The sequence below is a fragment of the Triticum dicoccoides genome, chromosome 1A (assembly GCF_002162155.2).
Source record: "Triticum dicoccoides isolate Atlit2015 ecotype Zavitan chromosome 1A, WEW_v2.0, whole genome shotgun sequence".
NCBI classification, from domain to species: Eukaryota; Viridiplantae; Streptophyta; class Magnoliopsida; order Poales; family Poaceae; genus Triticum; species Triticum dicoccoides.
This window is the reverse complement of record NC_041380.1, coordinates 480746912-480819000: the sequence shown is the minus strand read 5'-3', so window position 1 is coordinate 480819000 and position 72089 is coordinate 480746912. Positions and strand designations below refer to the sequence as shown.

General features: G+C 46.8%; 3 protein-coding genes and 1 long non-coding RNA gene across 5 annotated transcripts; 2 read left to right on the top strand and 2 right to left on the bottom strand.

The window, feature by feature from the left end:
- Positions 1–25348: 25348 nt before the first annotated feature.
- LOC119280991 (cysteine-rich receptor-like protein kinase 10) lies at positions 25349–28558 on the top strand. Its single transcript, XM_037561656.1, has 7 exons — positions 25349–26337; positions 26557–26700; positions 26796–26926; positions 27023–27233; positions 27326–27563; positions 27639–27792; positions 27862–28558. The coding sequence occupies exons 1-7, from the start codon at positions 25515–25517 to the stop codon at positions 28192–28194; spliced, it is 2034 nt and encodes a 677-aa protein (XP_037417553.1). The 5' UTR covers positions 25349–25514; the 3' UTR covers positions 28195–28558.
- A 4918-nt stretch (positions 28559–33476) lies between these two features.
- On the bottom strand, positions 33477–35174 carry LOC119280958 (soluble inorganic pyrophosphatase-like). The gene is made up of 7 exons (XM_037561631.1): positions 34958–35174; positions 34760–34854; positions 34528–34635; positions 34310–34375; positions 34071–34191; positions 33887–33968; positions 33477–33781 (listed from the first exon to the last, which is right to left on the bottom strand). Exons 1-7 carry the CDS (start codon positions 35091–35093, stop codon positions 33739–33741), a joined length of 651 nt encoding a protein of 216 aa, XP_037417528.1. The 5' UTR covers positions 35094–35174; the 3' UTR covers positions 33477–33738.
- A 529-nt stretch (positions 35175–35703) lies between these two features.
- LOC119280969 (sm-like protein LSM3A) lies at positions 35704–38187 on the bottom strand. Its single transcript, XM_037561639.1, has 3 exons — positions 37976–38187; positions 36849–36944; positions 35704–36126 (listed from the first exon to the last, which is right to left on the bottom strand). Exons 1-3 carry the CDS (start codon positions 38090–38092, stop codon positions 36046–36048), a joined length of 294 nt encoding a protein of 97 aa, XP_037417536.1. The 5' UTR covers positions 38093–38187; the 3' UTR covers positions 35704–36045.
- A 1202-nt stretch (positions 38188–39389) lies between these two features.
- On the top strand, positions 39390–40775 carry LOC119280980. 2 transcript variants are annotated; one of them, XR_005138238.1, is made up of 5 exons: positions 39390–39473; positions 39768–39949; positions 40083–40380; positions 40460–40504; positions 40583–40775. It is a non-coding gene; the product is annotated as an uncharacterized LOC119280980 (long non-coding RNA). The 2 variants fall into 2 exon arrangements; XR_005138237.1 differs by having other exon boundaries at positions 40575–40775.
- Positions 40776–72089: the final 31314 nt, after the last annotated feature.

The following is a 72089-nucleotide window of genomic DNA, read 5'->3' as shown; positions in this document are numbered from 1 at the left end:
TTCACCCCGGTCCATGCCGCCCACCTCGAAGGTGGCATCCTTAACCCCTAAAAGGATGCCACCGGAGTGGCTCGTGGTCCCACTAGAAGGGAGCCAATGCCAGGCGAAGAGGTGAGAGCTGAGGCAGTCAAGCTCATGAAGGGAGAACTCAGTACGCAAGGTTTCCTGGATCGCAATGATGTCAATGTGTTCGTCACGCACGTATTCGACTAGTTGGCGGCGTCGGCCATCATGAACGAAGCCGCGGATGTTCCAAAAAAGGGCTCGCATCTAAGCCCCCATCGGGGGGCTACTTGACCCCAGAACACGAGATGCGCTTTGGGCGCGGAGAGCAGCAGTGCGGGACCAAGTGCGCCCACGAATAGCCCCGTTGACCACCGAAGGGGCCTGAACAGCGGTACGGGCAGTCTGGTCCTCGGGGGTCCTACGCAGGCGAGCCCGAGTCTCAGCCAGCTTACCATCCAGGATCTCGCGAGCCCTAATGGCCGCGATCTGCTCTAAGGGGGGACCCACTTCCCCCTGAAAATGATGGCCGAGTCAGTGGCCACCTTGGCAAGGTGTCCAAGAGGAACGGCCTCAAGCGCGGAAAAGGAACAACAGGAAGAACTGGGGAAGGCAGAATCCACACCTGACTCGAGGTTCCGGGCAGCCGCCCGGATCTCAGCACGCTCGGCGATGGACGGAGCCGAGGCATCAGCCGGGCGGGCCGCATCGAGGCGGGCGCTGCGGCGAGACGCCGTCACCGGCATCGAGGAGGAGCGGGGTCGCCTGGTGTACGCCACCGTCTGGGGAGGGATCGCGGAGACCGGAGTGGTGATGACCACGGCCACCACCGAAGCCGGGGAGGCAGGGGAAGTGGGGTGGGCGTCGGGGGTCACCAGTGGGGGAAGCGGGGCGACGAGCACCAGGGTGTCACCAGACTCATCCCCCACAGGCGGGAGCACCAGAGAGAGCTCTCCAAGGGGAGGGGTCCCAACGTCACCACCCGTGAGGACCGGAGGGGTTGGGGCCAGGGGGAACGGTGGTTCCGGATCCGATGGAGAGGAGCGGCGAGCGGAATCGGCGGACGGAGAACGGGGCGACGAGGGGGGCACGACGAGCATACCAACACTCGAGATGTCACTGGCTGACTCCGAGGCAGGGGGAGAGGGCGCCACTGGGGGTGCGGCCAGCTGAAGAGCCACCGCGAGGTCAGTGGCAGACACTCGGGTGCGGCCCTGCCCGGAGCCGCCGCGACCCGAGGGGGGGTTGGCGGGCTCACGAGACGGGGAGAGGGAGCGCTCAGAGATGTTGTTGTCCTCCTCGTGGTCGTCGAAGCGGGAGTGGCGGGGGCGCCGGTGGTGGGAGCCATCGGCATCCGTGGGCCTGCCCCGTGGAGGCTGTTAGCGAAGAGGCGGGGCGGCCGATGTGGTTCGGCGGCTCGGGGCAGATGGTGAGGTCGTATCCGTCGTCGTTGAAGAAGACCCGAAGCATGGTGTGGAGCTTGGAGGCGTCCAGGCATTTCACCTTGACCCGGACCTCCTCCTCCTTGCGCAGAGAGAGCTCGTCGACCACCACCACCTTGCCCAGGATCTTGGACATACTGCGAATGACCCGCTCAGACCGGGCCACGTCTGGGAGGCCAGTGATGAGGAGCCAAGCAGTGTCGAGGACCGCCACGGCCTTGGGATCCCACCTCAGCTTGAAGATATTCACCACAATCCCGTTGAGGGCCAAGGTGATGTTGTCGCTACGGGTGCAGAGGCCCATGCTCAGGGCATCGGGGAAGATCACCGAGAAGGAGTTGGGCGCGGTGGAGGTCACCTGCCAATCCCACTTGCATCGGCAGAGGTGGTTGAGCTCGGCCTCGATCAGCTCCGAAGTGGCGACGCCCTCCCCCACGACCGTCACAAGGGCCAGGAGCGAGGGGGAGGGAGGCGGGAGCTCCGGCACCTCAATGTGGAAGAAGCCCATGTCCTCGATGTCGTGGCCGTACATCATGATCTCCTCTGTGACCGGGCGCTCCAAACAGAGAACCGCAGGGTGTCCGGCTTCCTTGCAGAGGTAGCAGGTCGGTGGGTTGGGGCAAGCCACCTGGAAGTGGCCGGACAGGCCGCAGTTGAAGCACGGCGGACCCTCGGGGGCGGCGACGGCACCCGAGACCGGGGTCACCATGGCGGCGGAGGAGGCGGCAGGTGGAGGGCGAGGCGGCCCCTTCTTATTCTTCTTCTTAGCGCCCGGGCGCCCATGGTTCCCGTTGCCACCGTTAGATGGTGGAAAAGCGGCTTGGGCGCGCGGGGGCTGGTAATGCCGGTTCTCAGGGGCGATGGACCCGGAGGCGGGAGGAGCCTGACGCGAAGGGGAAGGCCGGCGGGAGCCACGGCCGACACGGGCCGGCGAGCGCCGGGTCGGTGACCGGCCTCGGGCAGGGGAGCGCTGGGCAGGCGAGTTGGCCCGGTCCCGAGAGTCCTCCCGAGGCGGATCCCGGCGGGCTGGCGAGTGTGAACGGTAGTCATCCCGCGCCGGGGAGTGGCGTGATTGGCGGGGAGGGGAGCGGCGGGGGTCGCGGGAGTCACGAGCAGGGGAACGGCGAGCCGGGCGGGAGGTGAGCTGGCTCCGGAGGTCAGCCTCCTGTCGGAGGCCGTCGGGGGAGGAGCGCGGAGGATCCCGGCGGTCATCCACACGCCGCTTCGGGCGGGGCTCGGCATCGCCCCAGTCCCAGGGCATGGCCGGCGGGGGAGGGGGGCGAGGGGCGCGGCGGCCGGAGGGGACAAGGGAGGCGGCCTGTGTGGCGGCGGGATGGGGAGCGAGGGGCGAGGCGCGGGGGGCACGGGAAAACCCTACAGGGGGGCAAATCGAGCGCTGGGACGGGCCAGACCGCGCCGGGGGGCGCTGCTGGGCCACACCACGCGCGGCCGGGCTGGACGGCCGGCCCACGAAGCGGTCGGCGGCCCGCATCCCACATGGGGGTCCAGCAGCCGACAGCCCGGGGGAAGGCCCGACTGGTTGGGCCCCAGGGAGGCCCAGCAGCAGCGCAGCCCGAAACGACCGGTCCGGGGCAACCAACCGGGGCACGAGGGTTTCCCCAGGCGCCGCTGCAGAGGTCGCCACCGGCGCAGGACGGGGGCGGCGCGGCCAGGGCACGGCACGCCGGCCGGCAGGAGACAGGGAAGGAGCAGCCCCGAAGGAGGAAATGAACGGGCGAAATGTTGGGGAACATAGTAATTAAAATTTTCCTATGCACACGCAAGATCATGGTGATGCATAGCTACGAGAGGGGAGAGTGTTGTCTACGTACCCTCGTAGACCGGAAGCGGAATGACAACGCGGTTGATGTAGTCGTATGTCTTCATGGCCCGACCGATCAAGCACCGAAACTACGGCACCTCCGAGTTCTAGCACACGTTCAGCTCGATGACGATCCCCGGACTCAGATCCAGCAAAGTGTCGGCGAAGAGTTCCGTCAGCACGACGGCGTGGTGACGATCTTGATGTTCTACCATCGCAGGGCTTCCCCTAAGCACTGCTACAATATTATCGAGGAGTATGGTGGAGGGGGGCACCGCACACGGCTAAGAAAACGATCACGAGGATCAACTTGTGTGTCTATGGGGTGCCCCCTGCCCCCGTATATAAAGGAGTGGAGGAGGGGAGGGTCGGCCTTCTCTATGGCGCGCACTAGGGGAGTCCTACTCGCACCGGGAGTAGGATTCCCCCTTTCCTAGTCCAACTAGGAGTCCTTCCATGTAGTAGGAGTAGGAGACAAGGAAGGGGAAGAGGGAAGAGAAGGAAGGAGGGGGCGCAGCCCCTCCCCCTAGTCCAATTCGGACTAGGCCTTGGGGGGGCGCGGCCTGCCTCTCCCTCTCCCCTAAAGCCCAATAAGGCCCATATACTTCTTCTCCCGTATTCCCGTAACTCCCGGGTACTCCGAAAAATACCCGAACCACTCGGAACCTTTCCGATGTCCGAGTATAGTCGTCCAATATATCGATCTTTATGTCTCGACCATTTCGAGACTCCTCGTCATGTCCCCGATCTCATCCGGGACTCCAAACTCCTTCGGTACATCAAAACTCATAAACTCATAATATAACTGTCATCGAAACCTTAAGCGTGCGGACCCTACGGGTTCGAGAACAATGTAGACATGACCGAGACACGTCTCCGGTCAATAACCAATAGCGGAACCTGGATGCTCATATTGGCTCCTACATATTCTACGAAGATCTTTATCGGTCAGACCGCATAACAACATACGTTGTTCCCTTTGTCATTGGTATGTTACTTGCCCGAGATTCGATCGTCGGTATCTCAATACCTAGTTCAATCTCGTTACTGGCAAGTCTCTTTACTCGTTCCGTAATACATCATCTCACAACTAACTCATTAGTTGCAATGCTTGCAAGGCTTATGTGATGTGCATTACCGAGAGGGCCCAGAGATACCTCTCCGACAATCGGAGTGACAAATCCTAATCTCGAAATACGCCAACCCAACATGTACCTTTGGAGACACCTGTAGAGCTCCTTTATAATCACCCAGTTACGTTGTGACGTTTGGTAGCACACAAAGTGTTCCTCCGATAAACGGGAGTTGCATAATCTCATAGTCATAGGAACATGTATAAGTCATGAAGAAAGCAATAGCAATATACTAAACGATCGAGTGCTAAGCTAACGGAATGGGTCAAGTCAATCACATTATTCTCCTAATGATGTGATCATGTTAATCAAATAACAACTCTTTGTCTATGGTTAGGAAACATAACCATCTTTGATTAACGAGCTAGTCAAGTAGAGGCATACTAGTGACACTCTGTTTGTCTATGTATTCACACATGTATTATGTTTCCGGTTAATACAATTCTAGCATGAATAATAAACATTTATCATGAAATAAGGAAATAAATAATAACTTTATTATTGCCTCTAGGGCATATTTCCTTCAGTCTCCCACTTGCACTAGAGTCAATAATCTAGTTCACATCGCCATGTGATCTAACATCAATAGTTCACATCTTTATGTGGTTAACACCCATAGTTCACATCGATATGTGACCAACACCCAAAGGGTTTACTAGAGTCAGTAATCTAGTTCACATTGCTATGTGATTAACACCCAACGAGTACTAAGGTGTGATCATGTTTTGCCTGTGAGAGAAGTTTAGTCAACGGGTCTGCCATATTCAGATCCGCAAGTATTTTGCAATTTTCTATGTCTACAATGCTCTGCACGGAGCTATTTTAGCTAATTGCTCCCACTTTCAATATGTATCCAGATGAAGACTAAGAGTCATCCGGATCAGTGCCAAAACTTGTATCGACGTAACCCTTTTATGACGAACCTTTTGTCACCTCCATAATCGAGAAACATATCCTTATTCCACTAAGGATAATTTTGACCGCTGTCCAATGATCTACTCCTAGATCACTATTGTGTTCCCTCGCTTAACACAGTGTATGGTATACAACAGATCTGGTACACAGCATGGCATACTTTATAGAATCTATGGCTGAGGCATAGGGAATGACTTTCATTCTCTTTCTATCTTCTGCCGTGGTCGAGCTTTGAGTCTTACTCAATTTCACACTTTGCAACACAGGCAAGAACTCTTTCTTTGACTGTTCCATTTTGAACTACTTCAAAATCTTGTCAAGGTATGTACTCATTAAAAAGACTTATCAAGCGTCTTGATCTATCTCTATAGATCTTGATGCTCAATATGTAAGCAGCTTCACCGAGGTCTTTCTTTGAAAAACTCCTTTCAAATATTCCTTTATGCTTTCCAGAAAATTATACATTATTTTCGATCAACAATATGGCGTTCACATATACTTATCAGAAATGCTATAGTGCTCCCACTCACTTTCTTGTAAATACAGGCTTCACCGCAAGTCTGTATAAAACTATATGCTTTGATCAACTTATCAAAGCGTATATTTCAACTCCGAGATGCTTGCACCAGTCCATAGATGGATCGCTGGAGCTTGCATATTTAGTTAACACCTTTAGGACCGACAAAACCTTCTAGTTGCATCGTATACAACTCTTCTTTAATAAATCCATTTAAGGAATGCAGTTTTGTTTATCCATTTGCCAGATTTCATAAAATGCGGCAATTGCTAACATGATTCAGACAGACTTAAGCATAGATACGAGTGAGAAACTCTCATCGTAGTCAACACCTTGAACTTGTCGAAAAAACCTTTTTTTGCGACAATTCTAGCTTTGTAGATAGTAACACTACTATCAGCGTCCGTCTTCCTCTTGAAGATCCATTTAATCTCAATGTCTCGCCGATCATTGGGCAAGTCAATCAAAGTCCATACTTTATTCTCATACATGGATTTCATCTCAGATTTCATGGCCTCAAGCCATTTCGTGGAATCTGGGTTCACCATCGCTTCTTCATAGTTCGTAGGCTCGTCATGGTCAAGTAACATGACCTCCAGAACAGGATTACCGTACCACTCTGGTGCGGATCTCACTCTGGTTTACCTACGAGGTTCGGTAGTAACTTGATCTGAAGTTACATGATCATCATCATTAGCTTCCTCACTAATGTTGGGGAACATAGCAAAAATTCAAAATTTTCCTACGCGTCACCAAGATCTATCTATGGAGAAACCAGCTACGAGTAGAAGGAGAGTGCATCTACATACCCTTGTAGATCGCTAAGCGGAAGCGTTCAAGTGAACGGGGTTGATGGAGTCGTACTCGTCGTGATTCAAATCACCGATGATCAAGTGCCGAACGGACGGCACCTCCGCGTTCAACACACGTACAGCCCGGTGACGTCTCCCACGCCTTGATCCAGCAAGGAGAGAGGGAGAGGTTGAGGAAGACCCCATCCAACAGCAGCACAACGGCGTGGTGGTGATGGAGGAGCGTGGCAATCCAGCAGGGCTTCGCCAAGCACCATGGGAGAGGAGGAGGAGGGAGAGAGGCAGGGCTGCACCAACGAGAGATCAAATCGCGTGTTATGGGCAGCCCTATGCCTCACTATTTATAGGGGGAGAGGGGGCTGCGCCCCCTTCTAGGGTTTCCCACCCCCAAGGGGTGCGGCCAGCCCTAGATGGCAAAGGGGGCGGCGGCCAGGAGGGGGAGAGAGGGGAGGCGCCCACTAGGTGGGCCTTAAGGCCCATCTGGACTAGGGTTTGCCCCCTCCCACTCTCCCTTGCGCCTTGGCCCCTTGTGGGGGGCACACCAGCCCACCTAGGGGCTGGTCCCCTCCCACACATGGCCCACGCAGCCTTCTGGGGCAGGTGGCCCCACTTGGTAGACCCCCGGGACCCTCCCGGTGGTCCCGGTACATTCCCGATATCGCCCGAAACCTTTCCGGTGACCAAAACAGGACTTCCCATATATAAATCATTACCTCCGGACCATTCTGGAACTCCTCGTGACGTCCGGGGTCTCATCCGGGACTCCGAACAACATTCGGTAACCACATACAAGCTTCCTTTATAACCCTAGCGTCATCGAACCTTAAGTGTGTAGACCCTACGGGTTCGGGAGACATGTAGACATGACCGAGACGTTCTCCGGTCAATAACCAACAGCGGGATCTGGATACCCATGATGGCTCCCACATGTTCCACGATGATCTCATCGGATGAACCACGATGTCAAGGACTTAATCAATCCCGTATTCAATTCCCTTTGTCTAGCGGTATTTTACTTGCCCGAGATTCGATCGTCGGTATACCGATACCTTGTTCAATCTCGTTACCGGCAAGTCACTTTACTCGTTCCGTAACACATCATCCCGTGATCAACTCCTTGGTCACATTGCGCATATGATGATGTCCTACCGAGTGGGCCCAGAGATACCTCTCCGTTTACACGGAGTGACAAATCCCAGTCCCGATCCGCATAAAACAATAGATACTTTCGGAGATACCTGTAGTGCACCTTTATAGTCACCCAGTTACGTTGTGACGTTTGATACACCCAAAGCACTCCTACGGTATCCAGGAGTTACACGCTCTCATGGTCAAAGGAAGAGATACTTGACATTGCCAAAGCTCTAGCAAACGAACTACACGATCTTTGTGCTATGCTTAGGATTGGGTCTTGTCCATCACATCATTCTCCTAATGATGTGATCCCGTTATCAACGACATCCAATGTCCATAGCCAGGAAACCATGACTATCTGTTGATCACAACGAGCTAGTCAACTAGAGGCTCACTAGGGACATACTGTGGTCTATGTATTCACACGTGTATTACGATTTCCGGATAATACAGTTATAGCATGAATAAAAGACAATTATCATGAACAAGGAAATATAATAATAATACTTTTATTATTGCCTCTAGGGCATATTTCCAACAGTCTCCCACTTGCACTAGAGTCAATAATCTAGTTCACATCGCCATGTGATTAACACTCACAGGTCACATCGCCATGTGACTAATACCCAAGAGTTTACTAGAGTCAGTAGTCTAGTTCACATCACTATGTGATTAACACTCAATGAGTTTTATGTTTGATCATGTTGCTTGTGAGAGAGGTTTTAGTCAACAGGTCTGAACCTTTCAGATCTGTGTGTGCTTTACAAATCTCTATGTCATCTCCTAGATGCAGCTACCACGCTCTATTTGGAGCTATTCCAAACAACTGTTCTACTTGGAGCTATTCTAAATTATTGCTCCATTATATGTATCCGGTCTCTCTACTCAGAGCTATCCGGATAGGTGTCAAGCTTGCATCGTCGTAACCTTTACGACGAACTCTTTTACCACCTCCATAATCGAGAAAATTCCTTAGTCCACTAGTTACTAAGGATAACTTTGACCGTTGTCCTGTGAGCCATTCTTGGATCACTCTTGTACCCCTTGACTGACTCATGGCAAGGCACACTTCAGGTGCGGTACACAGCATAGCATACTGAAGAGCCTACGTATTAAGCATAGGGGACGACCTTCGTCCTTTCTCTCTATTCTGCCGTGGTCGAGCTTTAAGTCTTAACTTCGTACCTTACAACTCAGGCAAGAACTCCTTCTTTGACTGGTCCATCTTGAACACCTTCAAGATCATGTCAAGGTATGTGCTCATTTGAAAGTATTATTAAGCATTTTGATCTATCCTTATAGATCTTGATGCTCAATGTTCAAGTAGCTTAATCCAGGCTTTCCATTGAAAAACACCTTTCAAATAACCCTATATGCTTTCTTGAAATTCTACATCATCTCTGATCATCAATATGTCAACAACATATACTCATCAGAAATTCTATAGTGCTCCCACTCACTTCTTTGGAAATACAAGTTTCTTGTAAACTTTGTACAAACCCAAAATCTTTGATCATCATCAAAGCATACATTCCAACTCCGAGATGCTCACTCCAGTCCTTAGAAGGATCGCTGGAGCTAGCATACCTTTTAGCATCCTTAGGATCGACAAAAACTTTCTGATTGTATTACCTACAATCTTTCCTCACGAAAACTGGTAAGGAAACTCGTTTTGATATCCATCTGCCAGATTTCATAAATACAGCTAATGCTTACATGAATCCGACGGACTTTAAGCATCGCTACGGATGAGAAAATCTCATCGTAGTCAACTCCTTGAACTTGTGAAAAACTTTTCGCCACAAGTCGAGCTTCATGGACGGTGACATTACCATCCACGTCCGTCTTCTTCTTAAAGATCCATTTATCTTAATGGCTTGCCGATCATCGGGCAAGTCCACCAAAGTCCATGGATCCGTTCTCGGATTTTATGGCCTCGAGCCATTTATCGGAATCCGGGCCCACCATCGCTTCTCCATAGCTCGTAGGTTCATTGTTGTCCAGCAACATGACTTCCAAGACAGGATTACGTACCACTCTGAAGTAGTACGCATCCTTGTCATCCCACGAGGTTTGGTAGTGACTTGATCCGAAGTTTCATGATCAATATCATAAGCTTCCACTTCAATTGGTGTAGGTGCCACAGGAACAACTTCCTGTGCCCTTCCACACACTAGTTGAAGAGACGGTTCAATAACCTCATCAAGTCTCCACCATCCTCCCACTCAACTCTTTCGAGAGAAACCTTTCCTCGAGAAAGGACCCGATTCTAGAAACAATTCATATTGCTTTCGGATCTGAATTAGGAGGTATACCCAACTGTTTTGGGTGTCCTATGAAGATGTATTTTATCCGCTTTGGGTTCGAGCTTAATCCTGAAACTTTTTCACATAAGCGTCGCAGCCCCAAACCTTTAAGAAATGACAACTTAGGTTTCTCTAAACCATAATTCATACGGTGTCATCTCAACGGAATTACGTGGTGCCCTATTTAAAGTGAATGTGGTTGTCTCTAATGCCTAACCCATGAACAATAGTGGTAATTCGATAAGAGACATCATGGTACGCACCATATCCAATAGGGTGCAACTATGATGTTCGGACACACCATCACACTATGGTGTTCCAGGCGGTATTAATTGCGAAACAATTTCCACAATGTCTTGATTGTGTGCCAAAACTCGTAACTCAGATATTCATCTCTATGATCATATCATAGACATTTTATCCTCTTGTCACAATGATCTTCTACTTCACTCTGAAATTACTTGAACCATTCAATAATTCAGACTTGTGTTTCATCAAGTAAATATTCTCAACATCTACTCGAATCATCTGTGAAGTAAGATCATAACGATATTCACTGCATGCCTCAGCACTCATTGGATTGGACACATCAAAATGTGTTACTTCCAACAAGTTGCTATCTTGTTCCATCTTACTGAAAACGAGGCTTTTCAGTCATTTTGCCCATGTGGTATGATTTGCATATCTCAAGTGATTCAAAATCAAGTGAGTTCAAACGGTCCATTTGCATGGAGTTTCTTCATGCATATATACCAATAGACATGGTTCGCATGTCTCAAACTTTTCAAAAATGAGTGAGTCCAAAGATCCATCAACATGGAGCTTCTTCATGCGTTTTGTACCATTATGACTTACATGGCAGTGCCACAAGTAAGTGGTACTATCATTACTATCTTATATCTTTTGGCATGAAAATGTGTATCACTACGATCGAGATTCAATAAACCATTCAGGTTTAATACTAATCTTGATGGTAGAGGGAGCGTGTGATGTTTGACCACATCAAACTTGGAAACACTTCCAACACATATCGTCAGCTCACCTTTAGCTAGTCTTCGTTTATTCCGTAGCTTTTATTTCGAGTTACTAACACTTAGCAACCGAACCGGTATCTAATACCCTGGTGCTACTAGGAGTACTAGTAAAGTACACATTAACACAATGTATATCCAATATACTTCTATCGACCTTGCCAGCCTTCTCATCTACCAAGTATCTAGGGTAATTCTGCTCCAGTGGCTGTTCCCCTTATTACAGAAGCACTCAGTCTCGGGTTTGGGTTCAACCTTGGGTTTCTTCACTAGAGCAGCAGCTGAATTGCCGTTTCATGAAGTATCCCTTCTTGCCCTTGCCCTTCTTGAAACTAGTGGTCTCACTGACCATCAACGATTGATGCTCCTTCTTGATTTCTACTTTCGCGGTGTCAAACATCGCGAATATCTCAAGGATCATCATATATGTCCCTGATATATTATAGTTCATCACGAAGCTCTAGCAGCTTGGTGGAATGACTTTGGAGAAACTATCACTATTTCATCTGGAAGATCAACTCCCACTTGATTCAAGTGATTGTTGTACTCAGACAATCTGAGCACAAGCTCAACGATTGAGCTTTTCTCCCTTAGTTTGCAGGCTAAGAAAATCGTCGGAGGTCTTATACCTCTTGACATGGGCACGAGCCTGAAATCATAATTTCAGCCCTTGAAACATCTCATATGTTCCGCGATGTTTCGAAAACGTCTTTTGGTGCCTCTACTTAAACCATTTAACTGAACTATCACGTAGTTATCAAAACGTGTATGTTCGATGTTCGAAACATCCACAAACGACGTTTGGGGTTCAGCACACTGAGCAGTGCATTAAGGACATAAGCTTTCTACTGTTCGCATAATTGCTACTGTCAAATTTCAACTATATTTTCTCTAGGAACATATCTAGACAGTAGAACTATAGCGTGAGCTACGACATAATTTGCAAAAGGTCTTTTGACTATGTTCAGGATAATTAAGTTCATCTTATGAACTCCCACTTAGATAGACATCCCTCTGGTCATCTAAGTGATCACATGATCCGAGTCAACTAGGCCGTGTCCGATCATCACGTGAGACGGACTAGTCATCATCGGTGAACATCTTCATGTTGATCGTATATTCTATACGACTCATGCTCGACCTTTCGGTCTCCGTGTTCCGAGGCCATGTCTGCACATGCTAGGCTCGTCAAGTTAACCCTAAGTGTTTTCGCTGTGTAAAACTGTCTTACACCCATTGTATGTGAACGTAAGAATCCATCACACCCGATCATCACGTGGTGCTTAGAAGCGACGAACTGTAGCAACGGTGCACAGTTAGGGGAGAACACTTCTTGAAATTTTGTAAGGGATCATCTTATTTACTACCGTCGTCCTAAGTAAACAAGATGCATAAACATGATAAACATCACATGCAATCAAATAGTGACATTATATGGCCAATATCATTTTGCTCCTTTTGATCTTCATCTTCGGGGCTCCATGATCATCATCGTCACCGGCATGACACCATGATCTCCATCATCATGATCTCCATCATCGTGTCTTCATGAAGTTGTCACGCCAACGACTACTTCTACTTCTATGGCTAACGCGTTTAGTAATAAAGTAAAGTAAGTTACACGGCGTTCTTCAATGACACGCAGGTCATACAAAAAATAAAGACAACTCCTATGGCTCCTGCCGGTTGTCATACTCATCGACATGCAAGTCGTGAATCCTATTACAAGAACATGATCAATCTCATACATCACATATCATTCATCACATTCTTCTTGGCCATATCACATCACATAGCATACCCTGCAAAAACAAGTTAGACGTCCTCTAATTGTTGTTGCATGTTTTACGTGGCTGCTATGGGTTTCTAGCAAGAACGTTTCTTACCTACGCAAGACCACAACGTGATATGCCAATTGCTATTTACCCTTCATAAGGACCCTTTTCATCGAATCCGTTCCGACTAAAGTGGGAGAGACTGGCACCCGCTAGCCACCTTATGCACCAAGTGCATGTCAATCGGTGGAACCTGTCTCACGTAAGAGTACGTGTAAGGTCGGTCCGGGCCGCTTCATCCCACAATACCGTCGAAACAAGATTGGACTAGTAACGGTAAGCATATTGAACAACATCAACGCCCACAACTACTTTGTGTTCTACTCGTGCAAAGAATCTACGCAATAGACCAAGCTCATGATGCCACTGTTGGGGAACGTAGCAGAAATTCAAAATTTTCCTACGTGTCACCAAGATCTATCTATGGAGAGACCAGCAACGAGTAGAAAGAGAGTGCATCTACATACCCTTGTAGATCGCTAAGCGGAAGCGTTCAAGTGAACGGGGTTGAAGGAGTCGTTCTCGTCGTGATTCAAATCACCGATGATCAAGTGCCGAACGCACGGCACCTCCGCGTTCAACACACATACAGCCTGGTGACGTCTCCCACGCCTTGATCCAGCAAGGAGAGAGGGAGAAGTTGAGGAAGACTCCATCCAGCAGCAGCACAACGGCGTGGTGGTGGTGGAGGAGCGTGGCAATCCTGCAGGGCTTCGCCAAGCACCACGGGAGAGGAGGACGACTTGGGAGAGGGGGAGGGCTGCGCCAGAACTTCGTCTATAGCTCCCATGCGCCTCCCCACTATATATAGGGGTGGAGGGGCTGGTTTCTTGCCCTCCAAGTCCATTGGGGCGTTGGCCAAGGTGGGAGGAAAGAAATCTCATTATTTCCTTCCCCACCGATTGTTATCCCCCCTTTTTAGGGATCTTGATCTTATCCCTTCGGGATATGATCTTATTCCTTCTAAGGGGGGATCTTGGTGCGCCTTGACCAGGGGTGTGGGGCCTTGCCCCCACTACCCACGTCCATGTGGGCCCCCCCATGCAGGTGGGCCCCACTCCGGAACCTTCTAGAACCTTCCCGGTACAATACCGAAAAATCCCGAACATTTTCCGGTGGCCAAAATAGGACTTCCCATATATAAATCTTTACCTCCGGACCATTCCGGAACTCCTCGTGACGTCCGGGATCTCATCCAGGACTCCGAACAACATTCGGTAACCACATACAAACTTCCTTTATAACCCTAGCGTCATCGAACCTTAAGTGTGTAGACCCTACGGGTTCGGGAGACATGTAGACATGACCGAGACGTTCTCCGGTCAATAACCAACAGCGGGATCTGGATACCCATGATGGCTCCCACATGTTCCACGATGATCTCATCGGATGAACCACGATGTCAAGGACTTAATCAATCCCGTATTCAATTCCCTTTGTCTATCGGTATGTTACTTGCCCGAGATTCGATCATCGGTATCCAATACCTTGTTCAATCTCGTTACCGGCAAGTCACTTTACTCGTTCCATAACACATCATCCCGTGATCAACTCCTTGGTCACATTGCGCATATGATGATGTCCTACCGAGTGGGCCCAGAGATAACTCTCCGTTTACACGGAGTGACAAATCCCAGTCTCGATCCGCATAAAACAATAGATACTTTCGGAGATACCTGTAGTGCACCTTTATAGTCACCCAGTTACGTTGTGACGTTTGATACACCCAAAGCACTCCTACGGTATCCAGGAGTTACACGCTCTCATGGTCGAAGGAAGAGATACTTGACATTGGCAAAGCTCTAGCAAATGAACTACACGATCTTTTGTGCTAGTCTTAGGATTGGGTCTTGTCCATCACATCATTCTCCTAATGATGTGATCCCGTTATCAACGACATCCAATGCCCATAGCCAGGAAACCATGACTATCTGTTGATCACAACGAGCTAGTCAACTAGAGGCTCACTAGGGACATATTGTGGTCTATGTATTCACACGTGTATTACGATTTCCGGATAATACAGTTATAGCATGAATAAAAGACAATTATCATTAACAAGGAAATATAATAATAATACTTTTATTATTGCCTCTAGGGCATATTCACACGTGTATTTCGAGTTAGCTTTTATTTCCGGATAATACAGTTATATAATAATAATACGTTAGCTAGTCTCCGTTTATTCCGTAGCTTTTATTTCGAGTTACTAACACTTAGCAACCGAACCGGTATCCAATATCCTGGTGCTACTAGGAGTACTAGTAAAGTACACATTAACATAATGTATATCCAATATACTTCTATCGACCTTGCCAGCCTTCTCATCTACCAAGTATCTAGGGTAATGCTGCTCCAGTGGTTGTTCCCCTTATTACAGAAGCACTTAGTCTCGGGTTTGGGTTCAACCTTGGGTTTCTTCACTAGAGCAGCAGCTGAATTGCCGTTTCATGAAGTATCCCTTTGTTCCCTTGCCCTTCTTGAAACTAGTGGTTTCACCAACCATCAACAATTGATGCTCCTTCTTGATTTCTACTTTCGCGGTGTCAAACATCATGAATATTTCAAGGATCATCATATCTATCCTTGATATGTTATAGTTAATCACGAAGCTCTAGCAGCTTGGTGGCAATGACTTTGGGGAAACATCACTATCTCATCTGGAGGATCAACTCCCACTCGATTCAAGTGATTGTTGTGCTCAGACAATCTGAGCACAAGCTCAATGATTGAGCTTTTCTCCCTTAGTTTGCAGGCTAAGAAAATCGTCGGAGGTGTTATACCTCTTGACGTGGGCACGAGCCTGAAATCCCAATTTCAGCCCTCGAAACATCTCATATGTTCCGCGACGTTTCGAAAACGTCTTTGGTGCCTCTACTCAAACCATTTAATTGAACTATCACGTAGTTATCAAAACGTGTATGTCCGATGTTCGCAACATCGACAAACGACGTTGGGGTTCAGCACACTGAGCGGTGCATTAAGGACATAAGCTTTCTACTGATCGCATAATCGCTACTATCAACTTTCAACTATATTTTCTCTAGGAACATATCTAAACAGTGGAACTAAAGCGCGAGCTTACGACATAATTTGCAAAAGGTCTTTTGACTATGTTCAGGATAATTAAGTTCATCTTATGAACTCCCACTCAGATAGACATCCCTCTGGTCATCTAAGTGATTACATGATCCGAGTCAACTAGGCCGTGTCCGATCATCACGTGAGACGGACTAGTCATCATCGGTGAACATCTTCATGTTGATCGTATCTGCTATACGACTCATGCTCGACCTTTCGGTCTCCGTGTTCCGAGGCCATGTCTGCACATGCTAGGCTCGTCAAGTTAACCCTAAGTGTTTTCGCTGTGTAAAACTGTCTTACACCCGTTGTATGTGAACGTAAGAATCCATCACACCCGATCATCACGTGGTGCTTAGAAGCGACAAACTGTAGCAACGGTGCACAGTTAGGGGAGAACACTTCTTGAAATTTTGTAAGGGATCATCTTATTTACTACCGTCATCCTAAGTAAACAAGATGCATAAACATGATAAACATCACATGCAATCAAATAGTGACATGATATGGCCAATATCATTTTGCTCCTTTTGATCTTCATCTTCGGGGCTCCATGATCATCATCGTCACCGGCACGACACCATGATCTCCATCATCATGATCTCCATCATCGTGTCTTCATGAAGTTGTCACGCCAACGACTACTTCTACTTCTATGACTAACGCGTTTAGCAATAAAGTAAAGTAGTTACATGGCGTTCTTCAATGACACGCAGGTCATACAAAAAATAAAGACAACTCCTATGGCTCCTGCCGGTTGTCATACTCATCGACATGCAAGTCGTGAATCCTATTACAAGAACATGATCAATCTCATACATCACATATATCATTCATCACATCCTTTTGGCCATATCACATCACATAGCATACCCTGCAAAAACAAGTTAGACGTCCTCTAATTGTTGTTGCATGTTTTACGTGGCTGCTATGGGTTTCTAGCAAGAACGTTTCTTACCTACGCAAGACCACAACGTGATATGCCAATTGATATTTACCCTTCATAAGGACCCTTTTCATCGAATCCGTTCCGACTAAAGTGGGAGAGACTGGCACCCGCTAGCCACCTTATGCACCAAGTGCATGTCAATCGGTGGAACCTGTCTCACGTAAGAGTACGTGTAAGGTCGGTCCGGGCCGCTTCATCCCACAATACCGTCGAAACAAGATTGGACTAGTAACGGTAAGCATATTGAACAACATCAACGCCCACAACTACTTTGTGTTCTACTCGTGCAAAGAATCTACGCAATAGACCTAGCTCATGATGCCACTGTTGGGGAACGTAGCAGAAATTCAAAATTTTCCTACGCGTCACCAAGATCTATCTATGGAGAAACCAGCTACGAGTAGAAGGAGAGTGCATCTACATACCCTTGTAGATCTCTAAGCGGAAGCGTTCAAGTGAACGGGGTTGATGGAGTCGTACTCGTCGTGATTCAAATCACCGATGATCAAGTGCCGAACGGACGGCACCTCCGCATTCAACACACGTACAGCCCGGTGACGTCTCCCACGCCTTGATCCAGCAAGGAGAGAGGGAGAGGTTGAGGAAGACCCCATCCAACAGCAGCACAACGGCGTGGTGGTGATGGAGGAGCGTGGCAATCCAGCAGGGCTTCGCCAAGCACCATGGGAGAGGAGGAGGAGGGAGAGAGGCAGGGCTGCACCAACGAGAGATCAAATCGCGTGTTATGGGCAGCCCTATGCCTCACTATTTATAGGGGGAGAGGGGGTTGCGCCCCCTTCTAGGGTTTCCCACCCCCAAGGGGTGCGGCCATCCCTAGATGGCAAAGGGGGCGGCGGCCAGGAGGGGGAGAGAGGGGAGGCGCCCACTAGGTGGGCCTTAAGGCCCATCTGGACTAGGGTTTGCCCCCTCCCACTCTCCCTTGCGCCTTGGCCCCTTGTGGGGGGCGCACCAGCCCACCTAGGGGCTGGTCCCCTCCCACACATGGCCCACGCAGCCTTCTGGGGCAGGTGGCCCCACTTGGTGGACCCCCGGGACCCTCCCGGTGGTCCCGGTACATTACCGATATCGCCCGAAACCTTTCCGGTGAGCAAAACAGGACTTCCCATATATAAATCTTTACCTCCGGACCATTCCGGAACTCCTCGTGACGTCCGGGATCTCATCCGAGACTCCGAACAACATTCGGTAACCACATACAAGCTTCCTTTATAACCCTAGCGTCATCGAACCTTAAGTGTGTAGACCCTACGGGTTCGGGAGACATGTAGACATGACCGAGACGTTCTCCGGTCAATAACCAACAGCGGGATCTGGATACCCATGATGGCTCCCACATGTTCCACGATGATCTCATCGGATGAACCACGATGTCAAGGACTTAATCAATCCCGTATTCAATTCCCTTTGTCTAGCGGTATTTTACTTGCCCGAGATTCGATCGTCGGTATACCGATACCTTGTTCAATCTCGTTACCGGCAAGTCACTTTACTCGTTCCGTAACACATCATCCCGTGATCAACTCCTTGGTCACATTGCGCATATGATGATGTCCTACCGAGTGGGCCCAGAGATACCTCTCCGTTTACACGGAGTGACAAATCCCAGTCTCGATCCGCATAAAACAATAGATACTTTCGGAGATACCTGTAGTGCACCTTTATAGTCACCCAGTTACGTTGTGACGTTTGATACACCCAAAGCACTCCTACGGTATCCAGGAGTTACACGCTCTCATGGTCAAAGGAAGAGATACTTGACATTGGCAAAGCTCTAGCAAACGAACTACACGATCTTTGTGCTATGCTTAGGATTGGGTCTTGTCCATCACATCATTCTCGTAATGATGTGATCCCGTTATCAACGACATCCAATGTCCATAGCCAGGAAACCATGACTATTTGTTGATCACAACGAGCTAGTCAACTAGAGGCTCACTAGGGACATATTGTGGTCTATGTATTCACACGTGTATTACGATTTCCGGATAATACAGTTATAGCATGAATAAAAGACAATTATCATGAACAAGGAAATATAATAATAATACTTTTATTATTGCCTCTAGGGCATATTTCCAACAACTAATTGGTGTAGTAGTCACAAGAACAGATTTCTGTGATGAACTACTTTCCAATAAGGGAGAAGGTACAATTACCTTATCAAGTTTTCTACTTTCCTCCCACTCACTTCTTTCGAGAGATACTCCTTCTCTAGAAAGGATCCATTCTTAGCAATGAATGTCTTGCCTTCGGATCTGTGATAGAAGGTGTACCCAACAGTCTCCTTTGGGTATCCTATGAAGACATATTTCTCCGATTTGGGTTTGAGCTTATCAGGATGAAACTTTTTCACATAAGCATCACAACCCAAAACTTTAAGAAACGACAACTTTGGTTTCTTGCCAAACCATAATTCAGATTGTGTCGTCTCAACGAATTTAGATGGTGCCCTTTTTAACGTGAATGCAGCTGTCTCTAATGCATAACCCCAAAATGATAGTGGTAGATCGGTAAGAGACATCATAGATTGCACTATATCCAATAAAGTACGGTTATGACGATCGGACACACCATTATGTTGTGGTGTTCCAGGTGGCATGAGTTTGTGAAACTATTCCACAATGTTTTAATTGAAGACCAAACTCGTAACTCAAATATTTGTCTCTGCGATCAGATCGTAGAAACCTTATTTTCTTGTCATGATGATTTTCCACTTCACCCTGAAATTATTTGAACTTTTCAAATGTTTCAGACTTATGTTTCATCAAGCAGATATACCCATATCTGCTCAAATCATATGTGAAGGTCAGAAAATAACGATACCCGCCGCGAGCTTCAACACTCATCGGATCGCATACATCAGTATGTATTGTTTCCAATAAGTCAGTTGCTCGCTTCATTGTTCCGGAGAACGGAGTCTTTAGTCATCTTGCCCATAAGGCATGGTTCGCAAGCACCAAGTGATTCATAATCAAGTGATTCATAATCAAGTGATTCCAAAATCCCATCAGCATGGAGTTTCTTCATGCGCTTTACACCAATATGACCTAAACAGCAGTGCCACAAATAAGTTGCACTATCATTATTAACTTCGCATCTTTTGGTTTCAATATTATGAATATGTGTATCACTACAATCGAGATCCAATGAACTATTTTCATTGGGTGTGTAACCATATAAGGTTTTATTCATGTAAACAGAACAACAATTTATTCTTTTACTTAAATGAATAACCGTATTACAATAAACATGATCAAATCATATTCATGCTCAACGCAAACACCAAATAACACTTATTTAGGTTCAACACTAATCCCGAAAGTATAGGGAGTGTGCGATGATGATCATATCAATCTTGGAACCACTTCCAACACACATCATCACTTCACCCTTAACTAGTCTCTGTTCATTCTGCAACTCCCATTTCGAGTTACTACTCTTAGCAACTGAACTAGTATCAAATACTGAGGGGTTGCTATAAACACTAGTAAAGTACACATCAATAACATGTATATCAAATATACTTATGTTCACTTTGCCATCCTTCTTATCCGCCAATCACTTGGGGTAGTTCCGCTTCCAGTGACCAGTCCCTTTGCAGTAGAAGCACTTAGTCTCAGGCTTAGGACCAGACTTGGGCTTCTTCACTTGAGCATCAACTTGCTTGCTGTTTTTCTTGAAGTTCCTCTTTTTCCCTTTGCCCTTTTCTTGAAACTAGTGATCTTGTCAACCATCAACACTTGATGCTCTTTCTTGATTTCTACCTTCATCGATTTCATCATCATGAAAAGCTCGGGATTTGTTTTCTTCATCCCTTGCATACTATAGTTCATCATGAAGTTCTACTAACTTGGTGATGGTGACTAGAGAATTCTGTCAATCACTATCTTATCTGGAAGATTAACTCCCACTTGATTCAAACGATTATAGTACCCAGACAATCTGAGCACATGCTCACTAGTTGAGTGATTCTCCTCCAACTTTTAGCTATAGAACTTGTTGGAGACTTCATATCTCTCAACTCGGGTATTTGCTTGAAATATTAACTTCAACTCCTGGAACATCTCACATGGTCCATGACGTTCAAAACGTCTTTGAAGTCCCGATTCTAAGCCGTTAAGCATGGTGCACTAAACTATCAAGTAGTCATCATATTTAGCTAGCCAAACGTTCATAACGTCTGCATCTGTTCCTGCAATAGGTCTGTCACCTAGCGGTGCATCAAGGACATAATTCCTGTGTGCAGCAATGAGGATAAACCTCAGATCACGGATCCAATCCGCATCATTGCTACTAACATCTTTCAACACAATTTTCTCTAGGAACATATCAAAATAAACACAGCGAAGCAACAACGCGAGCTATTGATCTACAACATGATTTGCAAAATACTACCAGGACTAAGTTCATGATAAATTTAAGTTCAATTAATCATATTACTTAAGAACTCCCACTTAGACAGACATCTCTCTAGTCATCTAAGTGATCACGTGATCCAAATCAACTAAACCATGTCCGATCATCACGTGAGATGGAGCAGTTTCATTGGTGAACATCACTATGTTGATCATATCTACTATATGATTCACGCTCGACCTTTCGGTCTCCGTGTTCCGAGGCCATATCTGTATATGCTTGGCTCGTCAAGTATAACCTGAGTATTCCGCGTGTGTAACTGTTTTGCACCCGTTGTATTTGAACGTAGATCCTATCACACCCGATCATCACGTGGTGTCTCAGCACGAAGAACTTTCGCAACGATGCATACTCAGGGAGAACACTTCTTGATAATTAGTGAGAGATCATCTTAAAATGCTACCGTCAAACTAAGCAAAATAAGATGTATAAAAGATAAACATCATATGCAATCAAAATATGTGACATGATATGGCCATCATCATCTTGCGCCTTTGATTTCCATCTCCAAAGTACTGTCATGATCTCTATCGTCACCGGCATTACACCATGATCTCCATCATCTTGATCTATATCAATGTGTCGTCATGTGGTCGTCTCGCCAACAATTTCTCTTGCAACTATTGCTATCGCATAGCGATAAAGTAAAGCAATTATTGGGCGCTTGCATCTTATGCAATAGAGAGACAACCATAAGGATTTTGCCAGTTGCCGATAACTTCAACAAAACATGATCATCTCATACAACAACTTATATTTCATCACGTCTTGACCATATCACATCACAACATGCCCTGCAAAAACAAGTTAGACGTCCTCTACTTTGTTGTTGCAAGTTTTACGTGGCTGCTACGGGCTTAGCAAGAACCGTTCTTACCTACGCATCAAAAAACCACAACGATAGTTTGTCAAGTTGGTGCTGTTTTAACCTTCGCAAGGACCGGGCGTAGCCACACTCGGTTCAACTAAAGTTGGAGAAACTGACACCCGCCAGCCACCTGTGTGCAAAGCACGTCGGTAGAACCAGTCTCGCGTAAGCGTACGCGTAATGTCGGTTCGGCCGCTTCATCCAACAATACCGCCGAACCAAAGTATGACATGCTGGTAAGCAGTATGACTTATATCGCCCACAACTCACTTGTGTTCTACTCGTGCATATGACATCTACACATAAAACCTAGGCTCGGATGCCACTGTTGGGGAACATAGTAATTTAAAATTTTCCTATGCACACGCAAGATCATGGTGATGCATAGCTACGAGAGGGAAGAGTGTTGTCTACGTACCCTTGTAGACCGGAAGCGGAATGACAACGCGGTTGATGTAGTCGTACGTCTTCACGGCCCGACCGATCAAGCACCGAAACTACGGCACCTCCGAGTTCTAGCACACGTTCAGCTCGATGACGATCCCCGGACTCCGATCCAGCAAAGTGTCGGGGAAGAGTTCCGTCAGCACGACGGCGTGGTGACGATCTTGATGTTCTACCGTCGCAGGGCTTCGCCTAAGCACCGCTACAATATTATCGAGGAGTATGGTGGAGGGGGGCACCGCACACGGTTAAGAAAACGATCACGAGGATCAACTTGTGTGTCTATAGGGTGCCCCCTGCCCCCGTATATAAAGGAGTGGAGGAGGGGAGGGTCGGCCTTCTCTATGGCGCGCCCTAGGGGAGTCCTACTCGCACCGGGAGTAGGATTCCCCCTTTCCTAGTCCAACTAGGAGTCCTTCCATGTAGTAGGAGTAGGAGACAAGGAAGGGGAAGAGGGAAGAGAAGGAAGGAGGGGGCGCAGCCCCTCCCCCTAGTCCAATTCGGACTAGGCCTTGGGGGGCGCGCGGCCTGCCTCTCCCTCTCCCCTAAAGCCCAATAAGGCCCATATACTTCTTCTCCCGTATTCCTGTAACTCCCGGGTACTCCGAAAAATACCCGAACCACTCGGAACCTTTCCGATGTACGAATATAGTCGTCCAATATATCGATCTTTACGTCTCGACCATTTCGAGACTCCTCGTCATGTCCCCGATCTCATCCGGGACTCCGAACTCCTTCGGTACATCAAAACTCATAAACTCATAATATAACTGTCATCGAAACCTTAAGCGTGCGGACCCTACGGGTTCGAGAACAATGTAGACATGACCGAGACACGTCTCCGGTCAATAACCAATAGCGGAACCTGGATGCTCATATTGGCTCCTACATATTCTACGAAGATCTTTATCGGTCAGACCGCATAACAACATACGTTGTTCCCTTTGTCATCGGTATGTTACTTGCCCGAGATTCGATCGTCGGTATCTCAATACCTAGTTCAATCTCGTTAGCGGCAAGTCTCTTTACTCGTTCCGTAATACATCATCTCGCAACTAACTCATTAGTTGCAATGCTTGCAAGGCTTATGTGATGTGCATTACCGAGAGGGCCCAGAGATACCTCTCCGACAATCGGAGTGACAAATCCTAATCTCGAAATACGCCAACCCAACATGTACCTTTGGAGACACCTGTAGAGCTCCTTTATAATCACACAGTTACGTTGTGACGTTTGGTAGCACACAAAGTGTTCCTCCGATAAATGGGAGTTGCATAATCTCATAGTCATAGGAACATGTATAAGTCATGAAGAAAGCAATAGCAACATACTAAACGATCGAGTGTTAAGCTAACGGAATGGGTCAAGTCAATCAAATTATTCTCCTAATGATGTGATCACGTTAATCAAATAACAACTCTTTGTCTATGGTTATGAAACATAACCATCTTTGATTAACGAGCTAGTCAAGTAGAGGCATACTAGTGACACTCTGTTTGTCTATATATTCACACATGTATTATGTTCCCGATTAATACAATTCTAGCATGAATAATAAACATTTATCATGAAATAAGAAAATAAATAATAACTTTATTATTGCCTCTAGGACATATTTCCTTCACGAAAGGGGGCTCTCCGGACAAGGATGCCCGAGAGCGCGAGCGTCGCCGCCGGCGACTGGCCGGCCGGAGCAGAGGCGGATGCCGCCAACGCGGGGGACCGTCAGGAGTCGAGCGCAGCACCGCGGTCGGTGCGGCCGGCAACGCCCCAGCCGCCAGCACGGCGCCGCCGGGGAGGGGCCCGAGACCCCAAGGCGTCCCCTTTCGATCCAGGAGACGGCAGCGCGCCCAACGGCCGCCGGTGGCGCCGATCGGTCCCGCGGGAGGCCGAACTCCCACCCCTGGGAGTCGGGCCGCCGGCAGGGACGGATGGAGGCGGCCGGAGGAGCGCGGGGCGGGATGCGGTCGCGGCAGGCGATGGGGCGGCCCACAGCCACATCGGCAGCTTCGGCGAGGTCCGCCCAGGACTCGCGCGGAGGAACAGCCGGAGGAGACGGCGGGGAATCGGGCGAGGGGGGCGCCGGCGGGCCGACCGCGGGCGAGGCCAGGAGTCGAGCGCAGCACCGCGGTCGGTGTGGCCGGCGACGCCCCAGCCGCCAGAACGGCGCCACCGGGGAGGGGCCCGAGACCCCAAGGCGTCCCCTTTCGATCCAGGAGACGGCAGCGCGCCCAACGGCCGCCGGTGGCGCCGATCGGTCCCGCGGGAGGCCAAACTCCCACCCCTGGGAGTCGGGCCGCCGGCAGGGACGGATGAAGGCGGCCGGACCGGAGCGCGGGGCGGGATGCGGTCGCGGCAGGCGATGGGGCGGCCCACAGCCACATCGGCAGCTTCGGCGAGGTCCGCCCAGGACTCGCGCGGAGGAACAGCCGTAGGAGACGGCGGGGAATCGGACGAGGGGGGCGCCGGCGGGCTGACCGCGGGCGAGGCCAGGGGCGAGGGCGGCGGCGGCGGCATCGCCGAGCCGACCAGGGCATCGCCAGAGCCAGCGCACGCCAGAGCCATCACCTCAGCTCCTCGTGCTGAATTTATCATGTCTTCCTCGGTGAGATGGTTCAGCCCGCTAACGCCTAGCGCGTGAGGAATAGTCTCAGTGTCCCGTGCGAGGACTAGTCATGGTCCACAACCCAATCCAGCGTCCTTTTGTGCATCTCCTCTTCCAGTCCATGCGCCCAATCGCGAATTGCTTTCTTCGCTTCGCTTGCTGCGACGTACGAACCCAACAATGGCGACCTCCCCACGAGCCATGCGTAGCCTGAGCCCCCTGTACTCTCTCCTCCTCCTTATCGGCGCAGCCAACGCCGCCGCGGACACTTTGGTGCACACCGAGTGCCCGAGCGACACAAACTACACCCGCGGCGGCGTCTTCCAGGCCAACCTCGACGCCCTCCTCTCCTTCCTCCCCGCCGCCGCGTCGGCCGCGTCCGGGTTCGCCGAGAACGCCACCGGCGCAGCGCCTGACGAGGCGTACGGGCTCGCGCAGTGCCGCGCCGACGTGAGCGCATCCGACTGTCGCACGTGCCTTGACGCCTCCGCGCAGGACGCGGCCAGCAAGTGCCCCGGCCAGAAAACGTCCATGCTCATCTACGACAACTGCCTCCTGCGCTACTCGAACGCAAGCTTCTTCGGCGCCGCCGACACGTCGCCGGTGGCCCGCCTCTGCAACACGGGGAACGTGACGCAGCCCGAGCTGTTCAGGACGCAGCTGGGCGCGCTGATGAGCAACCTCACCCGCAGGGCGGCGTACTCGTCCCCGCGGATGTTCGCGGCCGGCGCGGCCGACTTTACGTCCTTCACGAAGGTCTACGGCATGGCCCAGTGCACGCGCGACCTTGCCGGCGACGACTGCTACCAATGCCTCACCGGAGCCGTCTCGTCCATCCCGACCACCTGCGACGGGAAGCAGGGAGGGCAGATCATCTCCCGGAGCTGCTCTATCCGGTACGAGGTGAACCTTTTCTACAACGCCCAGGCCGCCGAGGCGGCGATGTCTCCGCCACCGCCAGCAGTAAACGGCAGCGACCAGTCCGGCCCTGCAGGACGCGCCGGTGAGTCAATGTCCCCGTCAACTTCGTGTCCGTACGCTCACGCGTTTCTAGCTGGCTGGCACTTGAGGCCATGCAGTTTTCTTGTTTTGAAATTGTCGTGTCAATCTTGCGTCTTTGATTAGACATTTCTTTCGGGTTGAAAGTTCGACAGCGACTGAACTAGAAGATAGGGTAAACTATTCTGAATTTCCTTTTGACGAATCTTCGTTGTGTGAGCAGGAAACGACGACGCCACGGCCAAGATAGCTCTGTTCGTCTCCATTCCTGTTGCTGTGGTGCTGTTGGTGATGTTGACGGTTGCTTTGTATCTCTGCAAGAGGAAGAACAAGAAACCACACGAACATGTGCGGATATCCAGCTCCGGTGAGTGCGTCTCGGTCGATTATATAGCAAAAACAATCTCCAAAAAAAAAAGAACAGCCAGGCTTAATTATTATACCGTTTGTCTTTGTGAGCAGAGGGTGGGGATGGAACAGACATGGGAAGCTCAGAGTCTCTGCTGTACGATCTGGGCACTCTAAGAGCTGCCACTGACAACTTCTCTGAAGAAAATAAGCTCGGGGAAGGCGGGTTCGGGCCGGTCTACAAAGTAAAGTACACTCAACTTGGAACACGAGCATCCACTCTCCGATTGATTTTCCATGTCTGAACTGAACAATCGACTTGCTGTGGTTTGGTCGGTCAGGGCATTCTGCGGGACGGGCAGGAGATCGCGGTGAAGAGGCTGTCCAAGACCTCCCAGCAAGGGCTCGTGGAGATGAGGAACGAGGTCGTGCTGGTGGCCAAGCTCCAGCACAAGAATCTGGTGCGTTTGCTCGGCTGCTGCATCCAGGAGGAGGAGATGCTCCTCGTCTACGAGTTCCTTCCCAACAGAAGCCTCGACAAGATTCTATTCGGTTCGCACTTGCACCTGGTTTCAGTTTCAGATCCCCGACTGTTATATCCAACTGACATACAATGGGATTGCACATGTGACATGTGCATGCAGATCCTGCGAGGCGCCAAGAGCTTACCTGGGGGCACAGGTTCAGGATCATCCAGGGGATCGGGCGAGGCCTTCTTTACCTCCACGAAGATTCGAGGCTGACCATCATCCACCGCGACCTCAAGGCGAGCAACATCCTGCTAGACCCCGACATGAACCCCAAGATCTCCGACTTCGGCCTCGCCAAGCTATTCAGCGTGGATGCCAGCGTCGGGAACACCAGCCACATCGCCGGAACCTAGTGAGTTTGTTATAACCGGTGGTGCACGTGAACCGAGCTAGTAGCTAACAATGCGGTGTCCACCTTGAAATGCAGCGGCTACATGGCGCCGGAGTACGCTCTGCACGGCATCTTCTCGGCCAAATCGGACGTGTACAGCTACGGCGTCCTTGTACTGGAGATCATCGCGGGTCGCCGCAACAATTTCGCCCAATATCCGGGCACTAACGGCGAAGATCTTCTGACCACGGTACGGGTGTGACCTTGCTCATGACGGATCAGTCAATGTAACTGGCTAATTACGCCCCTGCGTGTACAGGTCTGGAAGCACTGGAGCCGTGGGAGCGTGTCGGGGTTGCTCGACGGCTGCTCGGCCGACGGGCTCCAGCCGACGGAGATGCTGCGGTGCGTCCACGTGGGGCTGCTCTGCGTCCAGGAGGACGCGCACCTCCGGCCAGGCATGGCGGCGGTCGTCGTCATGCTCAACAGCCGCTCGATTACGCTCCCTGTGCCGACGACGCCGGCCTATGTCGTTTCCGGCCGCGCGGGTGCGTTGGGGAGGAGCACGACGCGCGAGGCACAGGCTCCGACGGGAGCTGTTCGTGGGCCTTATGTCAACGACGCCTCCGTTTCTGGCCTGGAGGCCCGGTGAACGGGCGGCCTGGAAAATAGTGTGTTCTGGGCTTCTGGTGACATCGCCGTCCAAACTTTCAGCAGTGTGTGTGGGCCGTATGTAGGCGATTGTGTTAAGTCGTTTAATTTTTTTCATTAAAAAAGTCGTTTAATTTTTCAACAGAAATGCTACTCCCTCCGTCCCAAAATATAAGAACGTTTTTGACACTAGTGTAGTGTTAAAAAATATTCTTATATTATGGGACGGAGGGAGTATTTTTTAGTCTACCGAAAACAACTCGTCTTGAGTTGGTGTAATCATTGATATGGTCACTCATTCTTTTTCCTTGTCTTTCTCCAAGTTATAGTCTCTGTATGATGGGACCCATAAAAAATAGTCTGTATGTTGGTACCCGTAAAAAGCAGTATGTATGCTAGGGAATGGGGAATATCGGCGTTGTTTGGATTTGGCCTGTCCTGGCACTGCCAATATTGCCATGCCAACTTATTAACGGTCAATTTCGCCGCCGACGGTTGACCAAAAAGTTGGCGTCAAGTAGAACTAGAAGAGCGGAAGGGGGCAGGGTGCACCAATTCTTTGGCGTCCATCCAAACGCGTAGGGAAGGCTCAATCAACGCCAAAAAGTTGGCAGGGCGCCCATCCCATGGCTTCGATCCAAACAACCTCATCATGTCCTCCCTGCCATACAACATGATTTTTTGGGTATATATTTCAATATATTTTTCTCTTCATGTTAGTCTCAACAACCAACAATCATTTATGTTTTCTAGCCTTTTCTGTGAACATGAATTCATGTGTCTAGTTCTATGTATTTATGGTTGATTCTGGACTATAAGCATTGTGGCGATTGATAGGTAGCAATGACTTTATTATGCGTTGTTATCTTAGAAGGGCATAGTGTTTGATAGCGTTTTTTTATAAATGATTATATGGTCAATAGATTTTCTATCATTTCTCTTGTTTTTTCTCCCTAAATTTTAGTTGTGGTTTCTTTTGTTACAGTTGTAACACAAGTGTTGTTCTAACCAATACTTATCTTTGCGTTACTATTTTAGGTACTAACTTTTACAGTTGTTTTGTTTATGAGCTTCAGTGTCAAGCCTTTTGGAATTATAGCTGGGTCCCTACCGGTGTGCTAGTTTTCTCAATTTTGATTCTTAATCCTTTGGTTGTATTCTCATTGGGAAACACAAGTTACATTGTATTGTAGATTGTAAGTATGAACCAAAATGTGTAAAAGCGTGTTTTTTTACAGTTTGGTTGCACATAATTTCCAGTATCTATTACTATGTAATTATGGTTGGTACAGTAGTGTAAGTATTTTGTTGTATTACTATACTTACAACTGTCACAATGTTATTGGCCGGAAAGGTTTGAATGAATGTGATTTGTTTTCAGCCGATGTTCACTGTATAATCTTCAAGCGGTAAGTGTTGGTCTAGTGATGTCAGATAGGTTGGGTGAGGGCCTCATAGGCCTCCCTGGTCCTCTGACCACACTCAAACTCTGATTTTGGTGCGTTCAATCATTGGAGAAGGTGCAAAAACATGCGGTTGCATGTTGGTTATTGCTACTACAAGCGGTGTATGCGCAAGGAACTATCGCACATGGTCACATGGTTGTAGGAGATACCAGTAGAGAGCATGATCAGTCACGCATAAGCACATAAGTGATAGACAGGATGACATCTCAGTCCTAGCGGATCACCATGCATTGGATTGGCGGGTCATAGGGAATAGTTTTGTCTTCCTTGCCCTCTCTTACTATTGCGGCTTCCCTATGGTTGAATGCAACTTTAGAATAACACAAGATTCATAGAGAAATGAAAGTAAATGAAAATAACATATTTACATACTTAGTAGACACATTTGTCACTTAAATGTTTTCCATCAATTACCGAAATGAGCATATCAACAAGCACATGCGGTGTGTGGACAGTGCGAAGAACAATTTGTAGAGGCAGGAAAGTGAGAGTGAAATGCTTCCTCCGCAGAATATTCTACAAGTAGATATTTTTTTAGCACAAGAGAGGCCATCCACTTCATTTTCATATAAAGAACTCACATAGTCTTGTTTATACATACTACAAACTACAACTATCAAGGACTCCAAACAAACTTCAGCAAGTCAAATCTTACAACGCTTGGATACAAGGAATCGCGCAAAAGAGAACCATGCAAGATCCAATGGGAGGCCCAACTAATGGTTAAGAAACCCTCCAGACTCTGATTACAACTAAAATATGACAGTTTTATATCATAAGCTAGTAACCAGTGCATAAGAGAAAAATAGGAAGAAAAGAGGCTTCAGCCGTGAGGAGCAACATTGCGAATGCCAGCAAAGTAGGAGATCATCAACACCATTTTCTATAAGTCATTAACAATTCGAAGCACTCCCGGTCTTATGCCCTGTGATGCCAAGTAAACCTCACTTGCCACCCACTCCACCCTTTGGCGTGCCTCCTTTATCTAAAAATGGATCAATCTAAAATCCAAGAACACATCAGCTTGATCATAGTCATTGGATCATTGATACTCCTCTTTCAAAAATCATATCATTTCAACATCTCCATATAGCCCAAAACATAGCCGCAATACCCACCAACACCAAATGTCTATCATGCTTCGGAAAGCTTTTGATCCATCCTTCAAAAGACAAGCAGGGGTGCAATTAAGAGCAAAAGCACATTTCAAAAGACTCCATATCAATCTAGCAGTAGAGCGTTGAAAAAACAAATCATAAATAGACTCATCTAATCATCTTGACCACAAAAAACACAACTGTTATTATCTTTCCCATTCTAAGCAAAAATACATTTAGTAAGAATGCTTTTTTACCATTAACCAAATGAAAAAAATTAGAAGGAATTTTAATTTTCATAAAATTTTCTGTGGAAAACCATAAGCAGACTTGATCAAATATTGGTAGAGAGATCCGACAGTAAAATTCCTATTAGTAGTAAGCATCCTTTCCCGCTGTCGTTGTAATTTCCTCACATCCCACCTCCAAATTATTCGAAAACTCCAGAGCTTCACCAAACAAAGTTCTTCTGAAGGTAAAATCTTCCATCCTTTCTAATAGCACCAGCCACAGAAATGTTATGATCAAAGGTAAGAAAATAAGGCATGGGATAAGAGTGTCTCAGAGGTTTATTTCCCCTGCCAATCTTCTAGAGTCTAGTATTTTTCCATGTCTAGTTACTTTCTTGCAATGCTGGTAAAACATTCCTTAACTTTCAAAAGGCTAGTCCAAAAGTGTGAGTATCACACATTTGTTTTAATATCAAGCATTGTCCTTTCACATATTTATTCAAAAGCACTTATTGCCATAACCTAGATTTAGTCTCTAACTTCCAAAACAAGTTGGCAAGTAGAGCCTTGTTCATGAAATCAAAAAATTAGAATCCTCAGTCCCCCTTGATTCACAATAAGTTCTCTAATTTACCAAATATTTTTTATCTTTGTCAACTTGCCAAACAAGTCTAGCTAAAAAAAATCACCTTCCTTCCTCACCCCAACAGCTATGGTATAGAAAGACATCATAATAAAGGAATGCTAGTCAAACAAGCATTGTTCAGTAATTTCCCTTGCCAACAAGCACACATTTTCTCATTTGTTTCAGTGACCACTTTCCAATGATTATTTCTAATCCTAATGTTTGAATATCCTGAATATTTTAAATGGATGGAGCCCAGTTCACATGTGAAGATTTCTTGATATAATCTACTACCTCTCTAACTTAATATAAGACTTTTTGCACTATGATACATTTTGATAAAGAGGGAGTAGTTTTTTACGTATCCTCTCTAACGAAAAGCTCACTCTTGTGGAAATTAATAGTCAGTCCCGATTTTGGTCAACTGCACATAAGATAAATTTTATATATCTGCCACTATTTTCATCATCTTGCAAAAGGAAAATTGTGCCATCGGCATATTGCAACATGTTAAGTCCCTGATCTAAAATTTCTCTCAAATCACCCTTGACAAAATCATATTCTATAGCTTTGTCCATAATAATGGCCAAAGCATCAGTGGCCAAGTCAAACAATAAAGTGAGGGGGCATCTCCATGCCTCAAGCCTTTATGAGTTGTAAAATAAGGACCAGTGTTATCATTTACCTTGACCCCTACATAGTCCTGGTCATCTCCGGCCCAGCCCTGTCGGCCCACCTAGGCCCGACCCTAAAATCCAGGGCCTAGGCCCAATGGGCTTGCCCGTGGGCCGGGCTTGGGCTTGAGTTTTGAGCCCACCACCAGGGCCTGAACGGGCTTGGGCTTGGCATATTGGCATTTTAAGGAAGAGGCCCGGCCCACGGCCCTAAGCCCTAAGGGCTTTTCAGAACTTTTTACTAGATGGGCCGGGCTTGGGCTTGAAAAGTAGGCCCGATGGTAGGGCATGGGCCTCAATTTTCTGCCGTGGGCTTTTTTAGGCCCAGCCCAAGCCCGGCCCGGCCTGGCCCATGGCCAGTTAGGCCCTGCATGACCTCCTCTCATGGTATACGTGATCCAATCAGACCACTTATCAGGAAACCTTTACATTCCTACATTTGATAGACAAAAGGCCACATTTATATTATCATAATCTTTTCAAAATCAACCTTAAACAAAAGGGCATTTTGTTTCCGGTGATGGATAGAATTTAAAGCTTCATGTAGAACAAGTGAACAACCACACCTTTCACGACATATCTTCCTTTCACAAAACCAGTCTGAGTTTGTGAGATGACAGGGCTCACCACTTTGCTAAGTCTATTCATCGACACTTTAGTAATTATTTTAAAACTCACTCAGTAAACAAATAGGCATAAACTTCTGAATTTGTTTAGCATCCATTCTACAAGTACATGATGATACGGAAGATGACCTGGATGGCCACTGTCCTCTCAGCTCAGGAAACTAGTCTGTGTCAGCAACTCAGCATTGGTACGACTCCAAATGGAACGAGGGACACACAATATCCGGAATTAAAAAGATGGGGTTAGCTTATTCAATTTGAAGTTTGGAGACCAAAAATGGTCAATCTGACAAGGGGTGAAAAAACACTTAGCTCATACTGTATATCAATGTGACAAATTGTTATATTATTGTTCATATAGTAAGAATTGAACATGATACACGGGCCAAACCACATGGTCTTCAATACAAATTTGAGATAGGTAGTACTACGGTATCTCAGATATCAATGTGTCAATGTGACAAATTGTTATATTATTGTTCCTTCAGTAATAAGAACTGAAGATACACGAGCCAAACCACGAGGTCTAGAATACAAATTTGAGATATGGCATTACCACAGTATCTCAGACATCAATGTGATAAATTGTTATATTATTGTCCGTCCAGTAAGAACTGAAGATAATACACGAGCCAAACCACAAGGTCTCGAATACAAATTTGAGATACATAGTGCCACAGTGATGGGAAAATATGGCTAATACAAAGCAAGAATGTAGAAATACAGGCTCGCTTGGTTGTTCATCAGACCCCAAATGTTCCGAGGGGATCTTCTTTGCATCCCATCATAGGAGGAAGGGCAAAGGAAAAATAGTAATAGTACACACTCTACTGCCTTAGGCTGTGCATAATGTATTCCGCGTACAGATCCCTGAAAAGAAACAAATCAATTTAGGTCAGCCTAGATCGACGCCTTCGGTCCTCAATGCCTCTTGAGCTTGATTACAGATCATCGTCCAAAATGGCGAGAGCTTACATGGAGTGCTGGATGGCAGCACGGGCATCATCGGCCTGGAGGAAGTCGTTGACAGCCACCTCCTTGTTCTCATTCTTCTTGTCTGAAAGATTTGATCAGCCAAGAATCAGGCACTTGAAGCCTGAAGATGCATGAAAAGGTTGCGGAAATGCGAGATATATAATGCAGGGAATGGCATGCGTACAATCTTCGAAGAAGCGGCGGATCTCCTGGAGGCGATGGGGAGAGAGCTCGCTGAGATGGTTGAGGTTGTGGTACTCGGGGTCGTCGGCGCAGACGGCTATGATCTTGTCATCCTTCTCTCCCTGTTTAAGAAAAACAAAAAACAGAGAGTATGATATGAATATAAGCTTGATGCCAAAATGGTGGCTGGAAAGTTGACTTGTGCGCTTGGACAGGGATGAGGGGATTGGTTCAGCGTGCCTGATCGATCATGGGCATGAGGCCGATGGCCCTGGCCCGGAGGAAGGTGCCGGGGAGGACTGGTTCCTGGTTTGAAAAGAAAAGAAAAGAAATGATTAATTAACACGCGGTTGTCAGAAAAGAACGGTGGGTAATGCAGACGGTGATGCCTTGACAGGATTGTTAATTTGCACTTGTCATGACAGGACGATGATTGGAGTGTTGGTCGATTCACTCACCTGCATGAGGACGAGGACATCGATGGGGTCGTTGTCCTCGCAGAGGGTGCGTGGGACGAAGCCGTAGTTGTGAGGGTACACCACGGAGGAGTAGAGGATCCGGTCGACCTGGCAGGCAGATGATGATCTCACATCTCAGAACACATCCACGATCCATGCCGATGCAAATTAACAGGGAAAAGGGTTGGAGAGAGGCGAGGGAAGGGAATGCGCGCGGGCGCAGACTGCAGACCTTGATCATCCCGGTCTTCTTGTCGAGCTCGTACTTGACCTTGCTCCCCTTGGTGATCTCCACCACCACGTTGAACACCGCCGGAGCGCCAGGGCCTGCACCGGCCAATTCACGCAAAGATTAACTAATCAGCATACGTTCCGCGTGAGCGACCAACCAGCAGCTCCGGATCTGAGACGAAATGGGGAAGGGGCTCACCGATCTCGAGGTCGTGCCACGGGTGGGCGGCGACGGACCTCCGGGAGAGGGAGGAGAGGATCCGCTCGTTGAGCCGCGGCGTCTGCCTCTTGGGCTCCGCCGCCGCCTTCTCGCCGGCGGCCTTGTCCTGGCTCATCTTCGATCGAAGGAGGTCGCTGCTTAATTTGCTGTGTGCGCTGGATCGTTGCGCGGCTCTGAGGACGGGATGGCCGAAACGTCCGCGGCCCGGCGTGCATATATAGGAGAGGAGTTGGCGGGGCGGGGGGACGAGCGGTGAACGCGTCGTCGTCGGATGCATGCCGTGCCGTGCCGGTGCGAAGCTTCGGCCCCGCACCGTCAACAAAAAACATAAACGGTGTAAACAAACTGGGCAACTGGCCGGGCAGAATCCCTGCACATGCGGAACGTGCATGGATCAAGGCATCCGGTCACTCACAGCGCACTAGGCGCCATCGTTCATGCGTACATATACGTAAATAATAGTAATAGTAAATACATAAAAAGCTGCCACCGGCACGATGCTGCGGTCAAATTTAAATTGGTTTTTCTCGTGATGGGGGGCACACGGCGCCATGTTCATCGACGTGCCGTGATCATCGTGTCAGCTTTGGGGGGGTCTCGCCCGGCTGGAAGGAGTGACCCACCCACCACCACCGGTTTTTGTTTCGCGAATTTGACTTATTACATTTCATATCGTAGCACGAAAATCAGTTCGCCGTGAACCGCAACTGGGAACGCGCAGTGAATGTTGATGCTGCTAGATGCCATTCAGAGGTAGGCGCTGGGAGAGGAATGATTAACTCAAGCTTCCCTCGACTATGGTCTAATGGATGAACAGGTGCCTGAATCAGATCCATCTACATAACAGATGTGAGTACAGTGTTTTCTCTTTGTATCAGGATACATGGATGATTGATTAACTCAAGTTATGCAGTGTCTCACGAGCCGGTAATGCTCCAGATAACATGTATAAGCTGATGCATGTCATCCGGATAGCGCTGCTGCCAATGCCCATTGAACATTGAATGGTAGTTGTTCCGCCCTGACTTCAGACGGTCCCCAAGGGCGGCGAGACCAGTATCACGCCATCAGACGGTCCGCAAGGGCGGCGAAACCAGTATCACGCCATCTCCTCGGACAAAAAGGTAGGGGATGGTGCGCTTGCTGGTCTGGAATCATTGGAATAGAGAATATAAGTCAGTAGTAAATCTATTGCATATCAGCAGCCAAAAGTATCTGACACCATTTTGTGCTGTTGTATCGAATTACCCCAAACTATGGAAACGGTGACCACACAGAATTTTAAAAGTTAACGAAATGAAGAAAACAAGTAACCAGGTTCAATAGTAAAAGAAGATGAATTATCATATACACTGTAAAGTGATTAAGTGACCATAGTGACACGAGCCACATAGTACATCTAGTAATACGTGGAAGAAAGTTTCATTAAATAAGTTAAAAACCCTGACTACAATAACTGTAAACAAAAGAAATTGGTGCTATGCTTATTATGCAATATAACACAAGTGTTACCAGCAGAATACAAGCAGGTAAGACTGCTCATTTATAAACACAAAGCATTTTACACGTTACTATGCAACTGACACTGGGTTATCGTTAAGCAGCATCATGGTAAAACAATGCGCCTCCCAAATTACATGTGAGTGCAGAACTGACGATTGTGTGAGACACGACTTAATGTTAAGCAGTATCAGGGTAATCGTGCCAAACCCTCACTCCAGAGGCTCTACACATCATTAACACAAACTAAATAAACATATTGGAATAACTAATGATTTTGATTTGGAACAAACAGTAGTCGACGGTCTGAATTTGAACAAACTCACATCAGCATACAGTTCAAAATTTCGAGGAACGAGAAAGTACTTACACGAACAATCTCCTCGTAAGTCTCATCATCAATTTCAATGGAAGTCACTATCTCTTCTACATCTCCAAGTATCATATTGAGATGTTGATCGTAAGCCTGGATCAAAGGAAGAATAAAGGAAACTTAGAAACAGAGAATCTCAAATAGTGGCCATGCTGATGCCCCAGGGTCAAATTTCCCAGCTGTCAGTACAACTGAATAACAATGCATTAATACAGTGTATGGCCCATGGGGCGCATCATATAACCCACAGATGTTTTTTCCAGGTATACAATTGTAATGAATCGGTGAAATGATAATAATGCCCAGCGGGTAATAAGTTATAACCTCTTAACTTAAGCAACCCGAAGTCTTACATTGGAATGCCGAGATGATTTTGCCATTACGTTCCTACATATTTCTATGAACTCAAAATTAAAATACTACATTGCAAGACATCTGGTTCCACTAATCGATAAAACTCTGAAACCAGCATGTTATGCTTTATTCTAAAGTAAGCCGCCATTCTTTTTTCCTTTTTTTTTCTTTTTTTAAAGGAGGATTACCCCCGGCCTCTGCATCAAAATGATGCATGCAGCCATCTTTATTAAGTTATTCAACAGAATCTGACAAGATAAATACAAAGATCAACCAATCCCTAGAAAATGATGCCCAAAGTCTTGAATTGAAATGCCGAGATGATTCTGCCACCACAATCCAACATATTTCTATGAACTCAAAATTAAAATACTACACACATTGCAATTCATCTGGTTCCACTAATCGAGAAAACTTTCGAATCAGCATGTTAAGCTTTATCTAATGTAAACGGTTATTGTTGATGTCCATAACGAAAGCTTCTACTCGCATTTATATCCAATGGAAGGGAAAAAGGGTACATCATATGAGTCTCTACACAGATAAATTTGGGTTCTGATGTCTTCCAGTTCAACCGGAAAGTCTGTTTACACACCACAAGACCACGGCAACTCATTTCTCTATGCATTAATATCAGCTAGTATTAAAATACATAAGGCAGCACAACCACATAGTGGACACATAAACAAGATCCCTCACGCAGCCAAGCTCAGGCAGCGAAAGCTACCAGATCGACAGCAGAAATTACGAAGAGGGGCGAGGAAACATACATGGAGCTTGCCGCGGAGCTCGCGGTCGGAGCGGAGCTTGACGTAGATGCGCTCGTCGAGGCTGAGCCGTATGAGATCCAGCGGCTCCTTCACCGCCACATCCTCCTCCGACGCCATCGCCGCCGGCTGGTACCCCCTTCCGCTGCTCTCCCCAAACCCTAGCTTCTGAATCGAGCTCTTTCACTTCCGCGGCGTTCCTTTTTTTCCTTGTCGGGTCGGAGAAGTACAGTACACGACCTGTTTGGGCTTTGCACTTCTGGGCCCATCTCTACTCCTAATAATAGAGCAATTGGTAGTCTCCGCCGGTCAATTTTCGTCCCACCACTTTCATCCGGTTTTTTCGTCGGTTAACCTTCGCCCACCTCCCACCATCCCGTGAAAAACCAAAAAAAAACATACGCCACCATCCGTGTCCGGATCCACCCGATGCGGCCGCCCTATCTCCCTCGTCTAGCGATGCAATGCCGCCCCAATCTCCCCGCTCCGCCGCCGCCGCCCCCCACCTTCCACTATCACCCGCTCAGCCACCTCCACCCTCCTCTACATCGCCGGAGGAACGGGCACACCTGGCGCGCCGCCTCGAGGCGGCGCTCGAGCAGGTGAGGAGGGAGTCGGTGCGGCAGGGCGCGGCGCTGGACGAGCTGAGGCGACGGCTCGAGCGGCGGCGGGTACGCGCGTACGACACACCCTCCTCTCGATCCAGATGCGACCTCTCTCCCACTCCACCGCCGCCCCTACTGCTCCGCCGCCGCCCCTCGATCTGTTTCCTACATCGATTGTCAAGAATGCCCCAGCCGCCATAGCCTCCGTCGCCGATGTCCGGCTGAGACGCGCCAAGGAGATCTCGCGACTCCGCCATGTTGGTGAGTACCCCACTTGACGGCTTGCTCCCGCCCCCCGCGCAGATCCTCTCCGCCGCCAACAAGCGCTATTCACCGGCCAGATTCCATCGGAGAGGAGGAGGTTCACCGGCCAGATCCTGATCCTCCTTCTACCACCGCCGCATCGCTGCCCCAATGCTCCACACGATGCGCCGCCACCCGTATCCCAGAAATTTTTCGATCCAATCTTCGTCTCGCTGTCTCGTCTCACAGCATGCCGCCTCCCCTTTTCAAGATGGGGAGCTCGAGCGACCTCAAGCAACTACCACCGCCGCCGTCACGTATGGCCCTGCGAGCTCGTACAGCGTGTGCCTCGCCCTCCCTCCTCCGCCCCTGTCAGCCACGAAGGCTATGCCCGTCTATGGATTCTCAGTCTCAGGTGAGCTTCCCTCATTCCATTTGATACCATGTATTCTTCCTGGTTTGGATAGCGTACAGTTTGATTTGTGCCCCTGCGATTTTTATGCATGAACTTTAGAACAAAAAATGAATCTTGAGGAATGGGTTTACCTTCATGGAGATAATTCAAGGGTGCAATTTTCTGATCCACTCTTTTCTTGAATGGCAGAGAATGCTCACCTTAGGCCATGTACGGTGGGTAGCTTGACGTTGTTGAGGTACCACGGCTGAATCTGAGTACTACTACTTTGCTTGTGCGCTTGCGTGGTGAATTGAATGTATAATTTTTTTTCTCCTGACTACTGTTTTCATTTCCGAATAATGGTTTTAAATGAACCAAATTGCCTCTGTAAGGTAGTTGATATTTATGTAGCTTCAAGCTTTCATTTCTTGTGCCTGAGGATAGTAGTTGTTTGTGTAGCTTCAAGGTTTATTTTCTTTTGCTTGATGGTAGCAGGATTGAGTAGATTATTGCCACACCCTGATATGGTCGGTCGTCCTTGTATTTTCAGGCTCTTGAATATTGTTGATCGAGTCAATGGATGTTTCCTGATTGCTCTTATGGTGAGGATCAGGTACTTCTCTTCGACGATGATGTCGCCAACACAGCAGATGTAGCTTGCGGATCCCACGGCATGACTCAGATGCTGACGATGAACCGGACTACCCGTTGTAATCTGAACACCTAAAGAAGGTTCCTATACTCCTCCATGTTGGTTAACATTTGCTTCAGGTTCACTGTCGTTGAGTTATTTGTGTTATTTTTCAAACAAGCTATTACCAACTTATGTTGCATGTGTGCTACTAAATTTATCTTTGTTAATTAGGATGATGTTCACGTCAGGGCAGGACTTGAGGGAGGGCGTGGTTGTTGGAGGACGCCGCCGCCGCCATCGCGGAACTCTAGGGTCAGGGGGTGGTCTGCGGTCAGCAAGGACCGGCAAGGCCGTGTCAATCGTTCCCTACATCACGGATCATCACAGATATTTACATTCTGTTCGTTTTCTGAATTTTTCTGTTCATTTCTGTATTTCCTGATCGTTTGTATGCTTCACCTGTCATGAACATCGTTTCTTGCAGCGAGGAGCGGCGCAAGGCCGTGCCCTATATCATCGAGCATCACAGGTATTTACGTTCTGTTCATTTTTCTATATTTTTCTGATTGTTTGTATGCTTCACCTGTCTTGAATATCGTTTCTTGCAGCGAGGAGCGGCGCAAGGCCGTGCCCTACATCACCGAACATCACAGGTATTTACGTTCTGTTCATTTTTCTATATTTTTCTGATCGTTTGTATGCTTCACCTAACCTGAATCGTAGGTACATAGGTATACAGATACAATGTGAGGGCGCTGGACGCACACTCATTGAGAGGGACCTCTGCCAGGTACGCAATGTTGTGTAATGAAAGACCGTCTTGCTCGATTGATCCATTGAGTTCGTATGTTTATTAAAAAAATTGTACATTGCGCGTGATCGGGTGTTAATTTTATCTACACCTGTAAAATGTGTGTTGTATTACTCGTCATTACCACTATTTATGAACTATCTATTTGAACTATCAGGAATCATTGAACTATTTGGTATGGATTAAGAATTTAAGATGATTGTGTTCGTTTTGATGTTTCTGTGCTAAAGTGCCTGCAGGCAATAGGAAATGTTCTGTTTTCTCGATTCTTACCATGGTTAAACTCGCGGTGTATTTTTAGATATTGTTATGTAGTCTGCTTTGCACTGCATTTATGGAGCCGGATTATTTACCTGTTTTCGTTAGCTTATGCAAGTTCGTTTGGTGAAGAAGATAGTTTTGTAGTTCGTTTTGTCGATGTGATTCTGTAAACTATGTATTGCACCTCATATTGGGAACTTTCTCTTAGATTGATCGTTGGTTCTAAACAGGTGGTCCTCGTGCATGAATTGTTTATGGTAGTTGAGGTTGCACATAGAATGCGGAAATATATCACGGGTACAGTATTCAGGTTTTCTGAATTTTACTGCAGTTGATGGTGCTTTTCCAGTAAATTACAATGTTTATGGTTTAATCATAAAGTGTTGAGATACTAGACAGGGGAGAGATACACAATCAGGTTGTGGACTAATCTTAGTCTAAACCTAGGTTTAAATATTGTTCAGAGTATAGTGGAATAGTATGCTAGATTCACTACTAGAAAAAGGGCTATAGATGAGATTGACACTAATGGCGCACCAGACAAGTGGTACTAATGGCGCACCACCTTCTGATACGCCATTAGAGCTGAAACTACTAATGGCGCACCTGGTCCAGGGTGCGCCATTAGTATCAAATTTTTTTTGAACTAGTGTGCCTGTCCAAACATACTAATAGCGCATCCAGACACAGTGCGCCATTACTAGTTGTAACTAGTAATGGCGCACCTGTCGAAAAGTGCGCCACTAATGTTGTTTTTTTTATTATATTTTTTATTCCTTTTTTTGCAAAACTACTAATGGCGCACTGTTCGACCGTGCGCCATTACTAGTTTAAACTAGTAATGGCGCACTGTGGAACAATGCGCCATTAGTATGTTTTTTTTTTTGCAAAACTACTAATGGCACACCACCAGAAGGTGCGCCATTAGTAACCTGGATTACTAATGGCGCATTTAGAGTTGATGCGTCATTAGTAAGTGGGCAGCAACAAGATATTTTGGACAGCCTCTACTACCCACACTTTCTCCCCACTTCATTTTCTCCACCTCCTCCTTGTCTCGGGTGCCTTCTCTTTTTCACCTCATTTCCACCATAGATTCATTCAATTTAAGTGGTTAAATTACCTTGTTTTGATAGGTAAGTAAGGGGAGAAGCTATATTTATGTTGTTCTCCCTACAACAATGTGCACATGCACTTTTTATGGCCTAGCTAGATCTATGTATGTTCGTGGTGTTGCATATGTTTGTGATGTTGCATATATGTTTGTGTTTGGAGGTGTACCGGTATTTGAAATGCGATAGTTGCCAATATTTTGCCGGAATGTTGATTCATTTCCGTTTCGGCGAGAATTTTGGCATTAAGCATTATTTTTGGTCCTATTTTTAGGAAAAGTCATGCCAAATTTGTTCTTGGTTCTAAAATATCGTTTTGCTCTACCCCGCAGGCGACCATGGTCCGCACGATGACCGAAGACATCATGAATAGGTTTTTGAGGTCCGCGAAGTCCGAGATGCTTCAAAAGAACGAGGCGGAGATAAGATGTCTGTGTCGAAGATGCAAGCTGAAGAGCCTTATTGCGGACCCGGAATCCGGGCAGGTGCGGAACCACCTGCTCTTGCGTGGTTTCATGGATGGCTATCGGTGGCAAGGTGATGAAGATGACTACGAAGTCGTCCATGGGGGCCGGGCAAGAAATCAGGAAGGGCAGCCAGACAACCACCGCGGCTCGGGCGGGCGAGAAGACGAAGAATCCCCAGGAGATGATCACGACGGTGATGTTGTACACAGTCATCATGTAGAAGATGCGGGACATGATGATGAGGAAGATGCCGGAGCAGACGACGGGCATGATCATGAAGATGATGATGCCGGCGGAGCAGACGACGCTGGACCATCGATGGGCTGGGTGCAGGACCCTCATATTCAAGAGCTGCTTCTCAAGTAGACGGATAACGCAAGAGCTGCCGCCCGAGAGAAAGCCAAGATGGATCAACTTGAGTTAGACGCGGTTACTCCATTGTATGAAGGATGCAGGCCCGAGGATACCCGGCTGAAAGTAACGCTCATGGCTCTGGAGATGAAGGTAAAACACAAAATGACCGACGCATGCTTCGACGAGAACATGTCATTCTGGCACGAACGTCTTTCAAGGGGAACAAGTGCCCGACCAGTTTGGAGGAGGCGAAGAAAATCGTGTGTCCTCTGGATTTACCGCACGTGAAATACCATGTGTGCATGAACAATTGCATCATTTATCGGGACGAGCACGCGGAGTCTACCATATGTCTGGTGTGCGGCGTCACTCGATACAAGAAGAGGAAGAAAGCTCCTCGAAAAGTGGTGTGGTACTTTCCGATCACTCCTCGTCTGCAACGGTATTTCACAGACCCTAAGGTAGCAAAGCTCCTGCGTTGGCACGCGGATAGGGAGGAGAAGAAGCGAGAAGATGACGCAAATGATCCGGAGATAGATAAAAAAGACAAGATGCTGAGTCACCCTAAGGATGCGAGCCAGCGGCAAGTGTTGAACTTCGAAGACCCAGGATTTGGGAACGATCCAAGGAACATCGTGCTGGGCGCGAGCACCGATGGAGTCAATCCGTTTGGCAGCCAGAGAAGCACACATAGCACCTGGCCTGTGTTTATGTGGATGTACAACCTTCCCCCCTGGTTGTGCATGAAGAGGAAGTACATTCACATGAGTATGCTAATTGAAGGACCGAAACAACCAGGGAACGACATCAATCTGTATCTGAGGCTGTTGAAAGAGGAGCTTGACACGCTGTGGAAAACGCCAGCCAATACGTGGGACGCCGCAGAGAAAGAATATTTCCCTATGAGAGCCGCGCTGCTCACGGCGGTGCACGACTATCTCGGTTACGGATATGTCGCAGGGCAGGTGGTCCACGGATTTTCTGGATGCGTCAGGTGCATGGATGACACAACATATCGCCAGCTAGATAGAGATCCCGGGTCTTCGAAAACCGTGTTCATGGGACATCGAAGGTGGCTTCGCGGCGATGACCCGTGAAGAAAACGCAAGGATCTGTTCGATGGTGAAACCAAACCCCGAGGATGCCCGCGTACGAGGAGCGGCGAGGAAATAGACGAGCTATTGAAAAATTGGAAAGACTGCCCACTGCCGGGAAAGAAGCAAAAGGCGCCAGAGCCGGGAAAGAAGCGAAAGGCGCCAGAGCCGCTGCTGGAGGTATGGAAAACGAAGTCTGTTTTCTGGGACTTGCCGTACTGGAAGATCCACCGTGTGCCTCACAGCCTTGATGTCATGCATATCACGAAGAACGTGTGCGAGAGTCTGCTTGGTACCCTTCTCAACATGCCAGAGAGGACCAAAGATGGGCCGAAAGCAAGGGCAGACTTGAAATCAATGGGCATCAGGCAGGAGCTTCACGCTATATATGATGATGATGATGATGATGATGATGATGATGATGATGATGATGATGATGATGATGATGATGATGATGATGATGATGATGATGATGAGGCGAAGAAGGACACGGAAAGTCGTCGCAAAGGCAAAAAGGCCAAGAAGACCATAAATGACTACCCTCCCGCATGCTTCACTCTAAGTCAGGAGGAGATCGAACAGTTTTTCACCTGCCTCGTAGGAGTAAAACTTCCTTACGGTTACGCGGGGAAGATAAGCAGATACCTAGACCCAGCAAAGCTGAAGTTCAGCGGGATGAAGTCTCACGACTATCACATGCTGATGACGCAGATACTTCCAGTTGCAATCCGTGGGATCATGGACGCGCACGTCCGTGAAACCCTATTTGGCCTATGCAACTTTTTCGATGTCATCTCTCGGAAGTCTGTTGGCGTGAGGCAACTCAGAAGGCTACAAGAAGAGATCGTGGTGATACTATGCGAGCTTTAGATGTACTTCCCGCCCGCATTCTTCGACGTTATGGTGCATCTGCTGGTCCATATCATGGACGATATCATCCAACTCGGGCCGACGTTCCTGCACAGCATGATGCCGTTTGAAAGGATGAATGGTGTCATCAAAGGATACGTTCGCAACATGTCACGTCCAGAGGGAAGCATAGCCAGGGGCTTTCTGACCGAAGAGTGCATCTCCTACTGCACGAATTATTTAGGGTATGTGTAGCAGTTAGCAAAAACAGAGGACTAAAGTGCTCTATTTTGGCAAACCAGTGCATGCATGCCTTTTTTCTTCTTCATTTTTTTTTCACTGACGACGAATGCTGGCAACTCGACAGCAGCTAGCTAGCAGGTGTTCCTTTACAAGCATAGTAGAGCATAGTATGGATTCTAATGTTCAACTCTGACTAAACAGGTTCTGCAAACGGTCTTTTACTGCACTTGACTGAAGAAGTAGGTGTCTGCTATATCCTGCACTTGAGGTGAGATGTGTTCTCAGGTTTACATTGCAATGGGCACTCTTCTTGTAAACACAAATTCAGATTTATATACTATATGCTGGCATGACTATTTTTATTAGGCAGGACAGTGCAGTAGTTGATGTATCTTGGGTTGATTATAAAGTTGCTTGGGTTTAATATTACCCAGCATGATGATGTATCAATGTAGCGTTAGCATATGATCCAAGTGCTAGTACGGCTAGTAAATAGCTAATACAGTTAATGAAGAAGAAGAAAAAACTGCTAGTACAGTTAATGAAGAAGAAAAAAACTGCTACTACTGCTAGTAAATAGCACTGGTACTAGGTAGCTAAAATATGTGTCCTGAAACACTGAGAGCAGAAACACTTACTACATACATATGCTCAAGAAACACTTACTAACCAGAAAAGGTTTTGACTTGAAATGTTAATAGCACAGAGAGCACCACAAGTTAAACACCTCAATCTGTTAGTATTTGTCTGCATTTTCTCATATTCTTCTTGTATCTGATCTAGTATTGCTTGTAGTGGTTTGTCCAAAATGTTGAATGATACTGCTTGGAGATGCATATATTGTTTCACCTCTTCACATGCCAATGTATTTTCCATGTTGTGATGGAGGCCCTTTTTGCCTTGTCCACCCGAGAGGCCCTTGAGTTTGCTGGAATGTCGATTAACTTCCGTTCCAGCAAATTCGGGTACTCCATATGTCCTATTTTCAGCAAAGGTCATGCTGAAATTTTCCGTGAATTTTAGCATGACTTTGCTAAAAATAGGACATCTGGGGTACTTGTGACTAATGCATGGGTCGGGGTATCTTAGTAGTTAATTAAGTAGGATCAAGTGCCCCGGCGTACTTGTGACTAATGCATGGCTTTTAGGGTGCCTCGGTGTCGATAAAAACCGAAATGATGAAAGCTTAGGCTTTTAGGGTGCCTCGGCGTCGAAAAACCCTCAATGATAAAAGCTTAGCTTTTAGGATGCCTCGGTGTCGACAAACCCTAAATGATGAGACCATGATCTTGTTCCTTGACAATAACCAACTTTTTGACCAAACTTTGTTCCTATTTAGAGAGAAACATGGCCAACAACGATGAGGCCGGGGGTTCGGGCGACAAGGCATTCTGGAAGCTGTCCCAGGAGATGGAGGAACAACCTCACTTGTATGAGGACGCCGCCTTCCCCACTGATCCTGAGACCACTGATGGTACCGCCGAGGATGACACCACTGATGCCACCACTGATGGTGCCGCCGAGGATGCCACCACTGATGATGGCGGCGCACGCACAGATGGCAGCCAACCGAAGAGGCAACGGAAGGACCGGCGCCCGACCGTGCTCCGCACCCTCAAGGAGGAATGTGCGCTTTGATGAGATGATCAAAGATTTTGGGTTTGTACAAAGTTTATGAGAAACTTGTATTTCCAAAGAAGTGAGTGGGAGCACTATAGAATTTCTGATGAGTATATGTTGTTGACATATTCTTGATCAGAAATGATGTAGAATTTCTGGAAAGCATATAGGGTTATTTGAAAGGTGTTTTTCAATAGAAAACCTGGATTAAGCTACTTGAACATTGAGTATCAAGACCTATGAGGATAGATCAAAAACGCTTAATGGTACTTTCAAATGAGCATGTACCTTGACATGATCTTGAAGATGTTCAAGATGGATCAGTCAAAGAAGGAGTTCTTGCCTGAGTTGTAAGGTACGAAGTTAAGACTTAAAGCTCGACCATGGCAGAGAAGAGAGAAAGGACGAAGGTCGTCCCCTATGCTTTAGACGTAGGCTCTACAGTATGCTATGCTAAGTACCGCACCTGATGTGTGCCTTGCCACTTGCCTGGCAAGAGAGTACAAAGGTGATCAAGGAGTGGATCACCAGATAGCGGTCAAAATTGTCCTTAGAAGAATAAGGACATGTTTCTCGATTATGGAGGTGATAAAGAGTTCGGCGTAACGGGTTACGTCGATGCAAGCTTTAATACCTATCCGAATGACTCTGAGTAGCAAACCGGATACGTATAGTGGAGCAACCATTTGGAATAGCTCCAAGTGGAGAATGGTAGCAGCGTTTACAATATGACCTAGAGATTTGCGAAGTACATACGGATCTGAATGTTGCAGACCCGTTTGACTAAAACCTCTCTCACAAGCAGAACATGACCAAACCCCAGAACTCATTGAGTCTTAATCACATGATGATGTGAACTAGTTTAATGACACTAGTAAACTCTTTGGATGTTGGTCACATGGTGATATGACCTGTCAGTGTTAATCACATGGTGATGTGAACTAGATTATTGACTCTAGTGCAAGTGGGAGACTGTTGGAAATATGCCCTAGAGGCAATAATAAATTAGTTATTATTATATTTCCTTGTTCATGATAATCGTTTATTATCCATGCTATAATTGTATTGATAGGAAACTCAGATACATGTGTGGATACATAGACAACACCATGTCCCTAGTAAGCCTCTAGTTGACTAGCTCGTTGATCAATAGATGGTTACGGTTTCCTGACCATGGACATTGGATGTCATTGATAACGGGATCACATCATTAGGAGAATGATGTGATGGACAAGACCCAATCCTAAGCCTAGCACAAAGATCGTGTAGTTCGTATGCTAAAGCTTTTCCAATGTCAAATATCTTTTCCTTAGACCATGAGATTGTGCAACTCCCGGATACCGTAGGAATGCTTTGGGTGTACCAAACGTCACAACGTAACTGGCTGGCTATAAAGGTGCATTACAGGTATCTCCGAAAGTGTCTGTTGGGTTGGCACGAATCGAGACTGGGATTTGTCACTCCGTGCAAACGGAGAGGTATCTCTGGGCCCACTCGGTAGGACAACATCATAATATGCACAATGTGACCAAGGGGTTGATCACGGGATGATGTGTTACGGAACGAGTAAAGAGACTTGCCGGTAACGAGATTGAACAAGGTATCGATATACCGACGATCGAATCTCGGGCAAGTAAAATACCGCTAGACAAAGGGAATTGTATACGGGATCGATTGAGTCCTTGACATCGTGGTTCATTCGATAAGATCATCATGGAACATGTGGGAGCCAACATGGGTATCCAGATCCCGCTGTTGGTTATTGACCGGAGAACGTCTCGGTCATGTCTACATGTCTCCCGAACCCGTAGGGTCTACACACTTAAGGTTCGATGACGCTAGGGTTATAAAGGAAGTTTGTATGTGGTTACCGAATGTTGTTCGGAGTCCCGGATGAGATCCCGGACGTCACGAGGAGTTCCGAAATGGTCCGGAGGTAAAGATTTATATATGGGAAGTCCTGTTTTGGACACCGGAAGAGTTTCGGGGTTTATCGGTAATGTACCGGGACCACCGGGAGGGTCCCGGGGGTCCACCAAGTGGGGCCACCGGTCCCGGAGGCTTGCATGGGCCTAGAGTGGAAAGGGACCAGCCCCAGAGTGGGCTGGTGCGCCTCCCACCCTTGCCCAAGGCGCAGCTAGGAGGGGAGAGGGGAAACCCTAGGCGCAGATGGGCCTATAGGCCCACCCTAGTGCGCGCCCCTCTCTCCCCCTCTTGGCCGCCCCCTCCAAGTCCCATCTAGGGCTGGCAGCACCCTTGGGGTGGGAAACCTTAAAGGGGGCGCAGCCCCCCTTCCCCCTATATATACTTGAGGTTTTGGGGCTGCCAACACATGAGAACTTCTCCTCTTGGTGCAGCCCTACCTCTCTCCCTTCTCCTCATATCTCGCGGTGCTTAGCGAAGCCCTGCAGGACTACCACGCTCCTCCATCACCACCACGCCGTTGTGCTGCTGTTGGATGAAGTCTTCCTCAACCTCTCCCTCTCTCCTTGCTGGATCAAGGCATGGGAGACGTCACCGGGCTGTACGTGTGTTGAACGCGGAGGTGCCGTCCATTCGGCACTAGGATCTCCGGTGATTTGAATCACGATGAGTACGACTCCTTCAACCCCGTTCTCTTGAACGCTTCCGCTTAGCGATCTACAAGGGTATGTAGATGCACTCTCCTTCTCCTCGTTGCTGGTTTCTCCATAGATAGATCTTGGTGACACGTAGGAAAATTTTGAATTTCTACTACGTTCCCCAACAGTGGCATCATGAGCTAGGTCTATTGCGTAGTTTCTTTGCACGAGTAGAACACAAAGTAGTTGTGGGTGTTGATGTTGTTCAATATGCTTACCGTTACTAGTCCAATCTTGTTTCGACGGTATTGTGGGATGAAGCGGCCCGGGCCGACCTTACACGTACTCTTACGTGAGACAGGTTCCACCGATTGACATGCACTTGTTGCATAAGGTGGCTAACGGGTGCCAGTCTCTCCCACTTTAGTCGGAACGGATTCGATGAAAAGGGTCCTTATGAAGGGTAAATAGCAATTGGCATATCACGTTGTGGTCTTGCGTAGGTAAGAAACGTTCTTGCTAGAAACCCATACCAGCCACGTAAAACATGCAAACGACAATTAGAGGACGTCTAACTTGTTTTTGCAGGGTATGCTATGTGATGTGATATGGCCAAGAAGAATGTGATGAATGATATGTGATGTATGAGATTGATCATGTTCTTGTAATAGGATTCACGACTTGCATGTCGATGAGTATGACAACCGGCAGGAGCCATAGGAGTTGTCTTAAATTTATTGTATGACCTGCGTGTCATTGAACAACGCCATGTAATTACTTTACTTTATTGCTAACCGGTAGCCATAGTAGTAGAAGTAATAAGTTGGCGAGACAACTTCATGGAGACACGATGATGGAGATCATGATGATGGAGATCATGGTGTCATGCCGGTGACGACGATGATCATGGAGCCCCGAAGATGGAGATCAAAAGGAGAAAAATGATATTGGCCATATCATGTGACTATTTGATTGCATGTGATGTTTATCATGTTTATGCATCTTGTTTACTTAGAACGAAGGTAGTAAATAAGATGATCCCTTACAACAATTTCAAGAAGTGTTCTCCCCTAACTGTGCACCGTTGCTACAGTTCATCGCTTCTAAGCACCACGTGATGATCGGGTGTGATGGATTCTTACGTTCACATACAACGGGTGTAAGACAGATTTACACACGCGAAACACTTAGGGTTAACTTGACGAGCCTAGCATGTACAGACATGGCCTCGGAACACGAAGACCGAAAGGTCGAGCATGAGTCGTATAGTAGATACGATCAACATGAAGATGTTCACCGATGATGACTAGTCCGTCTCACGTGATGATCGGACACGGCCTAGTTGACTCGGATCATGTAATCACTTAGATGACCAGAGGGATGTCTATCTGAGTGGGAGTTCATAAGATGAACTTAATTATCCTGAACATAGTCAAAAGATCTTTGCAAATTATGTCGTAAGCTCGCGCTTTAGTTCTACTGTTTTAGATATGTTCCTAGAGAAAATATAGTTGAAAGTTGAAAGTAGCAATTATGCGGACAGTAGAAAGCTTATGTCCTTAATGCACTGCTCAATGTGCCAAACCCCAAACGTCGTTTGTGGATGTTGCGAACATCGGACATACACGTTTTGATAACTACGTGATAGTTTAGTTAAACGGTTTAGAGTTGAGGCACTAAAGACGTTTTTCGAAACATCGCGGAACATATGAGATGTTTCAAGGGCTGAAATTGGGATTTCAGGCTCGTGCCCACGTCAAGAGGTATGAGACCTCCGACGATTTTCTTAGCCTGCAAACTAAGGGAGAAAAGCTCAATCGTTGAGCTTGTGCTCAGATTGTCTGAGTGCAACAATCACTTGAATCGAGTGGGAGTTGATCTTCCAGATGAGATAGTGATGTTTCCCCAAAGTCATTGCCGCCAAGCTGCTAGAGCTTCGTGATGAACTATAACATATCAGGGATAGATATGATGATCCTTGAAATATTCGCGATGTTTGACACCGCGAAAGTAGAAATCAAGAAGGAGCATCAATTGTTGATGGTTGGTGAAACCACTAGTTTCAAGAAGGGAAAGGGAACAAAGGGATACTTCACGAAACGGCAATTCAGGTGCTGCTCTAGTGAAGAAACCCAAGGTTGAACCCAAACCCGAGACTAAGTGCTTCTGTAATAAAGGGAACAACCACTAGAGCAGAATTACCCTAGATACTTGGTAGATGAGAAGGCTGGCAAGGTCGATAGAAGTATATTGTATATACATTATGTTAATGTGTACTTTACTAGTACTCCTAGTAGCACCAGGGTATAAGATACCGGTTCGGTTGCTAAGTATTAGTAACTCGAAATAAAAGCTACGGAATAAACGGAGACTAGCTAAAGGTGAGCTGACGATATGTGTTGGAAGTTTTTCCAAGCTTGATGTGATCAAGCATCGCACGCTCCCTCTACCATCAAGATTAGTATTAAACCTGAATGGTTTATTGAATCTCGATCGTAGTGATACACATTTTCATGCCAAAAGATATAAGATAGTAATGATAGTACCACTTACTTGTGGCACTGCCATGTAAGTCATAATGGTATAAAACGCATGAAGAAGCTCCATGTTGATGGATCTTTGGACTCACTCGTTTTTGAAAAGTTTGAGACATGCGAACCATGTCTAAAGGTGTATATGCATGAAGAAACTCCATGCAGATGGATCGTTTGGAGTCACTTGATTTTGAATCACTTGAGATATGCAAATCATACCACATAGGCAAGATGACTGAAAAAACTCGGTTTCAGTAAAATGGAACAAGATAGCAACTTGTTGGAAGCAACACATTTTTGATGTGTGCAGTCCAATGAGTGCTGAGGCATGCAGTGAATATCGTTATGTTCTTACTTCACAGATGATTCGAGTAGATGTTGAGAATATTTTCTTGATGAAACACAAGTCTGAATTATTGAATGGTTCAAGTAATTTCAGAGTGAAGTAGAAGATCATTGTGACAAGAGGATAAAATGTCTATGATATGATCATAGAGATGAATATCTGAGTTACGAGTTTTGGCACGCAATTAAGACATTGTGGAAATTGTTTCACAATTAATACCACCTGGAACACCATAGTTTGATGGTGTGTCCGAACATCATAGTTGCACCCTATTGGATATGGTGTGTACCATGATGTCTCTTATCGAATTACCACTATCGTTCATGGGTTAGGCATTAGAGACATCCGCACTCACTTTAATAGGGTACCACGTAATTCCGTTGAGATGACACCGGTTTAGAGAAACCTATGCTGTCATTTCTTAAAGGTTTGGGGCTGCGACGCTTATGTGAAAAAGTTTCAGGTTGATAAGCTCGAACCCAAAGCGGATAAAATGCATCTTCATAGGACACCCAAAACAGTTGGGTATACCTCCTAATTCAGATCCGAAAGCAATATGATTGTTTCTTGAATCGGGTCCTTTCTCGAGGAAAGGTTTCTCTCGAAAAGTTGAGTAGGAGGATGGTGGAGACTTGATGAGGTTATTGAACCGTCACTTCAACTAGTGTGTAGTAGGGCACAGGAAGTTGTTCCTGTGGCACCTACACCAACTGAAGTAGAAGCTTATGATAGTGATCATGAAGTTTCGGATCAAGTCACTACTGTACCTCGTAGGGTGACAAGGATACGTACTACTTCAAAGTGGTACAGTAATCCTGTCTTGAAGGTCATGTTGCTAGACAACAATGAACCTACGAGCTATGGAGAAGCGATGGTGGGCCCAAATTCCGACAAATGGTTAGTAGCCATGAAATCCGAGATAGGATCCATGTATCAGAACAAAGCATGGACTTTGGTGGACTTGCCCGATGATCGGCAAGCCATTGAGATAAATGGATCTTTAAGAAGAAGACGGACGTGGACGGTAATGTCACCGTCTATGAAGCTCGACTTGTGGCGAAGAGTTTTTTCACAAGTTCAAGGAGTTGACTACGATGAGGTTTTCTCATCCGTAGCGATGCTTAAGTCCGTCAGAATCATGTTAGCATTACCTGCATTTATGAAATCTGGCAGATGGATGTCAAAACGAGTTTCCTTACCAGTTTTTGTAAGGAAAGGTTGTATGTGATACAATCAGAAAAGTTTTGTCGATCCTTCTAAGGACTGGAGTAAGCATCTCGGAGTTGGAATGTGCGCTTTGATGAGATGATCAAAGATTTTGGGTTTGTACAAAGTTTATGAGAAACTTGTATTTCCAAAGAAGTGAGTGGGAGCACTATAGAATTTCTGATGAGTATATGTTGTTGACATATTCTTGATCAGAAATGATGTAGAATTTCTGGAAAGCATATAGGGTTATTTGAAAGGTGTTTTTCAATAGAAAACCTGGATTAAGCTACTTGAACATTGAGTATCAAGACCTATGAGGATAGATCAAAAACGCTTAATGGTACTTTCAAATGAGCATGTACCTTGACATGATCTTGAAGATGTTCAAGATGGATCAGTCAAAGAAGGAGTTATTGCCTGAGTTGTAAGGTACGAAGTTAAGACTTAAAGCTCGACCATGGCAGAGAAGAGAGAAAGGACGAAGGTCGTCCCCTATGCTTTAGACGTAGGCTCTACAGTATGCTATGCTAAGTACCGCACCTGATGTGTGCCTTGCCACTTGCCTGGCAAGAGAGTACAAAGGTGATCAAGGAGTGGATCACCAGATGGCGATCAAAATTGTCCTTAGAAGAATAAGGACATGTTTCTCGATTATGGAGGTGATAAAGAGTTCGGCGTAAAGGGTTACGTCGATGCAAGCTTTAATACCTATCCGAATGACTCTGAGTAGCAAACCGGATACGTATAGTGGAGCAACCATTTGGAATAGCTCCAAGTGGAGAATGGTAGCAGCGTTTACAATATGACCTATAGATTTGCGAAGTACATACGGATCTGAATGTTGCAGACCCGTTTGACTAAAACCTCTCTCACAAGCAGAACATGACCAAACCCCAGAACTCATTGAGTCTTAATCACATGATGATGTGAACTAGTTTAATGACACTAGTAAACTCTTTGGATGTTGGTCACATGGTGATATGACCTGTCAGTGTTAATCACATGGTGATGTGAACTAGATTATTGACTCTAGTGCAAGTGGGAGACTGTTGGAAATATGCCCTAGAGGCAATAATAAATTAATTATTATTATATTTCCTTGTTCATGATAATCGTTTATTATCCATGCTATAATTGTATTGATAGGAAACTCAGATACATGTGTGGATACATAGACAACACCATGTCCCTAGTAAGCCTCTAGTTGACTAGCTCGTTGATCAATAGATGGTTACGGTTTCCTGACCATGGACATTGGATGTCATTGATAACGGGATCACATCATTAGGAGAATGATGTGATGGACAAGACCCAATCCTAAGCCTAGCACAAAGATCGTGTAGTTCGTATGCTAAAGCTTTTCTAATGTCAAATATCTTTTCCTTAGACCATGAGATTGTGCAACTCCCGGATACCGTAGCAATGCTTTGGGTGTACCAAACGTCACAACGTAACTGGGTGGCTATAAAGGTGCATTACAAGTATCTCCGAAAGTGTCTGTTGGGTTGGCACGAATCGAGACTGGGATTTGTCACTCCGTGCAAACGGAGAGGTATCTCTGGGCCCACTCGATAGGACATCATCATAATGTGCACAATGTGACCAAGGGGTTGATCACGGGATGATGTGTTACGGAACGAGTAAAGAGACTTGCCGGTAACGAGATTGAACAAGGCATCGGTATACCGACGATCGAATCTCGGGCAAGTAAAATACCGCTAGACAAAGGGAATTGTATACGGGATCGATTGAGTCCTTGACATCGTGGTTCATCCGATAAGATCATCGTGGAACATGTGGGAGCCAACATGGGTATCCAGATCCCGCTGTTGGTTATTGACCGGAGAACGTCTCGGTCATGTCTACATGTCTCCCGAACCCGTAGGGTCTACACACTTAAGGTTCGATGACACTAGGGTTATAAAGGAAGTTTGTATGTGGTTACCGAATGTTGTTTGGAGTCCCGGATGAGATCTTGGACGTCACGAGGAGTTCCGGAATGGTCCGGAGGTAAAGATTTATATATGGGAAGTCCTGTTTTGGACACCGGAAGAGTTTCGGGGTTTATCGGTAATGTACCGGGACCACCGGGAGGGTCCCGGGGGTCCACCAAGTGGGGCCACCGGTCCCGGAGGCTTGCATGGGCCTAGAGTGGAAAGGGACCAGCCCCAGAGTGGGCTGGTGCGCCTCCCACCCTTGCCCAAGGCGCAGCTAGGAGGGGAGAGGGGAAACCCTAGGCGCAGATGGGCCTATAGGCCCACCCTAGTGCGCGCCCCTCTCTCCCCCTCTTGGCCGCCCCCTCCAAGTCCCATCTAGGGCTGGCCGCACCCCTTGGGGTGGGAAACCCTAAAGGGGGCGCCGCCCCCCTTCCCCCTATATATACTTGAGGTTTTGGGGCTGCCAACACATGAGAACTTCTCCTCTTGGTGCAGCCCTACCTCTCTCCCTTCTCCTCATATCTCGCGGTGCTTAGCGAAGCCCTGCAGGACTACCACGCTCCTCCATCACCACCACGCCATTGTGCTGCTGTTGGATGAAGTCTTCCTCAACCTCTCCCTCTCTCCTTGCTGGATCAAGGCATGGGAGACGTCACCGGGCTGTACGTGTGTTGAACGCGGAGGTGCCGTCCGTTCGGCACTAGGATCTCCGATGATTTGAATCACGACGAGTACGGCTCCTTCAACCCCGTTCTCTTGAACGCTTCCGCTTAGCGATCTACAAGGGTATGTAGATGCACTCTCCTTCCCCTCGTTGCTGGTTTCTCCATAGATAGATCTTGGTGACACGTAGGAAAATTTTGAATTTCTGCTACGTTCCCCAATAGCTTCATGGCCAGCAACTCGCAAAACGCGATGGCGGGGCCATTGGTGTCTCCGACACCGGCACGGGAGCTTAATGCACCCGGGTGTATGCCGGCCGGCACCTCTGCAGCAAGCGGCCCCTCCGTCAACTGGACGCCCGCCGTTGGCGGTGCCTCGACATTAGCCGAGCTCGACGCCATCATAACGGTAACTAATTAAGCCTCTCTCGGCCGAGGACTTCATCTCCTTGCCTTTGACTGGGCATCCCTGACGCCCTACATGTTTTCGCAGGGCGCCGCCGACGTTCCGTGCACTCTCCTGCACTTCGTGAACAACGAGTTGGTCGATGTCGCCAAGGGCAAAATCGTTCAACCGGGCAACCCCTTGTTCCACGGTACCTAGATGCCACCCAACTTGTTTAGGGTTCAACCGGTTCGGGTGCTGCCAGGCTGCGACGAGTTGTTACCTCCGATTCGACCCGTCGGGGCCGACGATGATGACGTGATGACCCTCAGCGCCTGCCTGAGCTGGCCCCTGCTTTGGCCGAAGAGCCAAATTCGTTTGGGGGCGGGGGACACCACCCCAAAGACAACACCGCCAGTCGTGCTGGCGCCAAGTCGGCCCCATGGCAAGACCGCCACAACGGTGCCGGACATCCCTATGCCACTGGATCCAAACATGCATATGGCACAGGATCAGAACGACGACGACGACGATACATTTGGCAATGTCGATCAGTACTTTGCCGATCATGGGTACGGTGGCGACTTCATGGGGCCTCCTTCTGAAGAACCCAACCCAACAAAAGACGTGCGTGATCTAGCTGGTACCGCGGAGAAGCCAAGTTGCAACAGGCGTTGTCTGCAGTTCAGCTCTCAGGAGACGCCTCCAGCTGCCGACTTCACCGAGCCTCAGATAGGCGAGGTGCGAAATATTATCACCCCCAACACACTCAAGAAGGCGGTCTGTGAGCAGAACTCGGTCCCATTATAGGAGAAGAAGAAGGCACGCAAAAGAAAGACTAACAAGGGTGCAGGCCAGCCGGCACCGAGTACGATCCATGCTCAGGACGGGCCACCTTCACCTGAGGATTTAATGAGGAGGCTGCATGTGGCGGGTAGGCCGATGCTACCGAGAAATATGCTCGATGCTGCAACCGGTGCTATGCGGAGTCTGCATGACAGTGTTCTTTCTTTGGAGAAGCGGCGTCTCAGAGAGAAGGATGTGGCATACCCGGTTTTCGCGGCCAAGGTGCCAGAGGGCAAGGGCTTTGTGGATAACTCCATCGGGGTTACGATCGTCCTGCGGTTTGATGACATCCACGCTATGTTGAACCTTCATCCGATGCACTACACCTTCGTTCGGCTATTTTCGCTGAGTATGGAGATGCGGATCATTCGCGACAAGACCCTGGACATCGTGATAGTCGACCCCTTCTACATGCGTGCCAATATCTTGGGCAGCGCTGGGGACCGGCAAGTCGCGACTTCTTACCTCGAAGGCGTCATTCTGGCAAACCAAGATAAGGATAACTTCCTAGTGCCTTACTTTCCCGAGTAAGTCCTCCCCTCAACCGCCCCGTAACATATGAATTCTTAGATTTCGATCGTTTTTCTTTTAACATTCCGTGTTTTCTGCAGTGACACACATTGCACGCTCATCCTCCTAAGCCCCAAATATTCCATGGCCACGTATTTCGACCCGGACCGTCATTCGAACGTAGACTACACAAATGTCAAGAAGGTTCTTGATGATGTTCTCCCCGGCTACGTCAAATCTGGAGGCACCTTCACCAGGCCTATTCATAAGTACGGCAAGCACGTGTTCTCCCACAATACGATGTTCTGCTGCATCAAGCAGCCGCCTGGCGGTCAGAAGGGTGCCTACTACGCCATCCATCACATGCGGGCGATCGTACGGGACCATCATCAACTTCTGCTACCGAGTAAACTCAAAGATTGGGCCGCGAGCGTGTCGGCAATCCAGGACGCGGACATCAGACAAGAATTCTTTCGCATCCAGTCGGAGTTTGCGGAAATCATCTATCAAGATGTCCTTCGTACCTCGGGGCAGTTCTACCTTAGAAATCAACCGTCCAACAGTGACATCGACACAATGCTACAAATGCAGGCTGACAACGACCGTTATTTCATGACTCCTACGATAGACGGCGGCTTCATCCACGCTCCGGTCCCTTGAGTCGAGTCGAAAGCAGTGATGCTGTGTCTAGTTCTAAAACATCGATTGGCTCATGTTGTAATTAAACTTTAATGAACTTGTAGTATGTCTCTTTGGTTTCGAGAGTCGTTCAACTTAGATGTAATCGATGCTATTAATGTCTTGCTTTTCTCTTCCGATCGTTCTGTTGCATACTTATATATTGCTTATGTATTGTCTGTGAATTGGTACTAACGTTTCGTTTGGCTACTGCATAGCGATGCCGTCGTATGTCGTGTACAAGGGTAAGGTTGCCAGAGTCTACGACGACTGGGAGGAGTGTCAGAGACAGGTTCACCGATTCAGCGGTAACAGTTACAAAGGGTACACCACTAGGGCCGAGGCCGAATCTAGATACGGCCGCTATCTAGCGGGAGAGGGGAGGGAGCGCTGGAGGAACCGGATGAAGACGAGTTTCATCGTGATGATGCTCATCGTGATGACCGCAGCTCTCTTCTATGTGATGGTAGTTTAGATGATCGATATCGACTTGTAATGTGAAGACAAACTCGCTACTCGCGGTCTCGAGACTTGTAATATAATGTTCTATTTTTGTTCGGTCTTTTCAATTCGTAGACTAATATGATGAATTGTATTCGGAGACTAATATGATGAATTGTATTCAGAGACTAATCTTCTATTGTATTCGATGAATCTGTTGTTGATGTGTGCTGTCTATATTTTGTCCAATTATACATTTTGTAACCTGTGCAAAAAACAGAAAATAAAAAAATAAAAAAAACTAATATTCATACTAATGGCGCATCACATCACAGTGCGCCATTAGTATGCCAAAGGATACTAATGGCGCATCATTAAACAGTGCGTCATTAGTATGCCGAAGTTACTAATGACGCATCTTGTTGTTGTGCGCCATTAGTATGCCAAAGCACCTCGGTATACATGGCCCCCTGGGAGGCATACTAATGGCGCACTGTTTTATATACTAATGGCACATCTGAGGTGCGCCATTAGTAAAATATACTAATGGCGTGGCACTAATGGCGTGGCACTAATGGCGCACCACTAATGCGCCATTAATGGCCAAATTAGGTGCGCCATTAGTAGGCCTTTTCCTAGTAGTGATTGTCAGGTTCGAGGAATCATGATTCTGAATTTACCAAAAGAATTCGATGGCTTAGCTGAAATGGTTCGATCAAACAGAAAGTATACCTTAATGGAGGATCTTGTGTTTTTTAAGGAACACTTGTGACCTTCCCTAGCTATATCAGCTAGGAATTGGTTACGAGCATATCTGAAATCATAATAGAAAACTGACAAGATGTGTTGAGGATCTTTTTCCTACTACGCATGAGTAGTCTTTGCTACTAGCACTTTTAGCAGTGGAATGGATTTGGTTGTGAACAGTCTGATCCACCCAAATGTCACTTTGCCTGACCATGCACCTGTGAACAGTCTGATCCATCCAAATAGAGCGTGGTAGCTGCATCTAGGAGATGACATAGAGATTTGTAAAACACACACGGATCTGAAAGGTTCAGACCCGTTGACTAAAACCTCTCTCACAAGCAACATGATCAAACATAAAACTCATTGAGTGTTAATCACATAGTGATGTGAACTAGACTACTGACTCTAGTAAACTCTTGGGTATTAGTCACATGGCGATGTGACCTGTGAGTGTTAATCACATGGCGATGTGAACTGGATTATTGACTCTAGTGCAAGTGGGAGACTGTTGGAAATATGCCCTAGAGGCAATAATAAAAGTGTTATTATTATATTTCCTTGTTCATGATAATTGTCTTTTATTCATGCTATAACTGTATTATCCGGAAATCGTAATACACGTGTGAATACATAGACCACAATATGTCCCTAGTGAGCCTCTAGTTGACTAGCTCGTTGTGATCAACAGATAGTCATGGTTTCCTGGCTATGGACATTGGATGTCGTTGATAACGGGATCACATCATTAGGAGAATGATGTGATGGACAAGACCCAATCCTAAGCCTAGCACAAAAGATCGTGTAGTTCATTTGCTAGAGCTTTGCCAATGTCAAGTATCTCTTCCTTCGACCATGAGAGCGTGTAACTCCTGGATACCGTAGGAGTGCTTTGGGTGTATCAAATGTCACAACGTAACTAGGTGACTATAAAGGTGCACTACAGGTATCTCCGAAAGTATCTATTGTTTTATGCGGATCGAGACTGGGATTTGTCACTCCGTGTAAACGGAGAGGTATCTCTGGGCCCACTCGGTAGGACATCATCATATGCGCAATGTGACCAAGGAGTTGATCACGGGATGATGTGTTACGGAACGAGTAAAGTGACTTGCCGGTAACGAGATTGAACAAGGTATTGGATACCGACGATCGAATCTCGGGCAAGTAACATACCGATAGACAAAGGGAATTGAATACGGGATTGATTAAGTCCTTGACATCGTGGTTCATCCGATGAGATCATCGTGGAACATGTGGGAGCCATCATGGGTATCCAGATCCCGCTGTTGGTTATTGACCAGAGAACGTCTCGGTCTTGTCTACATGTCTCCCGAACCCGTAGGGTCTACACACTTAAGGTTCGATGACGCTAGGGTTATAAAGGAAGTTTGTATGTGGTTACCGAATGTTGTTCGGAGTCCCGGATGAGATCCCGGACGTCACGAGGAGTTCCGGAATGGTCCGGAGGTAAAGATTTATATATGGGAAGTCCTATTTTGGCCACCGGAAAATGTTCGGGATTTTTCGGTATTGTACCGGGAAGGTTCTAGAAGGTTCCGGAGTGGGGCCCACCTGCATGGGGGGACCCACATGGACGTGGGTAGTGGGGGCAAGGCCCCACACCCCTGGTAAAGGCGCACCAAGATCCCCCCTTAGAAGGAATAAGATCATATCCCGAAGGGATAATATCAAGATCCCTAAAAAGGGGGGATAACAATCGGTGGGGAAGGAAATAATGAGATTTCTTTCCTCCCACCTTGGCCAACGCCCCAATGGACTTGGAGGGCAAGAAACCAGCCCCTCCACCCCTATATATAGTGGGAGGCGCATGGGAGCTATAGACGAAGTTCTGGCACAGCCCTACCTCTCTTCCTACTCCTCCTCTCCCATGGTGCTTGGCGAAGCCCTGCTGGATTGCCACGCTCCTCCACCACCACCACGCCGTTGTGCTGCTGTTGGATGGAGTCTTCCTCAACCTCTCCCTCTCTCCTTGCTGGATCAAGGCGTAGGAGACGTCACCGGGCTGTACGTGTGTTGAACGCGGAGGTGCCGTCCGTTCGGCACTAGGATCATCGGTGATTTGAATCACGACGAGTACGACTCCATCAACCCCGTTCACTTGAACGCTTCCTCTTAGCGATCTACAAGGGTATGTAGATGCACTCTCTTTCTACTCGTTGCTGGTCTCTCCATAGATAGATCTTGGTGACACGTAGGAAAATTTTGAATTTCTGCTACGTTCCCCAACAGTGGCATCATGAGCTAGGTCTATTGCGTAGATTCTTTGCACGAGTAGAACACAAAGTAGTTGTGGGCGTTGATGTTGTTCAATATGCTTACCGTTACTAGTCCAATCTTGTTTCGACGGTATTGTGGGATGAAGCGGCCCGGACCGACCTTACACGTACTCTTACGTGAGACAGGTTCCACCAATTGACATGCACTTGGTGCATAAGGTGGCTAGCGGGTGCCAGTCTCTCCCACTTTAGTCGGAACGGATTCGATGAAAAGGGTCCTTATGAAGGGTAAATAGCAATTGGCATATCACGTTGTGGTTTTGCGTAGGTAAGAAACGTTCTTGCTAGAAACCCATAGCAGCCACGTAAAACATGCAACAACAATTAGAGGACGTCTAACTTGTTTTTGCAGGGTATGCTATGTGATGTGATATGGCCAAAAGGATGTGATGAATGATATATGTGATGTATGAGATTGATCATGTTCTTGTAATAGGATTCACGACTTGCATGTCGATGAGTATGACAACCGGCAGGAGCCATAGGAGTTGTCTTTATTTTTTGTATGACCTGCGTGTCATTGAAGAACGCCATGTAAACTACTTTACTTTATTGCTAAACGCGTTAGTCATAGAAGTAGAAGTAGTCGTTGGCGTGACAACTTCATGAAGACACGATGATGGAGATCATGATGATGGAGATCATGGTGTCATGCCGGTGACGATGATGATCATGGAGCCCCGAAGATGAAGATCAAAGGAGCTATATGATATTGGCCATATCATGTCACTACTCTATTTGATTGCATGTGATGTTTATCTTGTTTATCTTGTTTACTTAGGACGACGGTAGTAAATAAGATGATCCCTTACAAAATTTCAAGAAGTGTTCTACCCTAACTGTGCACCGTTGCTACAGTTCCTCGCTTCTAAGCACCACGTGATGATCGGGTGTGATGGATTCTTACGTTCACATACAACGGGTGTAAGACAGTTTTACACAGCGAAAACACTTAGGGTTAACTTGACGAGCCTAGCATGTGCAGACATGGCCTCGGAACACGGAGACCGAAAGGTCGAGCATGAGTCGTATAGTAGATACGATCAACATGAAGATGTTCACCGACGTTAACTAGTCCGTCTCACGTGATGATCGGACACGGCCTAGTTGACTCGGATCATGTAATCACTTAGATGACTAGAGGGATGTCTATCTGAGTGGGAGTTCATAAGATGAACTTAATTATCTTGAACATAGTCAAAAGACCTTTTTGCAAATTATGTCGTAGCTCGCGCTTTAGTTCTACTGTTTTAGATATGTTCCTAGAGAAAATATAGTTGAAAGTTGAAAGTAGCGATTATGCAGACAGTAGATAGCTTATGTCCTTAATGCACCGCTTAGTGTGCTGAACCCCAAACGTCGTTTGTGGATGTTTCGAACATCGGACATACACGTTTTGATAACTACGTGATAGTTCAATTAAATGGTTTAAGTAGAGGCACCAAAGACGTTTTCGAAACGTCGCGGAACATATGAGATGTTTCGAGGGCTGAAATTGGGATTTCAGGCTCGTGCCCACGTCAAGAGGTATAAGACCTCCGACGATTCTCTTAGCCTGCAAACTAAGGGAGAAAAGCTCAATCGTTGAGCTTGTGCTCAGATTGTCTGAGTGCAACAATCACTTGAATCGAGTGGGAGTTGATCTTCCAGATGAGATAGTGATGTTTCCCCAAAGTCATTGCCACCAAGCTGCTAGAGCTTCGTGATGAACTATAACATATCAAGGATAGAGATGATGATCCTTGAGGTATTCGCGTTGTTTGACATCGCGAAAGTAGAAATCAAGAAGGAGCATCAATTGTTGATGGTTGATGAAACCACTAGTTTCAAGAAGGGCAAGGGAAAGAAGGGATACTTCATGAAATGGCAAATCAGCTGCTGCACCAATGAAGAAACCCGAGGTTGAACCCAAACCCGAGACTAAGTGCTTCTGTAATAAGGGGAACAACCACTGGAGCAGGATTACCCTAGACACTTGGTAGATGAGAAGGCTGGCAAGGTCGATAGAAGTATATTGGATATACATTATGTTAATGTGTACTTTACTAGTACTCCTAGTAGCACCAGGGTATTAGATACCGGTTCGGTTGCTAAGTGTTAGTAACTCGAAATAAAAACTACGGAATAAAACGGAGACTAGCTAAAGGTGAGCTGACGATATGTGTTGGAAGTGTTTCCAAGTTTGATGTGATCTAACATCGCACGCTCCCTCTACCATCAAGATTAGTATTAAACCTGAATAAGTGCTCTTGCACCTAAAGGAATGGTTTATTGAATCTCGATCGTAGTGATACACATTTTCATGCCAAAAGATATAAGATAGTAATGATAGTACCACTTACTTGTGGCACTGCCATGTAAGTCATATTGGTATAAAACGCATGAAGAAGCTCCATGTTGATGGATCTTTGGACTCACTCGTTTTTGAAAAGTTTGAGACATGCGAACCATGTCTATTGGTGTATACGCATGAAGAAACTCCATACAGATGGATCATTTGGACTCACTTGATTTTGAATCACTTGAGATATGCAAATCATACCACATAGGCAAGATGACTGAAAAGCCTCGGTTTCAGTAAAATGGAACAAGATAGCAACTTGTTGGAAGCAACACATTTTGATGTGTGCAGTCCAATGAGTGCTGAGGCATGCAGTGAATATCGTTATGTTCTTACTTCACAGATGATTTGAGTAGATGTTGAGTATATTTACTTGATGAATCACGAGTCTGAATTATTGAAAGGTTCAAGTAATTTCAGTGTGAAGTTGGAAGATCGTCGTGATAAGAGGATAAAAATATCTATGATATGATCATAGAGATGAATATCTGAGTTACGAGTTTTGGCACACAATTAAAACATTGTGGAAATTGTTTCACAATTAATAACGCCTAGAACACCATAGTATGATGGTGTGTCCGAACATCATAGTTGCACCCTATTGGATATGGTGCATACCATGATGTCTCTTATCGAATTACCACTATTGTTCATGGGTTAGGCATTAGAGACAACCACATTCACTTTAAATAGGGCACCACGTAATTCCGTTGAGATGACACCGTATGAATTATGGTTTAGAGAAACCTAAGTTGTCGTTTCTTAAAGGTTTGGGGCTGCGATGCTTATGTGAAAAAGTTTCAGGATTGATAAGCTCGAACCCAAAGCGGATAAAATGCATCTTCATAGGACACCCAAAACAGTTGGGTATACCTCCTAATTCAGATCCGAAAGCAATATGGATTGTTTCTTGAATCGGGTCCTTTTTCGAGGAAAGGTTTCTCTCGAAAAGTTGAGTGGGAGGATGGTGGAGACTTGATGAGGTTATTGAACCGTCACTTCAACAAGTGTGTAGCAGGGCACAGGAAGTTGTTCCTGTGGCACGTACACCAACTGAAGTGGAAGCTTATGATAGTGATCATGAAACTTCGGATCAAGTCACTACCAAACCTCGTGGGATGACAAGGATACGTACTACTTCAGAGTGGTACGTAATCCTGTCTTGAAAGTCATGTTGCTAGACAACAATGAACCTACGAGCTATGGAGAAGCGATGGTGGGCCCGAATTCCGACAAATGGTTAGAAGCCATGAAATCCGAGATAGTATCCATATATCAGAACAAAGCATGGACTTTGATGGACTTGCCCGATGATCGGCAATCCATTGAGATAAATGGATCTTTTAAGAAGAAGACGGACATGGATGGTAATGTCACCATCTATGAAGCTCGACTTGTGGCGAAGTGTTTTCCTACAAGTTCAAGGAGTTGACTACGATGAGATTTTCTCACTCGTAGCGATGCTTAAAGTCCGTCGGATTCATGTTAGCATTAGCTGTATTTATGAAATCTGGCAGATGGATATCAAAACGAGTTTCCTTACCAGTTTTCGTGAGGAAAGGTTGTATGTAATACAATCAGAAAGTTTTTGTCGATCCTAAGGATGCTAAAAGGTATGCTAGCTCCAGCGATCCTTCTAAGGACTGGAGTGAGCATCTCGGAGTTGGAATGTATGCTTTGATGATGATCAAAGATTTTGGGTTTGTACAAAGTTTATGAGAAACTTGTATTTCCAAAGAAGTGAGTGGGAGCACTATAGAATTTCTGATGAGTATATGTTGTTGACATATTGATGATCAGAGATGATGTAGAATTTCTAGAAAGCATATAGGGTTATTTTGAAAGTGTTTTTCAATGGAAAGCCTGGATTAAGCTGCTTGAGCATTGAGCATCAAGATCTATAAGGATAGATCAAAATGCTTAATAATACTTTCAAATGAGCACATACCTTGACATGATCTTGAAGGTGTTCAAGATGGACCAGTCAAAGAAGGAGTTCTTGCCTGAGTTGTAAGGTACGAAGTTAAGACTTAAAGCTCGACCACGGCAGAATAGAGAGAAAGGACGAAGGTCGTCCCCTATGCTTAAGACGTAGGCTGCTATGCTGTGTACCGCACCTGAAGTGTGCCTTGCCATGAGTCAGTCAAGGGGTACAAGAGTGATCCAAGAATGGCTCACAGGACAGCGGTCAAAGTTATCCTTAGTAACTAGTGGACTAAGGAATTTTCTCGATTATGGAGGTGGTAAAAGAGTTCGTCGTAAAGGTTACGACGATGCAAGCTTGACACCTATCCGGATAGCTCTGAGTAGAGAGACCGGATACATATAATGGAGCAATAATTTAGAATAGCTCCAAGTAGAACAGTTATTTGGAATAGCTCCAAATAGAGCGTGGTAGCTGCATCTAGGAGATGACATAGAGATTTGTAAAACACACACGGATCTGAAAGGTTCAGACCCGTTGACTAAAACCTCTCTCACAAGCAACATGATCAAACATAAAACTCATTGAGTGTTAATCACATAGTGATGTGAACTAGACTACTGACTCTAGTAAACTCTTGGGTATTAGTCACATGGCGATGTGACCTGTGAGTGTTAATCACATGGCGATGTGAACTGGATTATTGACTCTAGTGCAAGTGGGAGACTGTTGGAAATATGCCCTAGAGGCAATAATAAAAGTGTTATTATTATATTTCCTTGTTCATGATAATTGTCTTTTATTCATGCTATAACTGTATTATCCGGAAATCGTAATACACGTGTGAATACATAGACCACAATATGTCCCTAGTGAGCCTCTAGTTGACTAGCTCGTTGTGATCAACAGATAGTCATGGTTTCCTGGCTATGGACATTGGATGTCGTTGATAACGGGATCACATCATTAGGATAATGATGTGATGGACAAGACCCAATCCTAAGCATAGCACAAAGATCGTGTAGTTCGTTTGCTAGAGCTTTGTCAATGTCAAGTATCTCTTCCTTTGACCATGAGATCGTGTAACTCCTGGATACCGTAGGAGTGCTTTGGGTGTATCAAACGTCACAACGTAACTGGGTGACTATAAAGGTTCACTACAGGTATCTCCGAAAGTATCTATTGTTTTATGCGGATCGAGACTGGGATTTGTCACTCCGTGTAAACGGAGAGGTATCACTGGGCCCACTCAGTAGGGCATCATCATATGCGCAATGTGACCAAGGAGTTGATCACGGGATGATGTGTTACGGAACGAGTAAAGTGACTTGCCGGTAACGAGATTGAACAAGGTATCGGTATACCGACGATCGAATCTCGGGCAAGTAAAATACCGCTAGACAAAGGGAATTGTATACGGGATCGATTGAGTCCTTGACATCGTGGTTCATCCGATGAGATCATCGTGGAACATGTGGGAGCCAACATGGGTATCCAGATCCCGCTGTTGGTTATTGACCGGAGATCGTCTCGGTCATGTCTGCATGTCTCCCGAACCCGTAGGGTCTACACACTTAAGGTTCGATGACGCTAGGGTTATAAAGGAAGCTTGTATGTGGTTACCGAACGTTGTTCGGAGTCCCGGATGAGATCCCGGACGTCACGAGGAGTTCCGGAATGGTCCGGAGGTAAAGATTTATATATAGGAAGTCCTGTTTCGGCCATCGGGACAAGTTTCGGGGTCATCGGTATTGTACCGGGACCACCGGAAGGGTCCCGGGGGCCCACCGGGTGGGGCCACCTGCCCCGGGGGGCCACATGGGCTGCAGGGGGTGCGCCTTGGCCTACATGGGCCAAGGGCACCAGCCCCAAGAGGCCCATGCGCCTAGGGAACCCTAGAGGGAAGAGTCCTCAAGGGGGAAGGCACCTCCGAGGTGCCTTGGGGAGGATGGACTCCTCCCCCCCCCTCTTGGCCGCACCCCAAAACCCATCTAGGGCTGGCCGCCGCCCCTAGGGGGTGGGAAAACCCTAAAGGGGGCGCAGCCCCCTCCCCCCCTATATATATTGAGGCATGGGGCTGCCCATAATACGCGATTTGATCTCTCGTTGGTGCAGCCCTGCCCCTCTCCCTCCTCCTCTTCTCCCATGGTGCTTGGCGAAGCCCTGCGGGATTGCCACGCTCCTCCACCACCACCATGCCGTTGTGCTGCTACTGGATGGAGTCTTCCTCAACCTCTCCCTCTCTCCTTGTTGGATCAAGGCGTGGGAGACGTCACCGGGCTGTACGTGTGTTGAACGCGGAGGTGCCGTCCGTTCGGCACTTGATCATCGGTAATCTGAATCACGACGAGTACGACTCCATCAACCCCGTTCACTTGAACGCTTCCGCTTAGCGATCTACAAGGGTATGTAGATGCACTCCCCTTTCTACTCGTTGCTGGTCTCTCCATAGATAGATCTTGGTGTTACGTAGGAAAATTTTTGAATTTCTGCTACGTTCCCCAACAATGAGTGGCCAGGACCATTGCGAGCCGGGTAGACGCGGGCATGGTGAAGTGTGTTGGCAGAGCAGATATGGGAAGTTGGGCAGGGAACCAGCGGAGTGGCAGGCGTTGCAACGGAGTTCGGAGGACGTATCATGGTGGGAGGTGGGGCAACACGGGTCTTCGGTCTGAAGAGTTATTTTCTCAACTATTTTTGGATATAGTTTTCTCAACGGCTCTGTCTGCAAGGGGCATGTTGGAGAGGCTATGAACAAGGATTTTGTAGTAGAGATATGGTATGGGATGGAAACATATTTGGGAGATATGTTGTTGGGAGCAAAGAAAATATTTACTTGTCAGTTTCCTGTTATCTCTTTCTCTCCCTGTCTCATTGCACTTACATGTGATTTTAGCTTATGTCCGTGCACAAATTTTATCCAGAAACCAAAGATTAAAATGGCGGGAGAAATCTAAGCTATCGTGGATCTGAAACCGCCCCGCGATTTGCATGGCTCAGTAAATAGCGGGAGATCAGGCGATTGCGCCATTATTTCCTTAATCGTTATTGCAAAAATCCCGGCCGCGATTCTCTCTCGCCCGCGATTTTAATCTTTGCCAGAAACCAAAAAGAAGAAAATGTTTAAACCTGTTGCTGGCATCTTAGAAGCCGTTGCAAGCTTTGACCATATGGACTAGCTTTTGTCGATTAAAACATACAGGTAGTTCCTATAAGATACTTTCATCTATTCTCTAATTTACTTGCAGTATGAATTTTTCACCACATTGGCTTTTGGAGAAAATGCTTGCTTGAGAATTTAAGAGTTGAATGCTCGAATGACAGATTATGAGATACTGAGAAAGGAAATATTGCCTTTAGTGTGTTCATTTAATGAAGTGATTGGCCTCATTCGCAAATAATAAATAAAAATGAAGTTATTGGCCTCTTTTCTATTTGTTGCCCCATTTTTATATTGACATTGGGCATTTAGATACAACTAAAGGTGTTTTTGTTTTTTAAGATTTGTATTGTTCTTATGTAGAAATCAGTCGACGCCATTGCCCAGGTCATGCTCCCAGCCTGCATCAAAAATTCATCCGCCGATGAGTGGGATTGATATGCAGTAGGACGTCCATCCCAAGCATTCTCGGGATAAATATCCTATGAAGTCAAGACCCTAGATATGGCCAAACTTCTCTCCAGGCCGCATGGTGGAGAGAGGTAGAGCTATGAAGAAGGTTTTGTGATTTATTTTTTGTTCTTTTTGTGGATTTGGGTGTGCTTGTTGTGGTGTAATCAAAATTAAAGAAGGTCCACTTTATGTGCATGATGTGAACATACAAGGTGAACTCACGACTACTAAACATAATATCTGGCAAGAAATGCAATTTACTCTTTAGATTGAAAGATGATTTGCTTATATCGCATCTTGTCTTTCCTTTGCCACTCCTTGGGTTTGATATGGATCCAATAAACCATGCACAGTTCTCTAATCATACATTTATATAATTGGGCTGTTCGATACAATGTGCAATATGTGTGGCATGGCTAAATATTTCCCACTATGCTTTATCTCAGGATACTCAACTTTGGAGGACAGTGTCTCAATGGCGATCAACTGCGGATTCTTATTGAAGGACTAGCGACCATACAAATTTGTTAACAAGTGAATGACCATTACGACTTATTCCCATCCTTCATGTTAAAGAAAAAGAATACAAGTTGATTGGTCTTCACTCATACTTCATTGTGATTGCAAATAATTAGCATCATCTCCATTTAATGACAGTGAAATTCTTTATACCAAATAAGCATGATATTTATTTATTTTCTCAATAGCTTTTTATGTACCATGCTATTTATGCTATTCAGACTACGTTGGCTCTGTTTCCATTCATAACCTTTTCTCACCTTCCATTATCCCTATGGTTATTCTTTTGTACAAAATCTTATTGTGTCTTCATAGATGAATTCTTAACAGAATTTGCTAATATATGTTCAAACTATCTGCGGTTTGTGACCCGGTTTTAAGAAATGAAGGCAAAATGTATGTTCCTCACGATTTACTACATGTTTCAAAGAAGGTGATTTAGACCTTTTCAACTTGCTAAGTTTATCTTTTTGTGATATCAAATGTTGGGAATGGCTTATTCTATGGTTTTTAGCATGTTTATAGAAAAACACAAATTTTTACTAGACTTCAGCATTCATTATTGACGACTTCTACAAGTCATGCATTTTATTGGTATTAGTTTTCAGGGAATATGGTACCGCATGATGGAGGATGCTAGAAAATCAGATCTAAGTTTGCACCAAATGTGACTTTGCCTTTGTCATATGGAAATGTCTCACGCCGACGCTATATCTAACACTAACATTCGGCGACGTTTCGCGCCATCACCCTCTTGGGAGCGTTGTCATTGAGCTCGGGGGTCGTTGTTCGTGCCTCGGCGAGGTGTTAGGCTTGTTCTAGGGGACCTCTCCACTATATTGTATCGTTCACCCATGTACTTTGTTTCGTTGCTTAAAGCAGGGCGAAAGCCTGTTCCGAGAGAGGGATAAGTGCCAATCGGCCAGGTTTCTGATCCTGGCGCATGTGCTAAGTACCGAGTGTTGGTGCTTCCCTAAGGGGACGATCAAGGAGCATAACAAAGATGTAGCGACAAAAATATAGCGGCATAGTTTATTAGATCCGATGGTCTGATGGAGAAGGATGAATAGAGGAGAAAAAACCACATGTATATTAGCGAGGTGAGTGTAGAAAGAAACGTCTTGAAAATAGGAAATGAGGAAGGCAAAAGTTCCCTCTAGATAGAAAAAGAAGACTAATATTGGGGTTCTCTATATAACAATAGTAAAACAATGTGTGGTTACATAATATTTATATTATCCAGTGGCAACATATGTACATTTAATTGCTTTGGTAAGGAGGGTATGCACACCTTTTCCTAAATATTAGTATATTTGTTTATCCGTATTATTGCGCGTAGCAATGCACGGGCATTTTGCTAGCTTTCCTAAATTTTTACCTTTTCTTGATAACAACCAATATTTCCTATGTTTTCCACCTATTGAAGAAAATCACCCCTCCATCGATATTAGCATTTTTTTTGAACTGAGATCTCCGGGTTATGATTTTTTTGTGATTCTTTCCAATTGTGACCTCTCCTTCCACTCCGGCTCCTTCTCGCATAAACACCTCCACCACAGCCAAGTGACACAGCCCCAAGCCTCCTGCCTCTCCACACCTTCTCCGCCACCTCTTTCTCGTACTCCATTAACAATCCCTCCGCTGTCCACGGCGGTGTCGAAGGCATGGCGCAGCAGCGTACCAGCGGTAGAGCAGCGTATAGCAGTAGGAAGCAACACGCAGCAGGCGAGGCGAGCGGCCGATGGTGGAGGGCAAAGATGCGGCCGGCGTGGCTAAGGGGGCGACCGACAGAAGATGGCCACGACTGGAGGCGGCGCGAGGCAGGGGCGCGACAGCGGGGCGAGCGAAGGGATAAGCGGCAGCAGACGGGGCGA

Coding starts and splice junctions, on each gene's coding strand:
- LOC119280969 (XM_037561639.1), bottom strand. CDS start 38,092: ATGGCGTCGGAGGAGGATGTGGCGGTGAAGGAGCCGCTGGATCTCATA. Junction 36,945..37,975: donor AGCTCCGCGGCAAGCTCCAT/GTATGTTTCCTC, acceptor CCTTTGATCCAG/GCTTACGATCAACATCTCAA. Junction 36,127..36,848: donor CTTACGAGGAGATTGTTCGT/GTAAGTACTTTC, acceptor CAATGATTCCAG/ACCAGCAAGCGCACCATCCC.
- LOC119280991 (XM_037561656.1), top strand. CDS start 25,515: ATGGCGACCTCCCCACGAGCCATGCGTAGCCTGAGCCCCCTGTACTCT. Junction 27,234..27,325: donor CCTCGACAAGATTCTATTCG/GTTCGCACTTGC, acceptor ATGTGCATGCAG/ATCCTGCGAGGCGCCAAGAG. Junction 27,793..27,861: donor GCGAAGATCTTCTGACCACG/GTACGGGTGTGA, acceptor CTGCGTGTACAG/GTCTGGAAGCACTGGAGCCG.
- LOC119280958 (XM_037561631.1), bottom strand. CDS start 35,093: ATGAGCCAGGACAAGGCCGCCGGCGAGAAGGCGGCGGCGGAGCCCAAG. Junction 34,636..34,759: donor AGAAGACCGGGATGATCAAG/GTCTGCAGTCTG, acceptor TCTGCCTGCCAG/GTCGACCGGATCCTCTACTC. Junction 34,192..34,309: donor TCATGCCCATGATCGATCAG/GCACGCTGAACC, acceptor TTTCTTAAACAG/GGAGAGAAGGATGACAAGAT.